The sequence below is a fragment of the Nicotiana tabacum genome, chromosome 15, assembly GCF_000715075.1.
Source record: "Nicotiana tabacum cultivar K326 chromosome 15, ASM71507v2, whole genome shotgun sequence".
Classification (NCBI taxonomy): Eukaryota; Viridiplantae; Streptophyta; class Magnoliopsida; order Solanales; family Solanaceae; genus Nicotiana; species Nicotiana tabacum.
The window spans coordinates 108,933,193-109,005,281 of NC_134094.1; the positions used below are offsets into that span (position 1 = coordinate 108,933,193).

Here is a 72,089-nt window from a genome sequence, read left to right on the forward strand (position 1 = left end):
CCTGTCACCTACCATGAGCGTCACCTCCAAAATAATCACATGACACAAAATTCCGGGGTTTCATACCCTCAGGACCAGATTTAAAACTGTTACTTACCTCAAAACGTGAAATTCTTATTCTGCAATGTTCTTTCCTCGTGAATTGGCCTCCAAACGCCTCGAATCTTGCCATAAATAATTCGTTTCAGTCAATAAAATTTATTGAAATTAATTCCATAAGAAAATACTAATTTTCCATAAAAATCCGAAATTTAGCTCAAAAATCACCTGTGGTGTCCACGTCTCGTGACTCGACAAAAATTACAAAATCTGGAAGCCCATTCAACCACGAGTCTAACCATACCAATTTTACCAAAATCCGACCCCAACTCGACCCTCAAATCCTCAATTTAAACCAAGAGGATTTTCAAATTTTACCAACTTAATTCACCAATTAAATGATAAAACAATCATGGATTCGAGTAATTTAACCAATATTGAGTTAAGAACACTTACCCCATTGTTTTTCTTGAAAAACTCTCGAAAATCGCCTCTTCCCGAGCTCCAATCCGTCAAAAATTAAAAATGGGAACTTAAACTCTCTACCCAGACATTTGCTTTATGCGATCGCGAATACTCCCACACGATCGCAAAGAACAATTTTCCATCGCCCAGATTTAACTCTACGCGATCACGGACTTTCCCACGCGATAGCGATGTACAACATCACAGACCTACGCGATCGCGGACCTAACCACGCGATCACAAAGCACAAACGGGTGATTTCCAATTCTGTCCTATTTAATCTACGCGAACGCGACCTTCTTCATGCGTTCGCGAATAACAAACTTACATAGCTACGTGATCGCGTCCCGCTTCATGCGATCGCGAAGATTAACCCTACGCGATCGCGTCGAACAAAACCCCCACTGACCAACTAAGCCTACGCGATCGCAGTCGTATTCACGCGATCGTGTAGAAGGAAAACAACATCAGATATCAGAAAATTCCAGCAGCTGTTCAAGTCCAAATTTTTGATCCATTAACCATCCAAAACTCACCCGAGCCTCTCGAGACCTTAACCAAATATATCAACAAGTCCTAAAACATCATACGAACTTAGTCGAACCCTCAAATCACCTCAAACAACGCTAAAACTATGAATTACACCCCAATTCAAGCCCAACAAACTTTGAAATTTCTAATTTCTACAAATGACTCCGGAACCTATCAAATCATGTCCGATTGACCTCAAATTTTTCACACAAGTCATAAATGACATAACAGAGGTATTTCAATTTCAGAATCGGATTCCGACCCCGATATCAAAAAGTCAACCCCCCGGTCAAACTTCCCAAAAATTAAACTTTTGGCATTTCAAGCCTAATTCCACCACGGACCTCCAAATAATTTCCCGGACGTGCTCCTAAGTCCAAAATCACCATACGCAGCTGTTGGAATCATCAAAATTCAAATTCGAGGTCGTTTACACATAGGTCCATATCCAGTCAACTTTTCTACCTTAAATTTTCAATTATGAGACTAAGTGTCTCATTTTACTCCGAATTCCTTCCGGACCCGAACCAACTAACCCGGTAAGTCATAAAACAACTATAGAGCATAAATTGAGCAGTAAATGAGGGAACGGGGTTATAATACTCAAAACGACCGAACGTGTCGTTACATTTTCCCCCTCTTAAAAAACATTCGTCCTCGAACGGGTTTAGAACAATACCTGGAGTCTCAAATAAGTGTGGATATTTTCTCCGCATCTCCTGATCAATCTCCTAAGTAGCTTCTCCGGCTGGCTGGCCTCTCCACTGTACCTTCACTGATGATATGTTCTTTGACCTCAACTTTCGAACCTGCCGGTCTAAAATAGCCACCGGCTCCACATCATAAGTCAAATTGCCATTCAGCTATACTGTACTGAAATCCAGAATATGAGGCGGATCCCTGACATACTTTTGGAGCATGGATACATGGAACACCGGATGAACACCTGATAGACTAGGTGGCAAAGCAAGTTCATAAGCTACCTCTCCAATTTTCTTAAGTATCTCAAAAGGCCCAATATACCGAGGGCTCAACTTGACTTTCTTCCTGAACCTCAACACACCCTTCATGGGTGAAATCTTGAGCAAAACCTTCACCCCAACCATGTGAACAACATCACGAACCCTCATATCGGCATAACTCTTCTGTCTAGATTGTGTCGTGCGAAGCCGTTCCTGGATCACTTTGACCTTCTCTAAAGCTTCCTGAACCAAGTCAGTACCCAATATTCTAACCTTACCTGGCTCAAACCAACCCACTGGAGACCGACACCGTATCCCATATAAAGCTTCATACGGAGCCATCCGAATGCTTGACTAGTAACTATTATTGTAATCAAACTCCGCGAGTGGCAGAAATTAATCCCAAGAACCCCCAAAATCAATGACACAAGCGCGTAGCATATACTCGAATATCTTAATAGTGTGCTCGGACTGTCCGTCCGTCTGAGGGTGAAATGGTGTACTCAACTGAACCTGTGTGCCCAATTCTCGCTGCACTGCTCTCCAAACCTATGAGGTAAACTGCGTACCCCGATATGAAATGATGGACACCGGCACACCGTGTAGGTGAACAATCTCGCGAATATAAATCCCAGCCAACCGCTCCGAAGAATAATTAGTACCAACTGGAATAAAATGCGCATATTTGGTCAACCAATCTACTATCACCCAAACAGCATCAAACTTTCTCAAAGTCCGTGGGAGCCCAACTATGAAGTCCATGGTAATACACTCCCATTTTCACTCCGGAATTTCAAGTCTCTGAAGCAATCCTCCTGGTCTCTGATGTTCATACTTTACCTGTTGACAATTTAGACACTGAGCTACAAACCCAACTATATCTTTCTTCATTCGCCTCCACCAATAGTGCTGCCTCAAATCCTGATACATCTTCGCGGCACCTGGATAAATGGAGTACCGGGAACTCTGAGCTTCCTGGAGAATCAGCTCATGAAAACCATCTACATTAGGCACACATAGCCTGCCCTGCATCCGTAATACCCCGTCATCTCCAATAGTGACTTCCTTGGCATCACCGTGCTGAACTGTGTCCTTAAGGACAAGCAGATATTGATCATCATACTGGCGTTCTCTGATGCGATCATATAAATAAGACCGAAAAACCACACAGGCCAAAACTCGATTCGGCTCGAAAATATCCAATCTAACAAACTGATTAGCCAAGGCCTGAACATCCAAGGCTAAAGGCCTCTCTGCTACCGGTAAGTATGCTAAACTGCCCAAACTCTCCGCCTTACGACTCAAGGCATCGGCCACTACATTGACCTTTCCGGGATGATAGAGAATGGTGATATCATAATCCTTAAGCAACTCTAACCACCTCCGCTGCCGCAAATTAAGATCTTTCTGTTTGAACAGATGTTGTAGACTCCGATGATCGGTATATACCTCACACTGGACACCGTACAAGCAATGCCGCCAAATTTTTAAGGCATGAACAATAGCTGCTAACTCAAGATCGTGGACTGGATAATTCTTCTCCTATACCTTTAACTGTCTGGACGCATATGCAATTACCCTACCATCTTGCATAAGCACTGCGCCAAGACCAATACGCGACGCGTCACAATACACAGTATTAGACTCTGAACCTGTAGGCAACACCAATACTGGCGCTGTAGTCAAAGCTATTTTGAGCTTCTGAAAGCTCTCTTCACATTCATCCGACCACCTGAACAGAGCACCTTTCTAGGTCAATTTAGTCATAGGCGATGCAATAGACGAGAATCCCTCCATGAAACGACGATAATAACTGGCCAAGCCGAGAAAACTCAGAATCTCAGTGACTGAAGATGGTCTGGGCCAACTCTGAACTGCCTCTATTTTCTTCGGATCCACCTTAGTTCCTTCACTGGACACTATATGTCCCAAGAATGCCACCGAACTAAGACAGAACTCACACTTAGAGAATTTGGCATAAATTCTCTCCTCTCTCAGCCTCTGTAATACAATACCCAAGTGTTGTGCATGCTCCCCATGGCTACGTGAGTACACTATCATCAATAAATACTACAACAAATAAATCTAGATATGGCTGGAATACACTATTCATCAAATGCATAAATGTTGCCGGGGCATTGGTTAGCCCAAAAGACATCACAAGAAATTCATAGTGGCCATAACGAGTTTTGAATATCGTCTTTAGAATATCCGAATCCCGAATTTTCAACTGGTGATACCCAGATCTCAAATCAATTTTGCAGAACACCCTCGCTCCCCGAAGCTGGTCAAATAAGCCATCAATATGCGGCAAGGGATATTTATTCTTGATTGTAACTTTGTTCAACTGCCTATAATCAATGCACATCCGCATAGTATCTTCTTTCTTTTTCACAAACAGAACCGGTGCACCCCAAGGTGACACACTAGGCCTAATAAACCCCTTTTCAAGGAGCTCCTGAAGTTACTCTTTCAATTCTTTTAACTCAGCTGGTGCCATACGATACAGAGGAATAGAAATGGGCTGAGTGCCCTTCACCAAGTCAATACCGAAATCAATATCCCTATCAGGTGGCATACCCGGTAGGTCTGCAGGAAATACATCCGGAAAGTCTCGCACGACCGGTACTGAATCTATAATAGGAGTATCAGCATCAACATCTCTCACAAAGTCCATATATGACAGACATCCCTTTCCAACCATACGTTGGGCCTTCAAATAAGAAATTACCCTGCTAGGAACAAAATCTAGAGAACCTCTCCATTCAACCATTGGCAACCCCGGCATCGTCAACATCACGATTTTTGCGTGACAGTCCAGAATAGCATGACATGGAGACAACCAATCCATACCCAGGATTACATCGAAATCAACCCTACCGAGTAATAAGAGATTAACTCTAGTCTCCAGTTCCCCAATACTTACCACACACGACCGATACCTACGATCCACAGTAATAATATCGCCCACCGGTGTAGATACAGAAATAGGTGAAACTAAGGACTCAAAAGGCATATCCAAATAATGAGCAAAATACGATAATACATATGAATTAGCGGAACGAGGGTCAAATAATATAGAAGCCTCCCTGTGGCAAACTGAATCAATACCTGTGATCACTGCATCTGAGGCAACAACATCTGGCCTGGCAGGAAAAGCATAGAATCAAGCCTGTCCACCACCTGATCGGCCTCCCCCTCTTGGGTGACCCCTAGCTGCCAGACCCCCACCCCGAGCTGGCTGGGCGGGTGGTGGAACTTCTGGTGCTAGTGCCGTCAGTCGAGGACTTTGCTATGGAGTCGCATCAACAGCCTAGGACACTCTCCGCACTCGAAACAACCCCTCCTCTGACGAAACTACTGCACATGATATCCCGAAGAATTACCTGTAGAAGCCTGAGCAGATAAAGCATGATGAAAACTCTGCGCTGGTAGTGCACTGAATGAAGATTGGCCTGAGTGAGCACTATAAGAACCATGGCTAGCTAATGCACCATGATGAGCTGGATGACCCGTATGAACATGCCAGTAAGAACGACCCGTACCGTGGTAAAACTAACCCCCTGAAGGAACACCGCTGTAATCACCTGGACCACGAGGCATCTTAGCCCCTCTCTCTCCACGTTCCTGGCTACGAACCATCTCTATCTGCCGAGAAATGTCCACTACCTCATCAAAAGTAGCACTAGATACTCTCTCCCTAGTCATAAGTAACCACACCTAATATGTGAGGCCATCAATGAACCTCCTAATCCTCTCTCTATCAGTGGGAACCAACCAGACTGCGTGACGAGCCAACTTAGAAAATCTCATCTCGTACTGCATCATGGACATATCACCCTGGCGAAGCTGCTCAAACTGCCTGCGCAGCTCCTCTCTACGGGACTGAGGCACAAACTTCTCCAAAAAGACCACGGAGAACTGCTGCCAATGAAGGGGTGCTGCGCCAACAGGCCTACACCTCTCGTAAGTCTCCCACCATCTGAGTGCAGCCCCAAAAAACTAAAAAGTAGTGAATAAGACCCTACTGGTCTCCAGAATACCTATTATACGAAGTATCTGTTAACACCTATCCAGAAAACCCTGAGCACCCTCTGACTTAGTACCGCTAAATGGTAGAGGTCGAAGCCTCTCAAATCTCTCAAGTCTCCTCCGCTTGTCATCTGCCATAACAGAAACTACTGGGGCCTGAGCAGCTGCAACCGGCTGGGCTGGTAGTGCCTCCGGTATTTAAAGTCCCTGTACTACATGGTCTGGAGTACGGGCAACATGAGTATGAGTACCTTCCCCGGCCTGAGGAGTGGCAGGTGCAGTTATTCAGCTTTACAGTTTCCACGGGACGGACCAAGTCACAATCTCCTTGGTGCACGCCCACACGCCTGTCACCTAGCATGAGCGTCACCTCCAAAATAATCATATGACATAAAATTCCATGGTTTCATACCCTCAGGACCAGATTTAAAACTGTTACTTACCTCAAAACGTGAAATTCTTATTCTGCAATGTTCTTTCCTCGTGAATTGGCCTCCAAACGCCTCGAATCTTGCCATAAATAATTCATTCAGTCAATAAAATTCATTGGAATTAATTCCATAAGAAAATGCTAATTTTCCATAAAAATCTGAAATTCAGCTCAAAAATCACATCTCGGAACTCGACAAAAGTTACAAAATCCGGAAACCCATTCAACCATGAGTCTAACCATACCAATTTTACCAAAATCCGACCCTAAATCGACCCTCAAATCTTCAATTTAAACCAAGAGGGTTTTCAAACTTTTCCAAATTAATTTATCAATTAAATGATAAAAACAACCATGGATTCGAGTAATTTAACCAATATTGAGTTAAGAACTCTTACCCCGACATTTTTCTTGAAAAACTCTCGAAAATTGCCTCTTCCCGAGCTCCAATCCGTCAAAAACTGAAAATGGGACGAGGTCACATTTTCAGAACTTAAACTCTCTGCCCAGACATTTGCTCTACGCGATCGCGAACATTCCCACACAATCGTGAAGAACAAGTTTTCATCACCCAGATTTAACTCTATGCGATCGCGATGCACAACATCATAGACCTACGCGATCGCGAAGCACAAACGCGTGATTTCCATTTCTGCCCCATTTTCTCTACGCGAACGCGACCTTCTTCATGCGTTCGCGAATAACAAACTCACATAGCTATGCGATCGCGTCCCGCTTCATGCGATCACGAAGCACAAAATATCACTACCTCAAATTAACCCTACGCAATCGCAGATATCCCCACGTGATCGTGTAGAACAAAACCCCACTCTGACCAACTAAGCCTACGCGATCGTAGCCGCATTCTTGCGATCGCGTAGAAGGAAAACAACATCAGATATCAGAAAATTTCAGCAGTCGTTCAAGTCCAAATTTTTGATCTGTTAACCATCCAAAACTCACCCGAGTCCCTCGGGACCTCAACCAAATATACCAACAAGTCCTAAAATATCATACGAACTTAGTCGAACCCTCAAATCACCTCAAACAACGCTAAAACTATGAATTACACCCCAATTCAAGCCCAATGAACTTTGAAATTTCTAATTTCTACAAATGACTCCGGAACCTATCAAATCACATCCGATTGACCTCAAATTTTGCACACAAGTCATAAATGACATAACAGAGGTATTTCAATTTTCAGAATCGAATTCTGACCCAGATATCAAAAAGTCAACCCCCCGGTCAAACTTCCCAAAAAATAAACTTTCGGTATTTCAAGCCTAATTCCACCACGGAGCTCCAAATAATTTTTCGGACACGCTCCTAAGTCCAAAACAACATACGGAGCTATTGAAATTATCAAAATTCACACCCAAGGTCGTTTACACATAGGTCCATATCCGATCAATTTTTCTAACTTAAATTTTTAATTATGAGACTAAGTGTCTTATTTCACTCTGAATTCCTTCCGGACTAGAAACAACTAACCCGATAAATCATAAAACAACTATAGAGCATAAATTGAGCAGTATATGGGAGACGAAGTTATAATACTCAAAACGACCGGACGGGTCGTTACAAGACTAATCATGGAAAAGATGACCAAATCACATGAAGATCTGGTGAGTTCATGCAAAGTTCAACGATCGAAGTTAAACTACTACTCAAACCCTAGTTCATCTCTAGAAACACCTTCAGAAACACAACTACATCTCAAGTTTCCCCTCTCATAGAAATCGATGGACATTGAAAGTGGTAGCCCTAGCCCTAATTTTGCCTTCAGCATTTTTAAGACAACTCTTTTTTATTTTCCTCAATTTAATCCTAGCCCGAAAATAAGCTTCACATCTGTCCATGGAAAATAAGCTAATAGGCTGCTAACTTTGGAGACTAGGAAGATAGAACTATTTGAAATGTTTATAGCATTAGGAAAAAAAAGGCGACAAAATTTTAACTTGGGTGTATAACAGTTCGAGCATGTTTCTTGCAGTTGGGGATTTTTCTTCTTTCCAACTAGGAACTCTAATATGCGATTTTGCATTGAAAATCTTTGGGATGTGCATGGTTTATTTTTCTAATCAACATATTTCGTTATCTGATATCAGCAAGGCCAAAATGTATTATCTTATATAAGATGAATGATGCTCTTTGTAAAACTTACAACTCTTTAGTGCATGACACTGGGATTTTGAAAGATGTTGAATTAGCAAAAGCAAGTGTTGAGATTGGAACTGGGATCGAGATTGAGGGTGAGATTAGAGTTGGGGCTGTTGAGGTCGAGGGTGTGTTGATGAACCACAGTGTATTTTTTGGTAGAACTAATACTATCGTGGACTTGGATCATTTTACCGGATTTAATAGAATACAACATACATTCGAGAAAATCTCGTATGTGTTGATGGGGTCGCTTCACTTTAGTATTATCTTACTTCTTACCGGATATTGTATTGTGGTATGATTTTATATTTTTTATTTATCTGTAATTTTATGTTTTAATTCTTTATATTAATCATTGTCATAAGGTAGTGAAGTGTTTATTTGATATCTTATTTTTTTCAATTTCAAATGCTACTTAACCGATTTGATACTCTCTGGGAGTTGATAAATTTAATAGTTCTTTGCTTGCTAATCTCTAGTCAAAAGGACGTACAAACCCTTTATTTGCTAGTCTCTAGTCAAAAGGGCGTACAAACTGTCACACCTCTTTTTTTCCGCAACCCTTATTACGAGGTTGAGTTAGAAGAGTTTTTTCAATTAAAGTGACGATTTAAAAAGGGATTATTTATTATTTAGAGTCGCCACTTGGAATTGAGTTTTGGTGTTCCAAGTCACCTTTTATTTGAATCCCTCATCAAATGGAAGGTTTGACTCCTAATTTATGGTCTACGAAAAAAGAAGACTAAGTAAGGAATTCTGCTGACCAAGAGGAAGGTGTGAGGCACTCCTCGAGTCCCGTGCTTCTAGCAGGGTCGCTTTTGTTGACTTATGTCCGGCTTAAATCAATTCTTGGCTATTCTTGTATTTTTATTGATTATGGTTTGCCTATTACCACTTAACTAATTATTTTATTAATTGTTTTGACCTAGATGCGGTATGCACACAAGGTATTTATTTGAAATTGAATATTAAACCAAGGTACGGAATGTGCACATGGTTAAACATAATTATTATAAATTTAAAGGTATCAAGACGCGGGAATGCGTACATGATCCTTTTATTATTTAAGCATATCAATCCAAGGTTCGGGTATGAATATATGGGCTAATATTGTATTTAGAATACCTAAATTATTTTGTCTCTTTTAGATTCGAGATATTTAATTATACATTTTTATTATATTTTTTTCTTTTACTTATTGGAACGAGTCTTGAATTAGTTCGTGGATCATTTCGCTCCCTCAAAATAATTTTGTTCTTACCACTCTAATTATTTTATTTCTTATAACGGGCTTTGAATTAATTCGCAACCCTTATCTCACTATAAAATTCATATGTACTCCGAGCTATTTATTGATGGAATAAGCTCGAAGTTGTATTTAGGCTCAATTTTTTCTATACTCAAAATTATTTCCCTTACTGTTCCTTGTATTAGTTCCAAGATACAACAAATTAATATGAAATAAAATTCTATCCATTAAACTATATGACATCACATTCGACAAATTTATAAATAAACTGAAGATCCCAATATTATTACTTCCTATCTAGTTGGGTATGAACCCTTTGGCAATTCATATATATCATTCTAACATAATATAAATCAAATGATAGTAATACGTTCTCACCAAAATTCCAGACACACACTAATAATTATATTGTTTATAAAGAGAAAGAAATATTGATTAAATATAATACTGTGATTTTAAATTTTAAAATATAGACACGATTAAAAGAAAACTGACTATGTGATATAACCGAACTCATGAAATTATTTTACTGACACAGAGACTCAAAACTACCTAAACTAACAATCTTAACATCAATTAAAACTTAAGTGTTATTAGACAATTTCAACTTAAACCTTCAAATATGTTTAGACAAAACATCAGTTACGTTATTTATTTAACTACCCCACAAAAAAAAATAAATGAATCGGAATGATGTTTACGTTGAAACTCAATTAAAAACAAAATCTAACTTTAAATTAACTTTATTCTTCTTAACTAATGGGACTCTAACCAAATTCATGTAATCTGCACTACGATAATATTATATGAACAAATTTTGAAAAATAAAAACAATTTAAAGTAAGTAAACTAATTTACATCAAATTTATCACTAAACCCATTTATACTGAATACTAGTTAGCAGAATACTAGTTCGAGGAAAGAGAAAAAAAAAATAACTAAAAGAGAGTAAGTTTTAATCCCAAATAAAGAATAAGGACCTAACAAATTTGTAAGGATTTGCACCAGAACGTTGATAACCAAAACCAAAAGTAATTAATAAACTCACACATTAAATAGAATTTAACCAAAAAAGTATTTTGTTGATAAAAAGCTTTAAACAATTGTATGAACTATCTATGGTTTAAAATTTCACGTGAATTGTGGCAAAAGAATAGATTAGAATTAAAGATTAAAAGTTAGGAACAAATTTCAGATTAGTACAAGTTAGAAACACATTTCAGATTAATTTTAAACATACATGTACATATATAAATAACAAGAAGAAACCGACGCTATTTAAAATACACAAGAAAGCAAAAGAATAATTAAATTTAAATAAACTAACATCATACATTATATTAAACTAACAAATGAGATTGAGTGTTACCTTTTGCAAGATTTCAAAAACAAAGAAAATATCTATAATCTGCTGAGTTGAACCCGCGAATTTAAAATCACGAAGGATACTTCGATTTTCGACTCTGAACCTAATAAGTCTACCGGATAATTTATCTCCAAGTGATTTTCACTTTAAAAGAACAATGCTATTTTTAGTTACTAATTTTCTATCCGATTGCCTCTAATGCTCCTCTCTTTTCCTCCTGTTCAAAGTTTTCTGTCTTTTTAAAAAATTTTCCTTTGTTCCGTATGTGTCCTCTTTTATAAAGAAACTTTTGGTGGTTACCTCATAATGTGCAAAGGAGTTGATTTACATGGGATTGAGGTGAGGAAATATATGAGGGTGTGTGTTATACGTGAGAGAGTGGGAGTTATGGGGTGAGTGTTTAGGTAGTTAGCAGGAGAAACTTTTGTATTTTTTATTTTGTTACTTTTTTTGTTCTTCTCGTTAGTTGCCTTTTTTAAAAATAACTTTTACTCTTTTTTAAAAAAAATGAATAAAAGAAAAAGTAAAATGCATAGCTAAAAATATTAATCAGCTACTTTTATACTTAAATATTATATACATAAGAAAACTAAATATTTACACTATAGTTTAAATTATACTAATGTGATGACCCAAAATATCATCTTTAAATTTAATAATTAATTTTGTGATCTAAGACCTCGAAAAGTACTATTTGTTGTAGTATTTATGGTGATTTTGGACTTAGGAGCATGATCGGTATTTTATTTGAAAGTCCGTAGTAAAATTAGGCTTGAAATGGCTAAAATAGGAATTTAAAGTTTGGAAATTTGACCGGGAGTTGCCTTTTTGATATCGGGGTCAAAATTCGATTCTGAAAATTTTCATAGCTCCGTTATGTCATTTATGACTTGCGTACAAAATTTGAGGTCAATCGGACTTGATTTGATAGGTTCCGGTGTTGTTTGTAGAAATTGAAAGTTTTAAAGTTCATCAGGCTTGAATCTATGTGTGATTCATGATTTTAGCATTGTTTGATGTGATTTGAGGTTTCAAATAAGTTTGTATGATGTTTTAGGACTTGTTGGTGTATTGGGTTGAGGTCCCGAGTGCCTCAGGTGAGTTTCGGATGGTTAACGGATCAAAAGTGGGACTTAGCTGCTGCAAAAACTGCTGCAATTTTTCTGTTGGAAATGCTGTCAAAATCGGATTGCATGCCAAAATCAGGTTGCCTGTCAAATCAAACTCCCTGACAAAATCGAGGTCCCTGACAAAATCGAGGTCCCTGACAAATCTGTAAGTTATAAAAACAGGGGACTTCGTCCCATTTGCCTTTTTGACGAATTGGAGCTTGTGGAGAGGCAATTTTGATATATTTTCAAGGAAAAATATTTGGGGTAAGTGATTCTAACTCGGATTTGGTCAATATACACGAATACATCTTTGTTTTCACCATTTAATTAGTGTTTTGAGATAGAAATTTGAGAAAATTTTAGAAATCTCATAGAAAAGAATTTTTGAGATTTCGTTGTCGATCCGGAGTCCGATTTAAGTGAAACTGGTATGGTTGGACTCGTAATTGAATGGGTTATCGGATTTTATAAGTTTCGCCGGATTCCGAGACATGGGCCCCACGGATAAGTTTTGAGCTAATTTCGAATTTTATTGAAAAGTGTAATATTTTCTTATGAAATTGATTCCTATCAATTTTGTTGACTATATCGAATTAATTATGACTAGATACGAGTCGATCGGAGTCGGAAAAAGCATAATACTTGGTTAAATTGGAGCAAGTCGAGGTAAGTGACTTATCTAACCTTGTGTGGGGGAAATTTCCCCTAGGATTGGTATTGATGTGATTATTGAAATGTGTTGAAAGTCATGTGCACGAGGTGACGAGTGTGTACACGGGCTAAATGTGAAGGATTATATTTTTAAATTGTGTAGATCATTGTTGCGCATTTACTAAAATATTCTATCTTGTTATATTCTTCATCAATGATTAAATGTTTATATTTTAAATTTGTTTGACCTTCTCCTGCTAATTGTTTTACCTGTTAGTTGAAACTTGATTTCTTTTATTTTGTGCATTATTTAAAGGTTGATTTTCTTTAAATTAAATATTATTAATATGAAGTATTTGACATTTTTAAACTTGATATTGAAGCAATGTATTAAAGATTTTAAAATATTATTTTTCCTCAATTATTTACTCCTGAATATTTTTGTAAGATTTTCGTACTCATTGTGATGGAGCAGTGAGCTCTTTATTGTGAAAAAATATTATTGTTGAATTATTTTGACATGAGTCGTGAGCTCTTTATTGTGGAAAAATATTATTGTTGAATTATTTTGACATGAGGCATGAGCTCTTTATTGTGAAAAAATATTGTTGTTGAATTATTTTGGCAAGTTAAATTATTTGAGCACCTGAGTTGCAAATTGTGATATATTGTGATATTGATACGCATGCGGTGGTATAAGGTCTGGGTATTGAAACGCATGCGGTGAGATAAGGGTGGCTTGATACGCGTGGCTAGTAGGGGGAACTACTAGAAGTCATGCGGTGTGATAAGGATGGCTAAAACGCGGGATGCTATTTCGGAAAAAATATTTTCTTTAAAATAAATTGTGAAGGCTCCCGCGGTGAGATAAGGAAATGAGATATTGTGAATTTGTTTATGATTTGGGACTACGAGAGGATACCTTGGGAGTGCCTTTGTTGATATTGATTTATGGCCGCAGTTCCCTTTGATTATTATTGTGATTTTATTCAAGTTGAAAAGAATTATGTTTTATTTCCACGAGGTATTTATTTGCCATTATTTGATGTAATTAAATGTGACATACTACTTGATTCATTTTCATTATCATTTTATCTTATAATATTGTTTAAACATTTTACCATGCCATTATTTATTCTCCAGTAGGGCCTGACCTGACCTCGTCACTACTCTACCGAGGTTAGGCTTGGCACTTACTGGGTACCGCTGTGGTGTACTCATACTACGCTTCTGCACATCTTTTTGTGCAGATCCAGGTACATCTTATCAAACCACGCATCAGTAAACTAGCTGTACGAGGAGACTTCGAGGTATATCTGCCAGCGTCCGCAGACTCCGGAGTCCCCTTCTATCTTACCATATTGTCTTCCTTATTTGCTTTAGACTCTAATGTATAGAGACATAGAGAATAAATTTTTAAAAGCTTGTGACTTATTTCTACCGGGTTTTGGGAGTTAAAATTGTTTGAATTGTAGTATATTTATTTCAGATATTTATTATTATTCCGCATTGATAGGCTTACCTAGTATTAGAGACTAGGTACCATCACGATATCCTACGGAGGGAATTTGGGGTCGTGACAAGTTGGTATCAGAGCTCTAGGTTCATAGGTGTCATGAGTCACAAGCAGGTTTAGTAGAGTCTTGTGGATCGGTATAGAGACGTCTGTACTTATCTTCGAGAAGCTATGGAACTGTTAGGAAATATTCACTTTTTTGATTCCTTATCGTGCGGCATTGATTTAGCTTGAAACATATATCTTATATTCTTTTGTATCCACTCATGTATGACATTGCGCACATGGTATCAGTTGTGCGTCGACGGTTCGTGATGCCGCAGATGGACTACGAGGGAGCCAGAGATGCTCAAACATTGCCTCAACGTGTTTTTCCGACTGAAGATGTGGGCGTATTGAGAGATCACCTAGTGAATCATGTGGGGGTGCAACGGACGTTGGCGTATGGTTGATTTATACGAGCTGTGAAGGTTATTATTGTGGATCATCGGACGTTGTGACCTATGACTTCGCACCGAGTGGGGGGAGTCCACTACCAATGGGTGGATTGCGGGGTCATGTGTTATATCAGTTTTGGGCTGAAATTTATATATGTGGTACTGAAAGATTTCCTAAAATTTACACATGTTTAAGGCCTGAGATTTTATAGAGGATAAGGTTTTGGACTTACGGTATGTCCGCCTCCTTAATAATCCTATACTTCAGTACCAAAGGCGTTATAGAAATAACTCTAAATTTACAGAAGGTCTACTTAGCGTGGACGTCACGATTGCAGATTTTGGGGTGCTTTGGAGGAAGTACAGTTGTTGACGAGATTCTGGACTATGTGGTTCGTGCCAAGATTTGTCTGTATGGAGCTCTACTTTTGTGATCGTTGTGTATAAATAGGGGTAAGGGTTACCCCAAATAAGAATCGAAGAGTATGTTAAGAAATGGGTCAGCTCAACAGTGTTGAGTCAGCATAACAAAAGAAGAAATTTGCCTTAGGAGAGATAATTCTCCACCGGTGTTCGTGGCAAGCCTATGAAGAGGGCAGACCAGCCAATGCAACACCGCCCACTTGGCTCAGTTGTCAGAAACGCTTTTGAAAGAGTTTATTTCCCGGACTCTCCGTAATGCGTGGCACATAGGGTTTGAACGGTTGCGTCCGGTCACCATTGACGGTGTCATAATATGCCATCAAGTTCAATAAGTTAGCCCGTCATACTCCTACTTTGCTTTCTACAGCCAGAGGGCGAGTTCACAGACTCATTAAAGGACTCAATTATGATCGTAAGATTTTGTACGACTCGGGAGCTACAAGCTGATACTTCATTTCTGCTAGTTGTACAAATTGCCAAGATATTAGAACGTGTTCGGGGTGAGGAAAAAGGAAACTAAGGAGACCAAGACATCTGGAGGTTCTGAGGGATTCAGTGGATCCTACTTTGCAAGTATAAATCATTATGGCAGGGGCTCAGGCAGTCGGCCAGCCCAGTCCGCACATCGGATTACTCGGGGTGCTCTAGTAAGTTCTTTTAATGCAACACCGACATGAGTTCCTACAATGGTTATTCCATTTATCTGACACAGACTCAATATGAGAAGCCTAACCCGCAAAGGGTTGTTATGAATACGGTGATACTAGGCACATCATGAGAAAATTATCCCGAACTTGGGAGAGACTTATTTCATCAAAGCAATCAGGCTACGTGCCCCATTGCAGTTACTACACCACCCACACGACCAGTTAGGGGTGGAGGACAGGCGGGTAGAAGGCATCCTAGAGGTGGAGACCCAGCCGTTGATATATTTTTATGGTATGGCGGAGGTCGCTACATCAGTTAGTGTCGTTACATATACGACCTTGATATAATATAAAGGAATAATTTCCTTAACTTGATTCGGTTCTCAGTATCGGAACGACTCCTTCTATGGTGCTCCACTTATGAGTGAGCTTCGTAATTCTAAAATCTACTTATGTGTTTACTCTTGTTGGGAGATTCTATGGAGATAACTACGCCTATCATTCCATGTTGGTCACTAATAAGAGTTGTGAGGATAAAGGTGGCTTTATGTTACTCATTTCAGTAAGTTTTGATGTAAATTCTGAATAATTAATTGCAAATTGTGAATTATATGCCCTACCGGTGTGGGGTTCATTATGTGTTGTGATTTTGTTTAACGAAAATTATTTAGAAGGAGCAAATGGAAAGTTTAGATTGGCACGATGTGCATATTACTTGTGATTCAGAACTGAGGACAAGATCCTCGCATTTTAAAAATAAACTGATATGTTTAAATCGGGCTACGATCTGCGGTGGAAGTTATATAAGGACGAGATCCTTGTGAGGAAAAATCTTGTGTTTAAGTTCTCCCTTGTGAGATCCAATTTGTACTATAGTACTAATAGGGAGTCATGCCTGTTAGGTTTATTTGAAAATACTTATATGAAATCCCCAGTGCATACTTGCTAAATTTGTGTTGTAATTTTTGAGTTTTAACCTATGAGATAGGTTCCCACCCAGGTGACGTTAAATGTGACTCATTAATTCGGTTAAATAATTTTGAGGTCTTCATGCCTCGTGTCTCGTTATCAGTATTGTGAAAATTTGAAATGAGATTTTTGTTAACATGAAGTTAATTGACGATTTTGGAATTGATTATGAACAACTATTAAGACCAGATTGACCCAGAAGGGTGCTCCGTTCAGATGGACCCCCAATGTTGGTATTACCTATAGGTTCAGGGTCTTATACTGTGTATTGTGATGTGTCGCGTATTGGTCTCGGCACAATGTTGATGTAAGACAGTAGGGTGATTGCCTACGCGTCCCGACAGTTAAAGGTACATGAGAAGAATTATCCGGTCCATGACCTTGAGTTAGCAGCTATTGTTCATGCCTTGAAGATTTGGCGGCATTATTAGTACGGTGTCCATTGTGAGGTCTACACCGATCACCGAAGTCTATAGCATCTATTTAAACAGAATGATCTTAATTTGCGGCAGCAGAGGTGGTTGGAGTTGCTTAAGGATTATGATATCACCATTCTCTATCATCTTGGGAAGGCCAATGTAGTGGCCGATGCCTTGAGTCGTAAGGCAGAAAGTTTGGGCAGCTTAGCATATTTACCGGTAGCAGAGAGGCATTTAGCCTTGGATGTTCAAGCCTTGGCCAACCAGTTTGTCAGATTGGATGTTTACGAGCCGAGTCGAGTTTTGGCTTGTGTAGTTTCTCAGTCTTCTCTTTATGACCGTGTCAGGGAACGTCAGTATGATGATCCCCATCTGCTTGTCCTTAAGGACACAGTTCATCACGGCGATTCCAAGGAAGTCACTATTGGAGATGAAGATGTATTACGGATGCAGGGCAAGCTATGTGTGCCAAATGTAGATGGTTTACGCGACTTGATTTTCCAGGAGGCTCACAGTTCGCAATACTCCATTCATCCGGGTGCTGCAAAAGTGTATCAAGATTTGAGACAGCACTATTGGTGGAGGCGGATGAAGAAAGACATAGTGGAGTATGTAGCTCGGTGTCTAAATTGTCAACAAGTGAAATATGAGCATCAGCGACCGGGTGGATTGTTTTAGAAATTAGAGATTCCATAATGGAAATGGGAGCAGATCACTATGGATTTCGTTGTTGGGCTCCCACGGACTCGGAGGAAGTTCGATGCAGTTTGGGTGTTTGTGGATAGATTGACCAAGTCAGCTCATTTCATTCCTGTGATTACTACTTACTCTTCAGAGCAGCTGGCTCGGGTATATATTCGCGAGATTGTCAGACTTCACGGCGTACCGGTATCTATCATCTATAATTGGGGTACGCAGTTTACATCACTGTTCTGGAGGGCAGTACAGCGTGAGTTGGGTACTGGGGTAGAGTTGAGTACAACATTTCACCCTAAGACGGACGGGTAGTCCGAACGCACTATTCAGATACTAGAGGATATGCTTCGTGCGTGTGTGATAGATTATGGGGGTGTTTGGGATCATTTCTTACCACTTGCGGAGTTTGCTTACAATAACAGTTGTTAGTCAAGCATTCAGATGGCTCTGTATGAGGCCTTGTATGGTAGGCGGTGCCGGTCCCTAGTGGGTTGGTTCGAACCGGGCGAGGCTAGACTATTGGGTACAGACTTGGTTCAGGATGCCTTGGAAAAGGTTAAGTTGATTCAGGATCGGCTTCGTACATCCCAATCTAGACAGAAGAGTTATGCGGATTGGAAGGTTCGTGATGTTGCATTCATGGTTGGTGAGCGGGTATTTCTCCGGGTTTCGCCTATGAAGGGTGTGATGAGGTTCGGGAAGAAGAGCAAGTTGAGCTCTAGGTATATTGGGCCTTTTGAGATTCTTGAAAGAGTTGGAGATGTGGCTTACAGACTTACACTACCACCTAGTTTCTCTGCAGTTCATCCGGTATTCCAAGACTCCATGCTTCGAAAATATCACGGTGATCCGACTCAAGTGTTAGACATCAGTTCGGTTCAGGTGGACAAGGATCTATCTTATGTTGAGGAACCAGTGGCTATTTTAGATAGGCAAGTTCGAAAGCTGAGGTCAAGGAGCATTGCTTCCATGAAGGTTCAGTGGAGGGGTCATCCAATCGAGGAGGCGACTTGGGAGACCGAGCTTGATATACGCAGCCGTTATCTACACTTATTCACCAGCTCAGGTACTTTTTCTAACTCTGTTCGAGGACGAACGTTTGTTTTAGAGGTGGATAATGTGATGATCCAAAATGTCATCTTTAAATTTAATAATTAATTTTGTGTTCTAAGACCTCGAAAAGCACTATTTATTATTTCTCGACTTGCGTGCGCAGTCCATAAAATTTTTCGAAAAGTTTTCAGGTGAAAAATGAATTAAAATGTGAATTAGGGGTTTAAAACTCAATTGAGTTGACTTTGGTTAATATTTTGAGCAAACGGAATTGGATCAGTGTTTTGACAGTTCCGGTAGGTCCGTATCGTGAATTGGGACTTGGGCGTATGCCCGGAATCAAATTCTGAGGTCCCTAGCCCGATATATGAAATTTTGATGAAACAAATTAAAAGTTTAAGTTCAAATAGTGATCGGATGTCGAATTTTATGCAAACGACCCCGGAATAGAATTTTGATGATTCCAACAGCTCCGTATGGTAATTTTGGACTTAGAAGCGTGATCAGAATTTTATTTGAAAGTCCGTAGTGAAATTAGGCTTGAAATGGCTAAAATAGGAATTGAAAGTTTAGAAGTTTGACCGGGGAGTTGACTTTTTGATATCGGGGTCGAAATCCGATTCTGAAAATTTTTATAGCTCCGTTATATCATTTATGACTTGCGTACAAAATTTGAGGTCAATCGGATTTGATTTGATAGTTTCCGGTGTTTGTAGAAATTGAAAGTTTCAAAGTTCATCAGGCTTGAATCTATGTGTGATTCGTGATTTTAGCATTATTTGATGTGATTTGAGGTTTCAAATAAGTTCGTATGATGTTTTGGGACTTGTTGGTGTATTGGGTTGAGGTCCCGAGGGCCTCATGTGAGTTTCGGATGGTTAACAGATCAAAAGTGGGACTTAGCTGCTGCAAAAGCTGCTGCAATTTTTCTGCTGGAAATGCTATCAAAATCGGGCTGCCTGCCAAAATCGGGCTGCCTGTCAAATCGAACTCCCTGACAAAATCGAGTTCCCTGACAAAATCGAGCTCCCTGACAAAATCGAGGCCCCTGACAAATCTGTAAGTTATAAAAACAGGGGACTTAGTCCCATTTGCCTTTTTGACGAATTGGAGCTTGAGGAGAGACGATATTGATATATTTCCAAGGAAAAATATTTGGGTAAGTGATTCTAACTCGAATTTGGTCAATATACACGAATACATCATTATTTTCACCATTTAATTAGTGTTTTGACATAGAAATTTGGAAAAAATTTAGAAATCTCAAAAAAAACGAATTTTTGAGATTTCGGTGTCGATCTGGAGTCCGATTTGAGTGAAACTGGTATGGTTGGACTCGTAATTGAATGGGTTGTCGGATTTTATAAGTTTTGCCGGATTTCGAGACATGGGCCCCACGGACAATTTTTGAGCTAATTTCGGATTTTATTGAAAAGTGTAATATTTCCTTATGAAATTGATTCCTATAAATTTTGTTGACTATATCGAATTAATTATGACTAGATACGAGTCGATCAGAGTCGGAAAAATCGAGAAAAAACCATAATACTTGATTAAAATGGAGTAAGTCGAGGTAAGTGACTTGTCTAACCTTGTGTGGGGGAAATTTCCCCTAGGATTGGTATTGATGTAATTACTGAAATGTGTTAAAAGTTGTGTGCACGAGGTGACGAGTGTGTACACGGGCTAAATATGAAGGATTATATTTTTAAATTGTGTAGATCATTGTTGCGCATTTATTAAAATATTCTATCTTGTTATATTCTTCATCATTGATTAAATGTTTATATTTTAAATTTGTTTGACCTTCTCGTGCTAATTGTTTTACCTGTTAGTTGAAACTTGATTTCTTTTATTTTGTGCATTATTTGAAGGTTGATTTTCTTTAAATTAAATATTATTAATATGAAGTATTTGACATTTTTAAACTTGATATTGAAGCAATGTATTAAAGATTTTGAAATATTATTTTTCCTCAATTATTTACTCATGAATATTTTTGTAAGATTTTCGTACTCATTGTGATGGAGCAGTGAGCTCTTTATTGTGGAAAAATATTATTGTTGAATTATTTTGACATGAGCCGTGAGCTCTTTATTGTGAAAAATATTATTGTTGAATTATTTTAACATGAGCAGTGAGCTCTTTATTGTGAAAAAATATTGTTGTTGAATTATTTTGGCACGTTAAATTATTTGAGAACCTGAGATGCAAATTGTGATATATTGTGATATTGATACGCATGCGGTGGTATAAGGTCTGGGTATTGAAACGCATGCGGTGAGATAAGGGTGGCTTGATACGCGTGGCTAGTAGGGGGAACTACTAGAAGTCATGCGGTGTTATAAGGATGGCTAAAACGCGGGATGCTATTTCGGGAAAAATATTTTCTTTAAAATAAATTGTGAAGGCTCCCGCGGTGAGATAAGGAAATGAGATATTGTGAATTTGTTTATGATTTGGGACTACGAGGCGGTACCTCGAGAGTGCCCTTATTGATATTGATTGATGGCCGCAGTTCCCTTTGATTATTGTTGTGATTTTTTTCAAGTTGAAAAGAATTCTGTTTTGTTTCCACGAGGTATTTATTTGCCATTATTTGATGTAATTAAATGTGGCATACTACTTGATTCATTTCCATTGTCATTTTATCTTATAATATTGTTTAAACATTTTACCATGCCATTATTTATTCTCCAGTAGGGCCTGACCTGACCTCGTCACTACTCTACTGAGGTTAGGCTTGGCACTTACTTGGGTACCGCTGTGGTGTACTCATACTATGCTTCTGCACATCTTTTTGTGCAGATCCAGATAAATCTTATCAAACCACGCATCAGTAAACTAGTTGTACGAGGAGACTTCGAGGTATATCTGCCAGCGTCCGCGGACTCCGGAGTCCCCTTCTATCTTACTATGTTGTCTTCCTTATTTGCTTTAGACTCTGATGTATAGAGACATAGAGAATAAATTTTTAAAAGCTTGTAGTTTATTTATTTCAGATATTTATTATTATTCCGCATTGATAGGCTTACCTAGTATTAAAGACTAGGTGCCATCACGACATTCTACGGAGGGAATTTGGGGTCGTGACAACTAAGAAAAATACTTTAACTTACATTTAAAATTAGAAGAATTTTCTTCTATTTAAAAATAAGAACAAAACTTATACTCTAAGAATGTGAATATTTTTTGTAGTTTTTAATTTTCTTAAATAAAACCTATTAAAAGTAAGATAAAAGTTTAAAATATCAAAATTAGACCTAAACAAATATTTACACTAAAATAGTATAGAATTTGGGTGTGGTCAAAAATTAGTTGTTCACAGAAACCAATCAATATATGCTCAAGAATTCATAATTTAACTATTAAAATCAATTCTCAATCCCACTCGAAAAGTCAACACAAGTCAACCTTGAACTCATGCGCTCTGATTTCAAAAAATTTCAAAGATAAATATTATTCATGGCATTACGAACTCAAATATTTTATTTATACCCAATTCCATAACCAATTTCGTGGCCAAATCTCATTTTTTATCAATTCTAGATTTTCTAACCAAAATCCTAAAATTCTACTAATTTATATGTTAAATTCCTCACACAATACATGTATTTAGCCTGCTCAAACTCCTGCTCAAACCCTAGTTCATCTCTAAAAATACCTTCAGAAATACAACTACATCTCAAGTTTCCCCTCTCATAGAAATTAATGGACATTGAAAGTGGTAGCCCTAGCCCTAATTTTGCCTTCGGTATTTTTAAGACAACTCTTTTTTATTTTCCTCAATTTAATCCTAGCTTGAAAATAAGCTTCACCATCTGTCCATGGAAGACAAGTTAATAGGCTGCAAACTTTGGAGACTAGGAAGATAGAACTATTTGAAATGTTTATAGCATTAGGGGGAAAAAAGGCGAAGAAATTTTATCTTGGGTGTATAACAGTTCGAGCGCGTTTCTTGCAATTGGGGATTTTTCTTCTTTCCAACTGAGAACTCTAATATGCGATTTTGTATTGAAAATCTTGAGGTCGAGGGTGTGTTGATGCACCGCAGTCTATTTTTTGGTAGAACTAATACTATTGTGGACTTGGACCATTTCTCCGGATTTAATAAAACACGACATACATTAGATAAAATCGCGTATATGTTAATGGGGTCGCTTCACTTTAGTATTTTGTAACTTCTTACCGGGTATTGTATTGTGGTATGATTTTATATTTTTTATTTATCTGTAATTTTATTCTTTATATTAATCATTGTCATAAGGTAGTGAAGTGTTTCTGTGATATCTTGTTTTTTTAATTTCAAATGCTACTTAACCGATTTGATACTCTCTCGGAGTTGATAAATTTGATAGTTCTTTGCTTGCTAATCTCTAGTCAAAAGGACGTACAAACCCTTTGTTTGCTAGTCTCTAGTCAGAAAGGGCATGCAAACCAATCAATATATGAACAAGAACTAATAATTTAATTATTAGAATCAATTCTCAACCCTACTAAAAAAGTCAACACAAGTCAACCTTGGGCTCATGCGCTATGATTCTTGAAATTTTCGAAGATAACTATTATTCATGGCATTACGAACTCAAATATTTAATTTATACCCAATTCCATAACCTATTTCGTGATCAAATCTCATTTTTTATCAATTCCAGATTTTCTATCCAAAATCCTAAAATTATACCAATTTATATGTTAAAATCCTCACACAATACATGTATTTAACTTTTTTGCCTGCTCCTTTGTTGTCTTCCTATTTTCAGAATGTTTCCAAGAATTTTACATCCTTTAACCAGAGAAATACTACACTATTTGTCTGCAAAAAAGTCCTCATTTCTTCTATAATCTCTATTTTTATAACCTGAATTCCATAAATCTTCAAGGCAGAAGGAAATATGCCATTTCGGGCATGATCTTAAGCAAATCATGCCAAGAGGGAGACTAGTCATGGAAAAGCTGACCAAATCACATGAAGATCTGGTGAGTTCATGCAAAGTTCAATGATCGAATTCAAACTCCTGCTCAAACCCTAGTTCATCTCTGGAAATACCTTCCAAAACACAACTACATCTCAAGTTTCCCCTCTCATAGAAATCGATGGACAATGAAAGTGGTAGCCCTAGCCCTAATTTTGCCTTCTGCATTTTTAAGACAACTCTTTTTTATTTCCCTCAACTTAATCCTAACCCGAAAATAAGCTTCACCATCTGTCCATGGAAGACAAGCTAATAGGCTGCTAACTTTGGAGACTAGGAAGATACAACTATTTGATATGTTTATAGTATTAGAAAAAAAAAGGCAAAGAAATTTTAGCTTGGGTGTATAACAGTTCGAGCGCATTTCTTGCAGTTGGGGATTTTTCTTTTTTCCAACTGAGATCTCTAATATGTGATTTTGCATTGAAAGTCTTTGAGATGTGCATGATTTATTTTCTTATCAACACGTTTCGTTATCTGATATCAGCAAAGCCAAAATTTATTGTCCTATATAAGATGAATGATGCTCTATGTAAAGCTTACAACTCTTTGGTGCATGAGGCTGTGATTTTGAAAGATGTTGAATTAGCAAAAGCAAGTGTTGATAGTGGAACTGAGATCGAGATTGAGGGTGAGACTGGAGTTGGGGCTGTTGAGGTCGAGGGTGTGTTGATGCACCGCAGTCTATTTTTTGGTAGAACTAATACTATTGTGGACTTGGACCATTTCTCCGGATTTAATAAAACACGACATACATTAGATAAAATCGCGTATATGTTAATGGGGTCGCTTCACTTTAGTATTTTGTAACTTCTTACCGGGTATTGTATTGTGGTATGATTTTATATTTTTTATTTATCTGTAATTTTATTCTTTATATTAATCATTGTCATAAGGTAGTGAAGTGTTTCTGTGATATCTTGTTTTTTTAATTTCAAATGCTACTTAACCGATTTGATACTCTCTCGGAGTTGATAAATTTGATAGTTCTTTGCTTGCTAATCTCTAGTCAAAAGGACGTACAAACCCTTTGTTTGCTAGTCTCTAGTCAGAAAGGGCATGCAAACCAATCAATATATGAACAAGAACTAATAATTTAATTATTAGAATCAATTCTCAACCCTACTCTAAAAGTCAATACAAGTCAACCTTGGGCTAATGCACTATGATTCCTGAAATTTTCAAAGATAACTATTATTCATGGCATTACGAACTCAAATATTTAATTTATACCCAATTCCATAACCTATTTCGTGATCAAATCTCATTTTTTATCAATTCCAGATTTTCTATCCAAAATTCTAAAATTATACCAATTTATATGTTAAAATCCTTACACAATACATGTATTTAACTTTTTTGCCCGCTCCTTCTTTGTTGCCTTCCTATTTTCAGAATGTTTCCAAGAATTTTACATCCTTCAACCAGAGAAATACTACACTATTTGTCTGCAAAAAAGTCATCATTTCTTCTATAATCTCTCTTTTTGTAACCTGAATTCCATAATCTTCAAGGCAGAATGAAATCTCACCATTTCGGGCATGATCTTAAGCAAATCATGCCAAGATGGAGACTAGTCATGGAAAAGCTGACCAAATCACATGAAGATCTGGTAAGTTCATGCAAAGTTCAACGATCGAATTCAAACTCCTGCTCAAACCCTAGTTCATCTCTGGAAATACCTTCAAAAAATCTCAACTTTTCCCTCTCATAGAAATCGATGGACATTGAAAGTGGTAGCCCTAGCCCTAATTTTGCCTTCTGCATTTTTAAGACAACTCTTTTTTATTTCCCTCAATTTAATCCTAACCCGAAAATAAGCTTCACCATCTATCCATGGAAGACAAGCTAATAGGCTGCTAATTTTGGAGACTAGGAAGATACAACTATTTGAAATGTTTATAGCATTAGAAAAAAAAAGGCGAAGAAATTTTAGCTTGGGTGTATAACAGTTCGAGCGTGTTTCTTGCAGTTGGAGATTTTTCTTTTTCCAACTGAGATCTCTAATATGCGATTTTGCATTGAAAGTCTTTGAGATGTGCATGGTTTATTTTCTTAGCAACACGTTTCGTTATCTGATATCAGCAAGGCCAAAATTTATTGTCCTATATAAGATGAATGATGCTCTTTGTAAAGCTTACAACTCTTTGGTGCATGAGATTGGGATTTTGAAAGATGTTGAATTAGAAAAAGCAAGTGTTGGTAGTGGAACTGGGATCGAGATTGAGGGTGAGGCTGGAGTTGGGGCTGTTGAGGTCGAGGGTGTGTTGATGCACCGCAGTCTATTTTTTGGTAGAACTAATACTATTGTGGACTTGGACCATTTCTCCGAATTTAATAAAATACGACATACATTCGATAAAATCGCGTATGTGTTGATGGGGTCGCTTCACTTTAGTATTTTGTTACTTCTTACCGGGTACTGTATTGTGGTATGATTTTATATTTTTTATTTATCTGTAATTTTATGTTTTAATTCTTTATATTAATCATTGTCATAAGGTAGTGAAGTGTTTCTCTGATATCTTGTTTTTTCAATTTTAAATGCTACTTAACCGATTTGAAACTCTCTGAGAGTAGAAAATTTTGATAGTTCTTTGCTTGCTAATCTCTAGTCAAAAGGACGTACAAACCCTTTGTTTGCTAGTCTCTAGTCAAAAGGGCGTACAAACCAATCAATATATGTTCAAAACTCATAATTTAACTATTAGAATCAATTCTCAATCCCACTCTAAAAGTCAACACAAGTCAAACCTAGGCTCATGCGCTCTGCTTCCTGAAATTTTCAAAGAAAAATATTATTCATGGCATTACGAACGCAAATATTTAATTTATACCCAATTCCATAACCAATTTCGTGATCAAATCTCATTTTTTTTATCAATTCTAGATTTTCTATCCAAAATCCTAAAATTCTACTAATTTATATGTTAAAATTCTCACACAATACATGTATTTAACTTTTTTGCCCGCTCCTTCTTTGTTGCTTTCCTATTTTCAGAATGTTTCCAAGAATTTTACATCCTTCAACCAGAGAAATACTACACTATTTGTCTGCAAAAAAAGTCTTCATTTCTTCTATAATCTCTATTTTTGCAACCTGCATTCCCTAAATCTTCAAGGCAGAATGAAATCTCGCCATTTCGAGCATGATCTTAAGCAAATCATGCCAAGAGGGAGACTAGTCATGGAAAAGCTGACCAAATCACATGAAGATCTGGTGAGTTCATGCAAAGTTCAACGATCGAATTCAAACTCCTGCTCAAACCCTAGTTCATCTCTGGAAATACCTTCAAAAACACAACTACATCTCAAGTTTTCCCTCTCATAGAAATCGATGAACATTGAAAGTGGTAGCCCTAGCACTAATTTTGCCTTCTGCATTTTTAAGACAACTCTTTTTTATTTCCCTTAATTTAATCCTAACCCGAAATTAAGCTTCACCATCTGTCCATGGAAGACAAGCTAATAGGCTGCTAACTTTGGAGACTAGGAAGATACAACTATTTGAAATGTTTATGGAAAAAAAAGGCGAAGAAATTTTAGCTTGGGTGTATAACAGTTCGAGCGCGTTTCTTGCAGTTGGAGATTTTTCTTTTTTCCAACTGAGAATTCTAATATGCGATTTTGCATTGAAAGTCTTTGAGATGTGCATGGTTTATTTTCTTATCAACACATTTCGTTATCTGATATCAGCAAGGCCAAAATTTATTGTCCTATATAAGATGAATGATGCTCTTTGTAAAGCTAACAACTCTTTGGTGTATGAGGCTGGGATTTTGAAAAATGTTGAATTAACAAAAGCAAGTGTTGATAGCGGAACTGGGATCGAGATTGAGGGTGAGACTGAAGTTGGGGCTGTTGAGGTCGAGGGTGTGTTGATGCACCGCAGTATATTTTTTGGTAGAACTAATACTATTGTGGACTCGGACCATTTCTCCGAATTTAATAAAACACGACATACATTTGATAAAATCGAATGTATGTCAACACAAGTCAACCCTAGACTCATGCGCTCTGATTCCTGAAATTTTCAAAGATGAATATTATTCATGGCATTACGAATGCAAATATTTAATTTATACCCAATTCCATAACCAATTTCGTGATCAAATCTCATTTTTTATCAATTCTATATTTTCTATCCAAAATCCTAAAATTCTACTAATTTATATGTTAAAATTCTCACACAATACATGTATTTAACTTTTTTGCCCGCTCCTTCTTTGTTGCCTTCCTATTTTCAGAATGTTTCCAAGAATTTTACATCCTTCAACCAGAGAAATATTACACTATTTGTCTGCAAAAAAGTCCTCATTTCTTCTATAATCTCTATTTTTGCAACCTGCATTCCCTAAATCTTCAAGGCAGAATGAAATCTCGCCATTTCGAGCATGATCTTAAGCAAATCATGCCAAGAGGGAGACTAGTCATGGAAAAGCTGACCAAATCACATGAAGATCTGGTGAGTTCATGCAAAGTTCAACGATCGAATTCAAACTCCTGCTCAAACCCTAGTTCATCTCTGGAAATACCTTCAAAAACACAACTACATCTCAAGTTTCCCCTCTCATAGAAATCGATGGACATTGAAAGTGATAGCCCTAGCCCTAATTTTGCCTTCTGCATTTTTAAGACAGCTCTTTTTTATTTCCCTCAATTTAATCCTAACCCGAAAATAAGCTTCACCATCTGTCCATGGAAGACAAGCTAATAGGCTGCTAACTTTGGAGACTAGGAAGATACAACTATTTGAAATGTTTATAGCATTAGAAAAAAAAAAGGCGAAGAAATTTTAGCTTGGGTGTATAACAGTTCGAGCGCGTTTCTTGCAGTTGGGAATTTTTCTTTTTTCCAACTGAGATCTCTAATTTGCGATTTCTCATTGAAAGTCTTTGAGATGTGCATGGTTTATTTTCTTATCAACACGTTTCGTTATCTGATATCAGCAAGGCCAAAATTTATTGTCCTATATAAGATGAATGATGCCCTTTGTAAAGCTTACAACTCATTAGTGCATGAGGCTGGGATTTTGAAAGATGTTGAATTAGCAAAAGCAAGTGCTGATAGTGGAACTAGGATCGAGATTGAGGGTGAGACTGGAGTTGGGGCTGTTGAGGTCGAGGGTGTGTTGATGCACCGCCGTCTATTTTTTGGTAGAACTAATACTATTGTAGACTTGGACCATTTCTCCGGATTTAATAAAATACGACATACATTCGATAAAATCGAGTCAAAAGGACGTACAAACCCTTTGTTTGCTAGTCTCTAGTCAAAAGGGCGTACAAACCAATCAATATATGCTCAAAAACACGACATACATTTGATAAAATCGAATGTATGTCAACACAAGTCAACCCTAGACTCATGCGCTCTGATTCCTGAAATTTTCAAAGATGAATATTATTCATGGCATTACGAATGCAAATATTTAATTTATACCCAATTCCATAACCAATTTCGTGATCAAATCTCATTTTTTATCAATTCTATATTTTCTATCCAAAATCCTAAAATTCTACTAATTTATATGTTAAAATTCTCACACAATACATGTATTTAACTTTTTTGCCCGCTCCTTCTTTGTTGCCTTCCTATTTTCAGAATGTTTCCAAGAATTTTACATCCTTCAACCAGAGAAATATTACACTATTTGTCTGCAAAAAAGTCCTCATTTCTTCTATAATCTCTATTTTTGCAACCTGCATTCCCTAAATCTTCAAGGCAGAATGAAATCTCGCCATTTCGAGCATGATCTTAAGCAAATCATGCCAAGAGGGAGACTAGTCATGGAAAAGCTGACCAAATCACATGAAGATCTGGTGAGTTCATGCAAAGTTCAACGATCGAATTCAAACTCCTGCTCAAACCCTAGTTCATCTCTAGAAATACCTTCAAAAACACAACTACATCTCAAGTTTCCCCTCTCATAGAAATCGATGGACATTGAAAGTGATAGCCCTAGCCCTAATTTTGCCTTCTGCATATTTAAGACAACTCTTTTTTATTTCCCTCAATTTAATCCTAACCCGAAAATAAGCTTCACCATCTGTCCATGGAAGACAATCTAATAGGCTGCTAACTTTGGAGACTAGGAAGATACAACTATTTGAAATGTTTATAGCATTAGAAAAAAAAAAGGCGAAGAAATTTTAGCTTGGGTGTATAACAGTTCGAGCACGTTTCTTGCAGTTGGGGATTTTTCTTTTTTCCAACTGAGACCTCTAATATGAGATTTTGCATTGAAAGTCTTTGAGATGTGCATGGTTTATTTTCTTATCAACACGTTTCGTTATCTGATATCAGCAAGGCCAAAATTTATTGTCCTATATAAGATGAATGATGCCCTTTGTAAAGCTTACAACTCATTGGTGCATGAGGCTGGGATTTTTAAAGATGTTTAATTAGCAAAAGCAAGTGCTGATAGTGGAACTAGGATCGAGATTGAGGGTGAGACTGGAGTTGGGGCTATTGAGGTCGAGGGTGTGTTGATGCACCGCCGTCTATTTTTTGGTAGAACTAATACTATTGTGGACTTGGACCATTTCTCCGGATTTAATAAAACACGACATACATTCGATAAAATCGCGTATGTGTTGATGGGATCACTTCACTTTAGTATTTTGTTACTTCTTACCGGGTATTGTATTGTGCTATGATTTTATATTTTTTATTTATCTTTAATTTTATGTTTTAATTCTTTATATTAATCATTGTCGTAAGGTAGTGAAGTGTTTCTCTGATATCTTATTTTTTCAATTTCAAATGCTCATTAACCGATTTGATACTCTCTGGGAGTTGAAAAATTTGATAGTTCTTTGCTTGCTAATCTCTACTTAAGACAACTCTTTTTTATTTCCCTCAATTTAATCTTAACCCGAAAATAAGTTTCACCATCTGTCCATGGAAGACAAGCTAATAGGCTGCTAACTTTGGAGACTAGGAAGATACAACTATTTGAAATATTTATAGCATTAGAAAAAAAAAGGCGAAGAAATTTTAGCTTGGGTGTATAAAAGTTCGATCGCGATTCTTGCAGTTGGGGATTTTTCTTTTTTCCAACTGAGATCTCTAATATGCGATTTTGCATTGAAAGTGTTTGAGATGTGCATGGTTTATTTTCTTATCAACACGTTTCGTTATCTGATATCAGCAAGGCCAAAATTTATTGTCCTATATAAGATGAATGATGCCCTTTGTAAAGGTTACAACTCTTTGGTGCATGAGGCTGGGATTTTGAAAGATGATTAATTAGCAAAAGCAAGTGTTGATAGTGGAACTGGGATCGAGATTGAGGGTGAGACTGGAGTTGGGGCTGTTGAGGTCGAGGGTGTGTTGATGCACCGCAGTATATTTTTTGGTAGAACTAATACTATTGTAGACTTGGACCATTTCTCCGGATTTAATAAAACACGACATACATTCGATAAAATCGTGTATGTGTTGATGGGGTCGCTTCACTTTAGTATTTTGTTACTTCTTACCGGGTATTGTATTGTGCTATGATTTTATATTTTTTATTTATCTGTAATTTTATATTTCAATTCTTTATATTAATCATTGTCATAAGGTAGTGAAGTGTTTCTCTGATATCTTATTTTTTCAATTTCAAATGCTCATTAACCGATTTGATACTCTCTGGGAGTTGAAAAATTTGATAGTTCTTTGCTAGCTAATCTCTAATTAAGACAACTCTTTTTTATTTCCCTCAATTTAATCCTAACCCAAAAATAAGCTTCACCATCTGTCCATGGAAGACAAGCTAATAGGCTGCTAACTTTGGAGACTAGGTAGATACAACTATTTGAAATGTTTATAGCATTAGGAAAAAAAAAGGCGAAGAAATTTTAGCTTGGGTGTATAACAGTTCGAGCGCGTTTCTTGCAGTTGGGGATTTTTGTTTTTCCAACTGAGATCTCTAATATGCGATTTTGCATTGAAAGCCTTTGAGATGTGCATGGTTTATTTTATTATCAACACGTTTCGTTATCTGATATCAGAGGCCAAAATTCATTGTCCTATATAAGATGAATGATGCTCTTTGTAAAGCTTACAACTCTTTGGTGCATGAGGTTGAGATTTTGAAAGATGTTGAATTAGCAAAAGCAAGTGTTGATAGTTGAACTGGGATCGAGATTGAGGGTGAGACTGGAGTTGGGGCTGTTGAGGTCGAGGGTGTGTTGATGCACCGCCGTCTATTTTTTGGTAGAACTAATACTATTGTGGACTTGGACCATTTCTCCGGATTTAATAAAACACGACATACATTCGATAAAATCGTGTATGTGTTGATGGGGTCGCTTCACTTTAGTATTTTGTTACTTCTTACCGGGTATTGTATTGTGCTATGATTTTATATTTTTTATTTATCTGTAATTTTATATTTCAATTCTTTATATTAATCATTGTCATAAGGTAGTGAAGTGTTTCTCTGATATCTTATTTTTTCAATTTCAAATGCTCATTAACCGATTTGATACTCTCTGGGAGTTGAAAAATTTGATAGTTCTTTGCTAGCTAATCTCTAATTAAGACAACTCTTTTTTATTTCCCTCAATTTAATCCTAACCCAAAAATAAGCTTCACCATCTGTCCATGGAAGACAAGCTAATAGGCTGCTAACTTTGGAGACTAGGTAGATACAACTATTTGAAATGTTTATAGCATTAGGAAAAAAAAAGGCGAAGAAATTTTAGCTTGGGTGTATAACAGTTCGAGCGCGTTTCTTGCAGTTGGGGATTTTTGTTTTTCCAACTGAGATCTCTAATATGCGATTTTGCATTGAAAGTCTTTGAGATGTGCATGGTTTATTTTATTATCAACACGTTTCGTTATCTGATATCAGAGGCCAAAATTCATTGTCCTATATAAGATGAATGATGCTCTTTGTAAAGCTTACAACTCTTTGGTGCATGAGGTTGAGATTTTGAAAGATGTTGAATTAGCAAAAGCAAGTGTTGATAGTTGAACTGGGATCGAGATTGAGGGTGAGACTGGAGTTGGGGCTTTTCAGGTCGAGGTTGTGTTGATACACCGCCGTCTATTTTTTGGTAGAACTAATACTATTGTGGACTTGGACCATTTCTCCGGATTTAATAAAACACGACATACATTCGATAAAATCGCGTATGTGTTGATGGGGTCGCTTCACTTTAGTATTTTGTTACTTCTTACCGGGTATTGTATTGTGGTATGATTTTATATTTTTTATTTATCTGTAATTTTATGTTTTAATTCTTTATATTAATCATTGTCATAAGGTAGTGAAATGTTTCTCTGATATCTTGTTTTTTCAATTTCAAATGCTACTTAACCGATTTGATACTCTCTCGGAGTTGAAAAATTTGATAGTTCTTTGCTTGCTAATCTCTAATTAAGACAACTCTTTTTTATTTCCCTCAATTTAATCTTAACCCGAAAATAAGTTTCACCATCTGTCCATGGAAGACAAGCTAATAGGCTGCTAACTTTGGAGACTAGGAAGATACAACTATTTGAAATATTTATAGCATTAGAAAAAAAAAAGGCGAAGAAATTTTAGCTTGGGTGTATAAAAGTTCGATCGCGATTCTTGCAGTTGGGGATTTTTCTTTTTTCCAACTGAGATCTCTAATATGCGATTTTGCATTGAAAGTGTTTGAGATGTGCATGGTTTATTTTCTTATCAACACGTTTCGTTATCTGATATCAGCAAGGCCAAAATTTATTGTCCTATATAAGATGAATGATGCCCTTTGTAAAGGTTACAACTCTTTGGTGCATGAGGCTGGGATTTTGAAAGATGATTAATTAGCAAAAGCAAGTGTTGATAGTGGAACTGGGATCGAGATTGAGGGTGAGACTGGAGTTGGGGCTGTTGAGGTCGAGGGTGTGTTGATGCACCGCAGTATATTTTTTGGTAGAACTAATACTATTGTGGACTTGGACCATTTCTCCGGATTTAATAAAACACGACATACATTCGATAAAATCGCGTATGTGTTGATGGGATCACTTCACTTTAGTATTTTGTTACTTCTTACCGGGTATTGTATTGTGCTATGATTTTATATTTTTTATTTATCTTTAATTTTATGTTTTAATTCTTTATATTAATCATTGTCGTAAGGTAGTGAAGTGTTTCTCTGATATCTTATTTTTTCAATTTCAAATGCTCATTAACCGATTTGATACTCTCTGGGAGTTGAAAAATTTGATAGTTCTTTGCTTGCTAATCTCTACTTAAGACAACTCTTTTTTATTTCCCTCAATTTAATCCTAACCCAAAAATAAGCTTCACCATCTGTCCATGGAAGACAAGCTAATAGGCTGCTAACTTTGGAGACTAGGTAGATACAACTATTTGAAATGTTTATAGCACTAGGAAAAAAAAAGGCGAAGAAATTTTAGCTTGGGTGTATAACAGTTCGAGCGCGTTTCTTGCAGTTGGGGATTTTTGTTTTCCCAACTGAGATCTCTAATATGCGATTTTGCATTGAAAGTCTTTGAGATGTGCATGGTTTATTTTATTATCAACACGTTTCGTTATCTGATATCAGAGGCCAAAATTCATTGTCCTATATAAGATGAATGATGCTCTTTGTAAAGCTTACAACTCTTTGGTGCATGAGGTTGAGATTTTGAAAGATGTTGAATTAGCAAAAGCAAGTGTTGATAGTTGAACTGGGATCGAGATTGAGGGTGAGACTGGAGTTGGGGCTGTTGAGGTCGAGGGTGTGTTGATGCACCGCCGTCTATTTTTTGGTAGAACTAATACTATTGTGGACTTGGACCATTTCTCCGGATTTAATAAAACACGACATACATTCGATAAAATCGCATATGTGTTGATGGGATCGCTTCACTTTAGTATTTTGTTACTTCTTACCGGGTATTGTATTGTGCTATGATTTTATATTTTTTATTTATCTTTAATTTTATGTTTTAATTCTTTATATTAATCATTGTCGTAAGGTAGTGAAGTGTTTCTCTGATATCTTATTTTTTCAATTTCAAATGCTCATTAACCGATTTGATACTCTCTGGGAGTTGAAAATTTTGATAGTTCTTTGCTAGCTAATCTCTAATTAAGACAACTCTTTTTTATTTCCCTCAATTTAATCCTAACCCAAAAATAAGCTTCACCATCTGTCCATGGAAGACAAGCTGATAGGCTGCTAACTTTGGAGACTAGGAAGATACAACTATTTGAAATGTTTATAGCATTAAAAAAAAAAAGGCGAAGAAATTTTAGCTTGGGTGTATAACAGTTCGAGCGCGTTTCTTGCAGTTGGGGATTTTTTTTTTCCAACTGAGATCTCTAATATGCGATTTTGCATTGAAAGTCTTTGAGATGTGCATGGTTTATTTTATTATCAACACGTTTCGTTATCTGATATCAGAGGCCAAAATTTATTGTCCTATATAAGATGAATGATGCTCTTTGTAAAGCTTACAACTCTTTGGTGCATGAGGTTGAGATTTTGAAAGATGTTAAATTAGCAAAAGCAAGTGTTGATAGTGGAACTGGGATCGAGATTGAGGGTGAGACTGGAGTTGGGGCTTTTCAGGTCGAGGTTGTGTTGATACACCGCAGTATATTTTTTGGTAGAACTAATACTATTGTGGACTTGGACCATTTCTCCGGATTTAATAAAACACGACATACATTCGATAAAATCGCGTATGTGTTGATGGGGTCGCTTCACTTTAGTATTTTGTTACTTCTTACCGGGTATTGTATTGTGGTATGATTTTATATTTTTTATTTATCTGTAATTTTATGTTTTAATTCTTTATATTAATCATTGTCATAAGGTAGTGAAATGTTTCTCTGATATCTTGTTTTTTCAATTTCAAATGCTACTTAACCGATATGATACTCTCTCGGAGTTGAAAAATTTTATAGTTCTTTGCTTGCTAATCTCTAGTCAAAAGGACGTACAAACCCTTTGTTTGCTAGTCTCTAGTCAAAAGGGCGTACAAACCAATCAATATATGCTCAAAACACATAATTTAACTATTAGAATTAATTTTCAATCCTACTCTAAAAGTCAACACAAGTCAACCCTAGACTCATGCGCTCTGATTCCTGAAATTTTCAAAGATAAATATTATTCATGGCATTACGAACGCAAATATTTAATTTATACCCAATTCCATAACCAATTTCGTGATCAAATCTCATTTTTTATCAATTCTAGATTTTCTATCTAAAATCTTAAAATTCTACTAATTTATATGTTAAAATTCTCACACAATACATGTATTTAACTTTTTTGCCCGCTCCTTCTTTGTTGCCTTCCTATTTTCAGAATGTTTTCAAGAATTTTACATCCTTCAACCAGAGAAATATTATACTATCTGTCTGCAAGAAAATCCTCATTTCTTCTATAATCTCTATTTTTGCAACCTGCATTCCCTAAATCTTCAAGGCAGAATGAAATCTCGCCATTTCGAGCATGATCTTAAGCAAATCATGCCAAGAGGGAGACTAGTCATGGAAAAGCTGACAAAATCACATGAAGATCTGGTGAGTTCATGCAAAGTTCAACAATCGAATTCAAACTTCTGCTCAAACCCTAGTTCATCTCTAGAAATACCTTCAAAAACACAACTACATCTCAAGTTTCCCCTCTCATAGAAATCGATGGACATTGAAAGTGATAGCCCTAGCCCTAATTTTGCCTTCTGCATTTTTAAGACAACTCTTTTTTATTTTCCTCAATTTAATCCTTACCCGAAAATATGTTTCACCATCTGTCCATGGAAGACAAGCTAATAGGCTGCTAACTTTGGAGACTAGGAAGATACAACTATTTGAAATATTTATAGCATTAGAAGAAAAAAAAAAGCGAAGAAATTTTAGCTTGGGTGTATAACAGTTCGAGCGCGTTTCTTGCAGTTGGGGATTTTTCTTTTTTTCAACTGAGATCTCTAATATGCGATTTTGCATTGAAAGTTTTTGAGATGTGCATGGTTTATTTTCTTATCAACACGTTTCGTTATCTGATATCAGCAAGGCCAAAATTTATTGTCCTATATAAGATGAATGATACCCTTTGTAAAGCTTACAACTCATTGGTGCATGAGGCTGGGATTTTGAAAGATGTTGAATTAGCAAAAGCAAGTGCTGATAGTGGAACTAGGATCGAGATTGAGGGTGAGACTGGAGTTGGGGCTGTTGAGGTCGAGGGTGTGTTGATGCACTGCCGTCTATTTTTTGGTAGAACTAATACTATTGTGGACTTGGACCATTTCTCCGGATTTAATAAAATACGACATACATTCGATAAAATCGCGTATGTGTTGATGGGATCGCTTCACTTTAGTATTTTGTTACTTCTTACCGGGTATTGTATTGTGCTATGATTTTATATTTTTTATTTATCTTTAATTTTATGTTTTAATTCTTTATATTAATCATTGTCGTAAGGTAGTGAAGTGTTTCTCTGATATCTTATTTTTTCAATTTCAAATGCTCATTAACCGATTTGATACTCTCTGGGAGTTGAAAAATTTGATAGTTCTTTGCTTGCTAATCTCTACTTAAGACAACTCTTTTTTATTTCCCTCAATTTAATCTTAACCCGAAAATAAGTTTCACCATCTGTCCATGGAAGACAAGCTAATAGGCTGCTAACTTTGGAGACTAGGAAGATACAACTATTTGAAATATTTATAGCATTAGAAAAAAAAAGGCAAAGAAATTTTAGCTTGGGTGTATAAAAGTTCGAGCGCGATTCTTGCAGTTGGGGATTTTTCTTTTTTCCAACTGAGATCTCTAATATGCGATTTTGCATTGAAAGTGTTTGAGATGTGCATGGTTTATTTTCTTATCAACACGTTTCGTTATCTGATATCAGCAAGGCCAAAATTTATTGTCCTATATAAGATGAATGATGCCCTTTGTAAAGGTTACAACTCTTTGGTGCATGAGGCTGGGATTTTGAAAGATGATTAATTAGCAAAAGCAAGTGTTGATAGTGGAACTGGGATCGAGATTGAGGGTGAGACTGGAGTTGGGGCTGTTGAGGTCGAGGGTGTATTGATGCACCGCCGTCTATTTTTTGGTAGAACTAATACTATTGTGGACTTGGACCATTTCTCCGGATTTAATAAAACACGACATACATTCGATAAAATCGTGTATGTGTTGATGGGGTCGCTTCACTTTAGTATTTTGTTACTTCTTACCGGGTATTGTATTGTGCTATGATTTTATATTTTTTATTTATCTGTAATTTTATATTTCAATTCTTTATATTAATCATTGTCATAAGGTAGTGAAGTGTTTCTCTGATATCTTGTTTTTTCAATTTCAAATGCTCATTAACCGATTTGATACTCTCTGGGAGTTGAAAATTTTGATAGTTCTTTGCTAGCTAATCTCTAATTAAGACAACTCTTTTTTATTTCCCTCAATTTAATCCTAACCCAAAAATAAGCTTCACCATCTGTCCATGGAAGACAAGCTAATAGGCTGCTAACTTTGGAGACTAGGTAGATACAACTATTTGAAATGTTTATAGCATTAGAAAAAAAAAAGGCGAAGAAATTTTAGCTTGGGTGTATAACAGTTCGAGCGCGTTTCTTGCAGTTGGGGATTTTTTTTTTCCAACTGAGATCTCTAATATGCGATTTTGCATTGAAAGTCTTTGAGATGTGCATGGTTTATTTTATTATCAACACGTTTCGTTATCTGATATCAGAGGCCAAAATTCATTGTCCTATATAAGATGAATGATGCTCTTTGTAAAGCTTACAACTCTTTGGTGCATGAGGTTGAGATTTTGAAAGATGTTGAATTAGCAAAAGCAAGTGTTGATAGTTGAACTGGGATCGAGATTGAGGGTGAGACTGGAGTTGGGGCTGTTGAGGTCGAGGGTGTGTTGATGCACCGCAGTATATTTTTTGGTAGAACTAATACTATTGTGGACTTGGACCATTTCTCCGGATTTAATAAAACACGACATACATTCGATAAAATCGCATATGTGTTGATGGGATCGCTTCACTTTAGTATTTTGTTACTTCTTACCGGGTATTGTATTGTGCTATGATTTTATATTTTTTATTTATCTTTAATTTTATGTTTTAATTCTTTATATTAATCATTGTCGTAAGGTAGTGAAGTGTTTCTCTGATATCTTATTTTTTCAATTTCAAATGCTCATTAACCGATTTGATACTCTCTGGGAGTTGAAAATTTTGATAGTTCTTTGCTAGCTAATCTCTAATTAAGACAACTCTTTTTTATTTCCCTCAATTTAATCCTAACCCAAAAATAAGCTTCACCATCTGTCCATGGAAGACAAGCTAATAGGCTGCTAACTTTGGAGACTAGGAAGATATAACTATTTGAAATGTTTATAGCATTAAAAAAAAAGGCGAAGAAATTTTAGCTTGGGTGTATAACAGTTCGAGCGCGTTTCTTGCAGTTGGGGATTTTTGTTTTTCCAACTGAGATCTCTAATATGCGATTTTGCATTGAAAGTCTTTGAGATGTGCATGGTTTATTTTATTATCAACACGTTTCGTTATCTGATATCAGAGGCCAAAATTTATTGTCCTATATAAGATGAATGATGCTCTTTGTAAAGCTTACAACTCTTTGGTGCATGAGGTTGAGATTTTGAAAGATGTTAAATTAGCAAAAGCAAGTGTTGATAGTGGAACTGGGATCGAGATTGAGGGTGAGACTGGAGTTGGGGCTTTTCAGGTCGAGGTTGTGTTGATACACCGCAGTATATTTTTTGGTAGAACTAATACTATTGTGGACTTGGACCATTTCTCCGGATTTAATAAAACACGACATACATTCGATAAAATCGCGTATGTGTTGATGGGGTCGCTTCACTTTAGTATTTTGTTACTTCTTACCGGGTATTGTATTGTGGTATGATTTTATATTTTTTATTTATCTGTAATTTTATGTTTTAATTCTTTATATTAATCATTGTCATAAGGTAGTGAAATGTTTCTCTGATATCTTGTTTTTTCAATTTCAAATGCTACTTAACCGATTTGATACTCTCTCGGAGTTGAAAAATTTGATAGTTCTTTGCTTGCTAATCTCTAGTCAAAAGGACGTACAAACACTTTGTTTGCTAGTCTCTAGTCAAAAGGGCGTACAAACCAATCAATATATGCTCAAAACACATAATTTAACTATTAGAATCAATTTTCAATCCTACTCTAAAAGTCAACACAAGTCAACCCTAGACTCATGCGCTCTGATTCCTGAAATTTTCAAAGATAAATATTATTCATGTCATTACGAACGCAAATATTTAATTTATACCCAATTCCATAACCAATTTCGTGATCAAATCTCATTTTTTATCAATTCTAGATTTTCTATCTAAAATCTTAAAATTCTACTAATTTATATGTTAAAATTCTCACACAATACATGTATTTAACTTTTTTGCCCGCTCCTTCTTTGTTGCCTTCCTATTTTCAGAATGTTTTCAAGAATTTTACATCCTTCAACCAGAGAAATATTACACTATCTGTCTGCAAGAAAATCCTCATTTCTTCTATAATCTCTATTTTTGCAACCTGCATTCCCTAAATCTTCAAGGCAGAATGAAATCTCGCCATTTCGAGCATGATCTTAAGCAAATCATGCCAAGAGGGAGACTAGTCATGGAAAAGCTGACAAAATCACATGAAGATCTGGTGAGTTCATGCAAAGTTCAACAATCGAATTCAAACTTCTGCTCAAACCCTAGTTCATCTCTAGAAATACCTTCAAAAACACAACTACATCTCAAGTTTCCCCTCTCATAGAAATCGATGGACATTGAAAGTGATAGCCCTAGCCCTAATTTTGCCTTCTGCATTTTTAAGACAACTCTTTTTTATTTTCCTCAATTTAATCCTAACCCGAAAATATGTTTCACCATCTGTCCATGGAAGACAAGCTAATAGGCTGCTAACTTTGGAGACTAGGAAGATACAACTATTTGAAATATTTATAGCATTAGAAAAAAAAAAGGCGAAGAAATTTTAGCTTGGGTGTATAACAGTTCGAGCGCGTTTCTTGCAGTTGGGGATTTTTTTTTTTTTCAACTGAGATCTCTAATATGCGATTTTGCATTGAAAGTTTTTGAGATGTGCATGGTTTATTTTCTTATCAACACGTTTCGTTATCTGATATCAGCAAGGCCAAAATTTATTGTCCTATATAAGATGAATGATACCCTTTGTAAAGCTTACAACTCATTGGTGCATGAGGCTGGGATTTTGAAAGATGTTGAATTAGCAAAAGCAAGTGCTGATAGTGGAACTAGGATCGAGATTGAGGGTGAGACTGGAGTTGGGGCTGTTGAGGTCGAGGGTGTGTTGATGCACTGCCGTCTATTTTTTGGTAGAACTAATACTATTGTGGACTTGGACCATTTCTCCGGATTTAATAAAATACGACATACATTCGATAAAATCGCGTATGTGTTGATGGGATCGCTTCACTTTAGTATTTTGTTAATTCTTACCGGGTATTGTATTCTGCTATGATTTTATATTTTTTATTTATCTTTAATTTTATGTTTTAATTCTTTATATTAATCATTGTCGTAAGGTAGTGAAGTGTTTCTCTGATATCTTATTTTTTCAATTTCAAATGCTCATTAACCGATTTGATACTCTCTGGGAGTTGAAAAATTTGATAGTTCTTTGCTTGCTAATCTCTAGTCAAAAGGACGTACAAACCCTTTGTTTGCTAGTCTCTAGTCAAAAGGGCGTACAAACCAATCAATATATGCTCAAAACACATAATTTAACTATTAAAATCAATTCTCAACCCCACTCTAAAAGTCAACACAAGTCAACCCTAGGCTCATGCGCTCTGATTCCTGAAATTTTCAAAGATAAATATTATTCATGGCATTTGAAAGTGGTAGCCCTAGCCCTAATTTTGCCTTCGCATTTTTAAGAGAACTCTTTTTTATTTTTCTCAATTTAATCCTAGCCCGTAAATATGCTTCACCATCTGTCCATGGAAGACAAGTTAATAGGCTGCTAACTTTGGAGACTATGAAGTTAGAACTATTTGAAATGTTTATAGCATTGGGGGAAAAAAGGCGAAGAAATTTTTGCTTGGGTGTATAACAGTTCGAGCGCGTTTCTTACCGTTGGTTATTTTTCTTTTTTCCATCTGAGACCTCTAATATGCGATTTTGCATTGAAAATCTTTGGAATGTGCATGATTTATTTTCTAATCAACATGTTTCGTTATCTGATGCAAGGCCAAAATTTATTGTCTTATATAAGATTAATGATGCTCTTTGTAAAACTTACAACTCTTTGGTGCATGAGGCTGAGATTTTAAAAGATGTTGAATTAGCAAAAGCAAGTGTTGATAGTTGAACTGAGATCGAGATTGAGGGTGAGACTGGAGTTGGGGCTGTTGAGGTCGAGGGTGTGTTGATACACCGCAGTATATTTTTTGGTAGAACTAATACTATTGTGGACTTGGACCATTTCTCCGGATTTAATAAAACACGACATACATTCGATAAAATCGCGTATGTGTTGATAGGGTCGCTTCACTTTAGTACTATGTTACTTCTTACCGGGTATTGTATTGTGGTATGATTTTATATTTTTTATTTATCTGTAATTTTATGTTTTAATTCTTTGTATTAATCATTATCATAAGGTAGTAAAGTGTTTCTCTGATATCTTTGTCACCAACATCCAACTTTGTTGAAGCACATGTCTTCAACTCTCGTTGAGGCATTTTGTCATCAATACTCAATTTTGTTGAAGCACCTGCCTTCAACTCTTGTTGAACTTTGTCAGCAACATCAAATTTGTTGAATCATCTGTCTTCAACTCCCGTTGATGCACTTTGTTACCAACACCTAATTTTGTTGATTCCCAATTTTTTTAAACCTCTCCAACTTTTAGAGAAGAGTTTCTTTATCTTGTGTCATATTTGCTTGCACCTCTTTATACTTGCTTTTTTTTTTTTTTTGAATTTGTCCTGACACTTTTCACCGATTAATCTAAATTTATTGACAACTATCTATGATTTTGCCAACATAATTCATGGCCACACATTTGTCAACATACTCAGTGTCCGTGATGGCGGCTTAAATTTGCTAGTGCCGCCTTCCGGTAATGGAAGCTCTCTGATTCTTTATCAAGATCGTAGAAGCTCTGATACCAATATGAAATAAAAATATTTTATTAAATCTTTGAATGCTCTCTAGTCAGCCAATGTGTGACGTTCGCTGATAGCGGAAGCTACTTGATCTCTCCCAAGATCGTAGAAGCTCTGATATCAATATGAAGGAGAATATTTTTATTAAAAATCTCTACACTTTTTCATATAGTTCTACACTTCTTCACATAAAACAAGCTAGCAATACCCCTATTTATAATAGTACAAACCTATTTTAACTAAAAATAAAAGTCTATTCTTATATTAATTATGACTATAAATTCTATTTAAACATGAATTAAATAAATAATAAAGAGTTTTTTACATTGTCAGTTACTTATTAAATAATATTTAAATAAAGATCATTACTTTTGTTTTATTCCAAAAAGAACACATTCATTTACAATTATAGCATTTTTCAAAATCATGTACGTTTAGTACTCTTTAAATTTTTAAACATAGTCCACAATTTAAGGAATTAATTTTGAACTATATTTTTATACATATTTCTCTCCCATCATTAATCTATACTTACTATTTTTGTGAAAGTTTCCACTCTTAGAATCCCCTTTTTCATTATTATATGTCTAAGTAAATTCACATTTTTATTCCATGTTCGAAGGTGTATATATACATATGTGATATTTTTTTATAATGTAATTTTAAATATTTTACATATGTAATAAATATATTATGTATATTGCCTATACCGAACTCGTTTTATGTCAATGCAACGTATAATTTTGTATACATAACGTATAAACAAATATACATATTCAATATATGTATTATGTATATTTAATGTATAATTATATATACTTGATGAGATCAATATATAGTTTAAGTATATTTGATATTTGAAATATATACTCCGTATATGTGATATATTTTAAATTTATATTTGATGTACATTATGTACAAACAATAACATATAAGTATATAAATATACTATTAGGATATTGAAACAAACACATTTACTATGGAAATAACTTAATAACTTTAAGTTTACACCATAAAATACTTATAATATTTCATTAATCTAATTATATTTTTATTACTATATACGAAAATAACAACTAAAAAATTAAAATAAGTGCTACTTTCCTTTGGAGGAATCGTACATATATGGTTTTTGGTTGTGACATTAATGTTAGAAGAGAGATGTGTGTTGAAGGTAATTAAATGGGTTGTATAATCTGATCAAATATTTTGGTAGAGATGAGAATTAATAGGACTAATTTTAGGTAATTAATAGGACTGATTTTCGGTCCTTTGTTTGATTAGAATCTGTTCACACATGTGAAAACTTGATTTTTGGTCCAGCATTATATGTTTTAGCCAGGACGGTAATTAATTAGGTGCTAGTTTGTTAATTACTAATTCCTGCTAGGATTCTGAATATTTTTCTTGAATATTGCCTAATTATGTTTTTTACCCTTAAATAAGCTAGCAAATATCAAATTCTAAACAATTTAGGTTTTCTACTACAACTTTGAATTAATTTTCCTACAAACAATAAAACCAATTAAATTGGAATCCTCAGAGAATGTGCATCTTTTATCTAATTCCACTCGTAAACAGATTGATCTTCCAACTCGGAAAAGGTTACAAGAGGTGGGAGAAGACAGTTGCCTAAGGAAAATAAAGAAGTTTCACCAATCGCGGCATCCTGGTACTTGTTTAAGAAAATCTATTTGGCTTTCCAAAATTAATTTTAAAAGTGTTTTATTAGGAAGTAAGTATAAGGATGATATAAATTGAGCCTAAACGAGGAAGTCATGATTTATATAGCCGACTCAACTTATTTGGGATTGAGACATAGTTATTATTGTCATCTTTGTGTTTTATTTTTGGAAAAAGAAAGGGAAGTATTAGAAAAAGGTTTTTTATTTTCGAAGTTGTTTTGAGAAGACATATTGAGGCTGTTTTCTTCTCTTTAGGTTTTCTCACTACGAAACACTCGGAAATACCACAAAAACCTACCGTCTAGTGGTATCATCGGAAGTTTTTACAAAATACGCAATTTGCGGGATTCATTACCGTTTTGTTAATTGGTTTGAAAATTGGAATGTTTTAGCTTTGACCTGATAAGAAGGCAAATTTTGTTGAAACAAGTTGGACGGTCATATATCTTGGTATCTAAATTTCAGCCAAGCTTCAAACTTTCGCTAAAAGTTCTTTTTAACACCAAAAACTTAATATACAAGTAAAAGTATTTCTAAACTTTACCGAACAGTTCAGTAAGACACATTTTCATGTTAGAACTTATTTATTTATTATTCTCAAACGCACAATAATCAAAGACAGCATTAGACGCTGACTCCATGCATGCTAGAGAAATATCTCGAATTTTTGTGACAGCATTAAACCAAATGCCGACTAAAAAGAAGAGACAGTCTAGCTAGGACAGAGCCAAACTAAAGAGACTTTGTTCTATCGGGGTTTCCACAAAGCAGTATCAGGGCATGAGAATGTCTCTTCTATATATAATCAAGTACTTCATTTAGATCAATCAATCCTCTTGTCTCCTCATGGATCCAAATTAGGCCCTTGACAAAATTAATTTGTATGATAATCCACATGTTAAAGAAAAGTGAGGAGACATTTTCAGACCATCTACAACTAGGAATTGACTCAAATATGATATGATACACTCAGTTATCAATTTAATGAGCACTGAACCACAACCCTGAGACATGGAAGCAAACCAAGGTTTACAGAAACACCCAGCAGAAAAGGCAAGAAATAACAAATTTCAGCTGTCCGGCAATGTCACCAGTTCAGCAGGTGGCCTCAGAGTACAAACCATTTCCTTTGTCTTCCCAAAATATACCTGCAGGTTTAAGCAGGGTTTAGACTCAATTTCACGGTCTATTTTGTAATATAGAAAAGACAATGGAAAGAAGGTCTATTCTTTGAGACTCTTCCAGTTTGGGTAAATTCCAATTTACTCCTACAACTTTTCCCCCTAAACTATATTTACTACCAAATAACACCCTTCGTTCCTCCTTTCTGCTTCCGACTATGCATTTTCAAAGTATGAAATACAACAAGGTAGTTTAAAGTGAGCAATATTCCTCCCATCAAGGGAACAGTGTTATCAAAGGCGAAAAGCGCAAAAAAGCTCTAAGGTCCGTTGGGGCTTTAAGCGCAAAGCGCAACTAAAACGTGGGCTTTAATGAAAAAAGGCACAACTAAAGAAAAAGTAAAAATATGTATATGTAGTCCAAGACTAATAATTATAAGTATGAATAAAAAATATATGGACAAAGAAATTGAAAAAAATTACGATAAAGCGAAATATCAATTGTTTAATGTCGCATTTTCAGGATTACACTCATTGGCAAGGAAAAGTATGCCTTAGAGCTTTGATGCAACACTAAAGCGCTCAACATTTGTTCATATAATTACCAAGATTTAGGATGAACTAATTAGTACCACCTCTAAGCAAAATAAACCATAAATAAGTCAAAGAAAAAGGCAAAAGGAAAAGAACTTCCAAAAGGAAAGACATTTACCTGATCCAAGGAGTTTCTCAGCTTACCCTCCATCTCTTCAATCATCTTTCCCATGTTACACAGATGACCATCTGAGACAGAGAGCTTCATACTCATCTATTCATGCAAAGGAGGAACAATTAGGAAAGACACTAGCAATCGAGAAAAGAGTCTTGAATCAACAAGGACTTGCAGTGATCAGTTTAATGGATGAATCTGTTCAGGGGCAGAACTAGGTTGTGGCACGGTAGTTTGGTTGAATCACCTTCGCCAGAAAATTATATTGTGTAAATAGGACAAAAACAAATTTTTATTGTTATATATAAATTGTTGAATCCCCTTGACATAAAGGAATATTCTAGTGTTATATACAAATTGTTGAATCCCCTTGGGCAATCTTCACTTTATAATGTTAAATAAATTATTGAATCCCCTTGGGCAATCCTCACCTTATAAGGTTAATTTTGGGATGAATTAAGCCCAAGGTCCGTTCTGTTTACAGAACACATTGTAGATTCATAAAATTTAAGTAATAGAATATTACATGGTAGAGAATTCTACATTTAATTATATGACAATTGCTTACCTTATTTCTAGCAGTTTAAACTCCTATATAAGGATTCCTCTTGTATATTGTCCATAACCAATTCAAGGAATTCTCATTTTCTTTTTTTTTCTATTGTCGCATCGCTCAAATGAGATAATCAAGCATATCCATCCTTCTTCCTCTACAAGGAATGAAGGGAAATATGCTGCAACATTTTTGGACCAAATTGGATATGGTATTCAGATAACTTCTGAAGTTAAACGTGTTTGGGCGAGAGTGATATTAGAATGGCCCCCCTTTGGTAGTCCTAGTGTTGCATCTGTCTTTTTTACTCAAGAGATGGATGAAGGATTTTCAGAACCCTTATCCTCTGGATTTTTGTACAGCGTTATCCTCTTGATTTCTGTACATCGTTAACAAGCAAAGCATTATATAACTGCAATAGCAGACCTCAGAAATATGACAGATTTTTCAGTCAAAAAGATGTATGTGCGTATGAGAGGAAAATTCTAGGGGTGTCAATGGTTCGGTTCGACCGGTTATTTTATAAAATTTGTACCATACCAATTTTTCGGTTATTCTATTATATATAACCAAAATTAGACTTTTAGAAACCGTACCAATCATGTCGGTTTCTCTTCGGTATCGATACGGTTCGGTTAATTTTCGGTATATTTTTAAATGTCACTTAAAAGTCACTACTAGAAGCAGAATGCAACAACGTACGTACTTTTATAGGACTTAGCAAAACTCTCTAGACATTTTTACTATTTAAAGGGTGATGAATTAAGAAAGCATGAAAGATGGCTAGAGTATAGATCCATCAACTATTCTACAACAGCGTAAAAGAAACTAATCAAAGACAAAGAAAATATAAATCACACGAGTGGAAAGATATTAAGTAAGTTGGGACTCAAGAATAAAGTCTAAAGAAGATTAAATATTCAAAAATATAAATTTAAGTCATACGAAAGAAAAAATATTTAATACATTGTAGTTTGCTACTCATAATCGCTAGAATACCTTGTGTCTTGCTAGTGAATATGCTGGAAATAATTTAGTTTCAATAGTAGTATAATAGGTTTGGGAATAAGGATTTTGAGTTTAATTACTTGTTGGCTTGTAATCGTTTTTATAATTTCAAGGCCCAAGAAAAATGTTAATGCTTTATTATTTTTAAACTTAATATATAAATATATTTTTTCATGTAAATTTATTCGGTGGTTCGGTATTTTTTCGGTTTATCTTCATAAAATAAAAAACCTACCCAAATTATCGATACGGTTATAGATTTATATAAAAACTTACGGTTTTATTAAAAGAAACCTAAAAATCGGTTTGGTGCGGTACGGTTCAGTCGGTTTAGTCGGTTTTTAAATATCCATTGGCACCCCTAGAAAATTCCATAAAGTCCATTGGACAAAGTTAGTCCGCAATAACCTTGGATCTGCCATGTGAATTTTTATTCTTAGACTAGCAGCTCATGGAAGACTAGCTACAAAGGATAGCTTGATGCACTGAAGTGTTATTACTGACCAAGAGTGCCCACTGTGTACAACACAAATGGAAAGCATAGCTTATTCATTCTTTCAGTGTGATTTTTCTGCACAAGTGTGGAACAAACTATTGCATTGGCAGGGAATTAGCAGAGCGGCTATGTCATGGCCTGAGGAGATAAGATGGGCTTAAAATCATGCTAGAGGAAGAAGCTTAACTGCAGCAATATACAGAATGACACTGGCTGCTTGTTCATATCATCTTTGAATTGAGAGGAACCTAAGAGTATTTCAAGATAAGCAAACAGACCCAACGACAATTTTCAGGAGAATCATTCAGGAAGTTTTTTTACAGACGATCCATGAGGAGCAGGCTAACCAAGAGACTTGATAAGTTAAATTTTTACGCTGGATAATGTAGTTCTGGTAGCTCAGTTGTTTTGGTAGTGCTTGGTGTTATATGAGGTAGTTGCTCGCTGCAGTTTTGGAGATGTCAATCTGCAGTTTCTTTTACTTGTACAGAATGCAATTGGTAATAAAAATCTTTTATTTACCCAAAGAAAAACTGCAATACCATCCATTAAATACCTGTCTTCTAATTGATCCAGACAAATTGAACGAGCCTGATGACTCATTGTCTGTAGTCAAGGTCAGCATCACCGTACTAGTCAGGCAGTATTGGGCAATTCCTTCCTCTTCTGGTCCCACCTGAACGATTTGACAACAATCTTAAGCCATGCTCATTAGATGAACAAACGAGAGAAGGAAGAGATGACCAAAGAAGTTTTCTTTCTTAAGGTGCTAATACCTCAATAACATGTATGGCATCCCAGGCTCCTTCCTGGAGATACCCCCTTCTACCATGTCCAGACTTGGAGCCATCTAAATCCCCCAGAAAAATTGCAAATTAGAAGCAGAAAAGATAACACTTGTTATTGGAAATGCAAACAGAATTTACCTTTCTTTATTAAGAAACAAGCAACAAAACCTTCATTTTCATCTTCCCACATATAAACTGATGAGATGCCACCTTCATAGTACCTAACAGCGTTTTGGTCAGTGAAACTGTAGAAAATGCTCTGAATAACCAAGCGATGAAACTAGTACAGATGATCTCTTATTCGTTATTCCAATCATAGGTTAACATGAAACCAGGAATTTGAAAAATCTGAAAGACATGTCCCAGGCTTTATCTGAAGTTAAAGGAGAGCTGAACGAAATATGTGAACAAGAATTAAGTTGATACAATTGCATAGGAAGAAGAAAAGACGAGGTAAATAAGGGACCTCACTGGTCACGATAGATAGCAAAGACTTCATTTGCTTCAACCTCAAGTTTCCTCAGCTCTGGAGAAGGTTGAGGCGCATCTTCCAACGGTGGATGATACTTATTTGACCAAGGAGACCTACAAAGTTAAAAAATACCAAAGTTACAGATAGAACATCTATCAAATGTGGCATAGGAATTATGTCGTTTTATATGTCTTGAAGCTTGGTAATCTTGAAATGCAGTAGAAAACAACTAAACTAGCCAAAATGTACTCCAACTGTGTTAAGCTTATTCAAACCACCTGATAAAAAAAGGGTAGGTTGGCTAAATATGCCACACTCGCCCGAGAGGTGAGTGCTGTATGGATATCAAGACATATGGGCGACATAATTTGTGGAATTTTCATAGGGTTGGCTCGCTAGCCGACACTCCAAAAAAAAAAAAAACCACCGGATATACATAAACTGGTTGTATTCATGTCATTATATGGTTAGCTAACTCTAAAACAATCAAGAGCTCTCGTATTAGGAGGGTATTATTACGATCCAACATATGGAGAGTCCAGCACCCCAGAAAATCAGACAAAGAGAATGAGTGATATAAGCAGATAAACTAAGACCAATTAGGCCAAGATTCTTGGTCCACATGCATGTCATCAGGCTCATTCTTTAGATGATTCTCATCTTAACAAATCAAACAATATTATTTCTAAAAGGCAGCAAAAAACTACACCACAAAATCCTAACCGGAGACAATTATAACAAGTCCCAATTTACCAGATGTTCTAAGAAGAGTTTAAGTGCTTCATAATTGAACAGTTAAGAAGGTGATATAGACTAGGAGAAGCATTTTGTTGCATTGAGTCCCACAGGCTTTGACTACTTGGTGATAGAGGATCATCTGAGGTACCATGGTAAGATGCTCCATGGTGTAAACGTCTGGCAAAAGTAACCAGATATAAGGCTTCTGATGAGTCGAAGATACCATTTCAGTGGAGTTACGGGTACAGACAAGTTTCAAATATTAAGATGAGATTGTTATGGTCAAATATGAAAATAGCACCTTATGCGGAACAAATAACAAGAGATAAATATGAAGGAAACCAACATTTAAATGGTTTGATGCCGCTTTAACAAAAATTAGGACGTGTACACAGAAAGTGGAATTCGTACCAAGCAATTCAAATTCATGAAAATATTACAATCATCTCTAGCACATGATGAGCTGAGGAAATTTATATTTGTGCAGGCAAAGAAATCTTAAATAAGTTATTTCAAAATGACAGTATGGGCAGAATCCTCTATGAGTTTTGATGCCATTCAATATCACCAAAACCATTTAGATAAATGCAATTAATCAATTACCTATATGAGTCAGCATCTCTGTTATACTCGCAGAGTATGAACTCTTTACCAGACTCCATATCGCACAATACCTGATAAGACAATTTCAAATCATCAGCTTTATCAGGATGAATGAATTTTGAGACTTGACGAGCTCAAAAACCTTTGTTTATACTTTATATATAGTACCAATTGATCAACATTAGTACTGCAAAAAGAAATGCTTAATCCCCTATTGTTCAGTTATGTATCCCAAGCAACTAAAGGTCTTGGTATAACCGTATAAGAAGTCTCATCAAATAATTTTCAAGAAAAAGAAAGGAATTATCTGAAAATGAAAATAAAACAGTAGGTTACAGCTCTACATCTAAAGGTAAGATATGAAGCAACCACTTATCAGCATAGTGAATATCTCATACATTCCATTTTCCTAATTATAGAGCAGCATGTAAAGAATGCATTAGAACCATACTCCATACTTCTGTAACTGTGTAACACACAAACGGGGAATGCTTCTGGGCTTTCATAGTTCATACAATTTCATATGACAAGTTTTTCTGTCCTTGAAGTAATTCTATATTTTAGAATGAAAAGTAGCTTTCACGTTTGACCGCCTTCAATCATCATGGTATCACACATATGGACCGTGCATTTGGAGGTCTACGTACAGCAAGAAGAAACCATCTTAAGCAACATTTTATCATTTTATCCTAGTAGATGTGGTCATTTCTAATCTTATTCAGTCTAACATCCATCTTAACAGGCGCAAGAATACAACACTCATTTTTTTAAGATGAAAAGAATACGACACTCATTTTGCGAATACATAAATAACACTACTTTTATTATTAGGTGTATATAGCATTATTACTCACAAAACTTTCAACAACGCATGCTTTCACTTTGTAAGCATCTTAATATTGCGTAGCACCTCTATAGCACTCCTTCATTTAAGCTATCTACTTAATCTTATAATATCAAATATTAGGTGGAATTTTCCCACAGTATCTGATGTCTACATCAGGCACTATAGACTATTCCAGAATCTAAGTTGCTCGGACACGGGTACGGGTGTCCGACACGGGTGCGAATCTAGAGGTCGGATCCTTCGAGATGTAAATTCTAAGATTCAGAGATACGGATTCTAGTACGGGTACGGGTGCGGGGATCCGGCTAAAAATAATTCAAAAAAATAAATATATAAAAAATGTCTCTAAATTATGAGAGATTTTGTTAAATACTTAAGTATAGCTTGTAAAGTGTGGATTTCTTTTTTATTCTCAAGTTGTAGATAAGTGAAGGATTGATTTCTTAGATAATGCCTGCTATTTTCTTCAAATTTACCCTTGGTTCTGATTTCGGGAACCAAATTGTATCTCGTCTCGAATTTACCGTCCGTCATGGTCAAAGTATCCAAAATTGTTTGACCAGATCCGGTACGGATTCCATACCTACATCCATACTAATGTCGTGTCGACACGGGTGCGGCACCTAAACTGCCATGTCGGAGCAACTTAGTCTAGAATAGGACTTCTTTATTAAATTAATAATTTATTGATGTGGGAAAAATTTATTACAAGTGGTAGAAAAAGTAGTGCACCGAGATAAGAACAAAAATCTTTCTGCATTTCCTGATTATAGAAGCAAATTTGGATAGTCCGTATGCTAATATCTGAGTATAAGAAAATGGACAATCTGGCATTCTAATGGGAACTCTGACACCTAAAACTGGGCAATGCATATCTACATTGCAAAAACTGAAGTCTCTCTCCTTTTCCTAGTCGCAGAAACCTTTTAATCTTTTGCCCCAATTTTATAAGCAGGCCATATAATATTTGGAAATTCATCTCGATACATGTGCTATCAAAATTTAATTGAATGATAGAAAGGAGAAAACGAGTATCATATTTCTTTGTTACGCATATACAAGCTGCTAATTCTTTTTTTCCCCGCATTTCATCTCTCTCTCTCTATCTATCTCTTCATCTGTCTCTCTATCTCTCATTTCATCTTTCTCTCTATCTCTTCATCTGTCTCTCTATCTCTCTCTTTTCATCTGTCTCTCTATCTCTCCCTCTCTCACACTCAAAAGAAACATAGCTATGGCAAAACTCACAGTAAAAAAAAAGACCTTTTAACTTTTACCTTTGCAATTGGCAACAATATTTTCAGTAGTCTGAGGAAGAATAAAATGACTCCACATTTTTTTCAATAAAAAGTGAGTAGTGACACTGAAAAACCAAACCCTAAATATCTGATGCACAGTACTTCCCAAGAAACTCAGTTGCAATTACATCGAACTGTTTCACTTGGAGACAACCCTAGCAAACTGAGAACTTAAATCGTTTCTTCTTCTGACGACATTGTCACCATAAATCATTACACAACACTAATTCATTCAATACGAATGTAGAATACTAGAATTAACTAACTCCGTGTCCATCATTAGACATCATTACCTAGAAACTAAAATAAATCAATCTGCACATATATACAACAACAAAAACAACAACAACAGCTACGCCTCGCAAATTAGTTAAGATCAGATATATGAAAAATAATTTGCTTTTAAGACAAATTAGGGTTTCTCTATATTGAACACGAGGAACTTCAATAATTACAAAAATGAACATATTCGATAATGCATTTTATATAAGTTAATTTGAAAAGAGGATTTTTTAAATACCTTAAGAGGCTGATCAACTTGAGAAAGGAGATCTGAAGAGTGATGAGGTAAGAGACTAAGCAGAGCAGAGAGAGCAGTTTCTGTATGCTTTGGTGGAATTCTTCTCATCAATCCCATTGCTGCTTCCATTTCTATGGCTTTCTCCCTCTTAGAGAGAGAAATTGATTTTGGGGAAGTTGTAGAGAGAGGAAGAGGAAGCGCCTTGTTTTGATCCGGGTTTCCCTCGCGGGAAAATTCTATTAAAATGTTGACTAACCTTTTTTTGACGCCTTAAGTGAAGTAAATCCGAAAATAATTGTAAGATTTTAGTACTTATTTTATTAAAATTAAACTATTTATCATTAATAGCTAAATTATATTTCTTCATTGAAACAGGTGGTTTGGTTGGTGACACCTAAGGGTACGGTGTATGGGTTAATAAAGTTGATTTAAAAATAATAAGGTCTTATAATTAAATTTCAGTGGAGGAATTTTTTTTTAGGTGATTTGATATATATGCTGATAAAAAATAAACACTTGATTTGACGAATAAAAATAATGCTATGTTAATCGATTCTTTTGCACTTCTCCTATTGCTCTATGTTTTTCTCTTTGTCGTTGCATTCCTTTTGGTGTTACGTTATTAGGGGTCGTTTGGCCATACAAAAAAAATCACTTTTTAAACAAAAATATTATTTTTTTTCGAAATCACCATTTGATCATGAAATCTTCAATTTTCATTTGAAAATGAATTTGAAATTTTCAAAAATTTAAAAAACTCCCAAAAACTATTTTTAAAAATTTCACTCACAACACTCACAAAAATTCAAAAACAACCTGAAATTATATTCATGTCAAACACAACTCTAATTTTCAAATACCATTTTCATTTGAAAATAAATTTTATTTTTTTCCCGAAATTTTACGATTCTTATGTCCAAACGCCCACTAAGTGCAAGCGAACTTTGAAGAAAAATAGGAAAGAAGAGATTTTTCCTCTTTTGCAAACTGAAAAGGATTAAGCAAGAGGGAGAAGAAACATCGTAATACAACAAACTCGATTTGTTTTTTTTTTTCGGATTTATCTATCACGATATACGTAAGAAATTACGTAATTTTCAAGAGAAAATTTAAGATATGCATTTATTTTTTATCTTGTCTCATCGTTAAATGAGTTAGAAACTCCATAGTCATGACAAACAAAGTCTCTAATTAGAACTTTTCGATTGGTTCTCTAACTTAAAAACGAAACAATTAATGATTATTCACATAGCTGTTGTCTGTCTAATGAGTTGTTATTGTTTTATTGATATTAATCGAAGAACTTATTTCTAGCTTATTTTTACTTCTCAAAGTATATTTGTTAATTGCACTAAAGATTCTATAATTGAAACAAGTGGTTTGGTTGGTGACACCTAAGTGTACGGTGTATGGGTTAATAAAGTGGATTTAAAAACAATAAGGTCTTATATTCAAATTTTAGTGGAGGAATTTTTTTTTTTTTTAGGTAATCTGATATATATGCCGATAGGAAATAATATGCATCTCGTAGAATTAATTGAGGTATGTGCAAATTGCCCGCATATCACAATAATAATAACAATGAGTGGTTTGCTTGGTAATGAGTAGAAAAGAAAGGAACTCTTTCTTTTTTCCAGCCTTCTTTTTATTTTAAAGGTATATATAGTGGGTTCTCGCTTTCAAAGGAATACAAGTCAAAATCTAGTACAAGAAGGAAGCGAAAGGCTAGCTACAAGAGTATGACTATAATAAATCATAAATGCGAAAAAATATACTGTGTAGGTAGATAAAAAAAAATTATATGTATATATATATTATGTATTGACTCCCACTTAATTTTCTGGTATGTTTACTTTTATATATTTTGACACCCCCTAACGAAAATTATGGCTCCGCCACTCGGAGCGGGACCATGCGTAAGTATTGTGCATGTTATGGTAGCGAATAGCGATCATGTAAGAAGTCCAAAGAATGGGGACATCTTTGGCTATGCTTTTTCCTGGTTACATGCCTACATCATTGCCCCCCAAGTGTTTGACTTGATTTGAAGACATGCCAACTTAGCTTTATCCTATGCTTTTGCTCATTGTGTCCACAGTTCAGTGTTCATGTTCTTTAATTTCCCTCCTTGTTTGGATTTTGCTTATATAATTCCATATCAAATAAACTTTCAGAAAACTGTAAACAATAATAGTAGCTCAACATCTTAATCCACATTAACTTCATTGCTAATATTGGCCATCGCCCACCTTAGTTAAGTTTAAAATCCAAATGTTACTTCAAAGGGATCTTACTAATTGAGTAGTCACACTTTCTAACCAAAAGCATAGTTACTTTTGACATATTTACCTTTCAAAAGACAAATGTAACTTTTTTTTTTGGTGTAGAGACAAATGTAACTTTAGTACAACCGGAGGAGTCCTTCTTTTTCTAAAAGAATTAGAAAAAGAAAAGTCTTTTCTTTATGATACAAGCTGATGAAGTATTTACATGGTACGAAATTACATACTCTATTTTGCTTCCCACATCATATCATCCATTTGCCGGCCATATAAAAGAGCTACCCTCGTCAATATGAATAAAAAAAATTTAATCTTGACTAGAGGTCTCAAGTTCGAGTCTTAAATATAAAAAAATTATATTAGAGAGTACTTTCTTTTTAAATAAATCTTATACGATGCGAATCTTAATATAATCGGGCTCCAATACGAATATCAAACACCGAGTGAGCAACCCAACTAAAAAAAAGAGCTACTCACGGATATCTCCAACCATTAACAATAGCACGATCTTAAAAATGTCCGCGAGTTCGAAAAAGTAATACCTTTCATTATATGATTTAGTGTATGATAAGTTTATTCGAAAGAGAATATACCACAAAAGTATGAAAAAATAAATTGCCACGTTATCACACCCCCAAAGCTTTAAAAAAAAAAACAAAAAAACTCAACTTTCATGTTTTGAACGACCTCCCCTTGGCTTTTCCTTTTTCTTTGCCTTCGCCAGCAAAGCCACATCATATACGCCATAAAAATGGTGGAGATCGTAGAAACTTCCGCCGACGAGGCATCTCCGCTATTATCAAATTCAAACCCGAACCCGACAAACAGGACTAGGTTCGTACGGACCAAAGTCCCAGAGGTGGAGGTCCACCTATACCGACGTGGCAAGGGCCCTATCGATGTATTCAAGTCATGCCTAGGTGGGTGGGACCAGGACCAGCTCGATGTTAGAGAGATTCTCGACAAATATGGGTTCAAATCGGTTTATGCATTCAAGCCTGAGTCGGGTCGGGGCGTGCCGATCCGATTTAACCCCCGTAATGGGATCACTTATCTAGATGGATCCAAAATTTACGTTGATGGAGAGCCTAAGGTAATTTCAATCTTTTACCACTTCACAGTTTTATTACCAGGATTAATATTTAATCATGGCTACATCGTGTCTTAGTTCTTTCAGAATAAAATTTTGTAATATTTAGAACTTATACAAAAAGTATTAGTACAACTTACAATTTTTATACTTCAAAAATTTTTGGACACCTTTTGGAAAAGTTTTGGATTTTTTTTTCCATGAACAATTCGAGCAAATGCAATTGGATAGCTATAGTTTTTTTTTTTATGGTTAAATCCGTGAGTATTTTAGTAAAGCATGGACCTTTTTGTCGTAAAAATATTGGACGATTCGGAGTACCAAGATTATTATTTAATTATCCGTGTGAAATGGGATAATAATTTTTGAAGACTTTTGAAAGAAAATGTATAAACTTAAAAGTTATTGCAAATCATAATTTGACATGTATTTTGTATGAGTAAATATTTGTCAGAAAAATGGTTTGAATCTCAGCTTATATTAGTTTAATATGAGCATAAAGAAGGTTGAATATTTTGTAAAGCATGAACTTTTGTGACAATTAAAAAATGCTGTAGGTAATGCGCTTACTTTTAATATAAAGTGACCAAATTAGTAGCATGAGCTTAGCTAAAAAACTTAGGGAGCAGTAGTAGCACGGTTAGGCATGAGATGATTGTTGTGTCGCACTTGATTTTCTTATTCTTTAGCTTGAAGATTGATGAATGTAAAGCTAAAAGCGAAGCAGCTATTGCTTGAATTCCAGTCTTCTATATGTTGCTCTAAGTTGTTCATTCTGTTTTTCGTTGTTCAAATAATCTATAGTTAGTCTTGACACGAGCTTTAGTCTAGTGGTAACAGCGCAACTTGTAATGTGTGAATAGGCGCTTCTCATGAGTTTGAACCCCGTCGCAGATACAAGCCTGATATTTAGGTGGAGAATAGTAGAGGTGCAAGTCCATTATCCATTGAATTTCAAACCGTGCGTCAGTGGCACTCACGGAATTCTCGGTTTTCAGAAAAAGAAAAAAAAAATGAATCTATAGTTAGTCTTATAAAATTGATGGCTAAGCATAAAGAGTTTCTTTCAATGTATGGTCTCGAAGGCAGATGTAGAGTGGTGGTACTGGGTTCATCTGAACCTCTTTTGACGAGGTGCACAATGTAAAAGTTCACTAAATTGCAAGAATTAGTAGTGATGAACCCATAATTTTAAACATATAATAGGAGGTTCTATGCTAAGAATCTTAAAGATTGGACCTGTATAGCATAAATCCTGGATTCGCCTCTGCCTTTGGTAGCTTGGAATTTTGGTGTACAATTAGTCTGAAAGCACTGGTCTTTTTTCTGCTGGAGAGTCTGAGAGAATTTATGCCTAAGTCAATTTCATTTGCTCTTTATTTACTGGTTCCAAATTCTTTTGGTGTTGGACCAATATCTCTGTGACAAACTGTCAATTTGAATGGTCTAGCACTCTTGTTCGCTCCATGTGAGATTAATGTAGTGAGTGCATCTACAGATATAATGAATTCAGACAGTTTCTCTGGAAAATGGATATCATTATGCTGACTAGCAAAATATAGTCTTGTGGGAAAAATGATACTTTAGATTGACACATGAATGCGGCCTGGACCTGATTTTGAAGGAATTTATTGACATTAGGTGCTTCTGCACTTGATGGAGTTGAATAATTTTTACTGAAATATTAAACTGAGAACTCACAAGTGAAACTGAGAAGATCTCCAGGCAATGAGGGAAAAGGTTAACTTACTGGAGTTATGCAGTTCACCATTTAATTCTCAAATTTGAACTTCCAAAACTTTTTGAAACTACTTAATCCCTTCTGTAAGCATGAAGTAGCAACATGAACTGGTGTCACGTATATATCTTGAATCTTTTGCAAAAAGTCTTCTTAGCTGCAGAGTTGAATTCACGTTGTCATGGTGTTACTTGATAATGCTCTCAGTTTCTGGTGTAGCTGCAAAGATATTAAATTGTGATAGTCTGATAGAAAAGTCTATCGGAAACAGTCTCTCTGCCCTTCCAGGATAGAGGTAAGGCTGCGTCCATCCTACCATCCCCAAACCCCACTTGTGGGAATACACTGGGTAGTTGTTGTTGTTGTCTGAAAGAAAAATATTTTTATGACAAAAAGACATCAAATTGTGGTGGTATTCTGATTTTCCTACGGTTCCCTTCACATAAATTGGATAAAAGTTAGATTCTTCTGATGACATTTATCTCAGTTATTTCACTTTCAAATTTTCAATAGTCTCTTTCCCAAGGAAAACAGGCCATGCCTTAATGGTGAGAGGACTTTGAAAGTTGAAGGTGATCTGTTTTCTACTAGCTGCTAGAGATTTAAGAATGAGAAAAGGTCGCTCAGTTCTTTTTATCACGAATGATGTATTTGCCATACCAAGAGCTTAGTCACATATTGTTTTTTTAATAAATGCTTTAATAAGATGTTCTCACACATGTTGATGATCCTTAATTGTGCAAGTATTTGCTTATTTCACATGGTGCTCTTTAAAATAGACACTTAGATGCATATGAGTGAGTTGTAATGGTTCCTTTGTGTGATTTTTAGGACGCGTTGATCAAACCTATTACCAGGATATTGGTCGGGGTTGCAGTGGTAACCATACTTATAGTACTGCTGGTGATAAGAGATCCTCCAGAGTGGGCAAAAAAGTTGAATCTCTCTGATGGTCGAATCCCTCCATGGCTTCTGGCTTGTGCTTTTGTTGCCTTCACACGCATGAGGAAGAGAACTAGGGATTTCTTGGAAAATCGACGAAAATAAGCTGGTGGTTTACACTGCTGGATGAATATTCTCAAAGTTTTGCAGGCTTTGTTTGTCTCTTGCTTTCTCTTGTTTATTGGATTCTCATACAACTAATCATTCTTAATATTATAACCCTGCGAAGGTATATGCCAATTTTTTCCCTATTTTCTTTATGGCTATGAATTTTCTGGTTGCAACTTGCAACTAGAATTTCACACAAAGGCATTCACTTGCTCTTCTATGTTACTAACTCATTTATCTTTCGAAATATAGAGATTCTAAGGGTCCAAAGATTAGTCGGGAGCAGGGGCGGATCTACCTTATGAGGTAGGGGTACCACGACACCCGCTCGCTTCGCTAAAATTTTTACTATGTACATAATATCTCTGTAAAGAAACGTATAAATGGATATAGTGGCACCCAAAAGTCACAAAGTGAAAGTGGGTGCCATTGGTTCAGCCTTCCCTTCGAAGGCTTTCCTTGGCCTCATGAATGCAAGTTCGATTCCCTGTTGGAGCAGCTCCTTTGATTTTTCCTTTTTTCTACTTATTAAGATTTCCTTTATTTTCGGTTGAGCCCTAGGGTCTCACCTCTTTTCCTTCTTTTTCGGTTCTTTCCCTCCTTTTATTACTTGTTAAGTCTCTCTTCTTCATTTTTTGAACTTCCAGTTCTCATTTTGTTTCTATCATTATACCTTATTTTATGAACAATTATTTTCTATATTTATATAGTGGAATATAAACTAGCAATATCTTCTATTGGGTTTTGAAAAAAAATTAAATGGCTTGATTGATAGTCATTTTGAGTCGAATATCATAGGTTGAATGTTGAAGGTTTTTCTTTGAAAATAATTGTCATATAAGTCAACAATTAAGATGGAAAAATAAACAAAGAACACTACAAGTAAATTAATAATGTAGTTAAGGTACTCTTTAAGCAAATATTTATATTGGATGCGCTCTTTCATGAGTGAGTTGCTCTAATGGTAAGCACCATCCACTTCCAACAAAGAGGTTGTGAGTTTGAGTCGCCCAAAAGCAAGGTGGGAGGTTGTGAGTTTATTGAAAAAACATGAAACATGATTTATACCCGCAAGTTCTAAAAACTATCACAAATACTTAACAGTACCTTCATCAATAACATTCATTATCATTATCACAAACCATAGTCCTGAACATAAATAAATTGAGTATAAAATTATCATTTTTATAATGAACTACATAATACACTAATAGATGACCGAGAAGACGAAGCAGCATCATACAACAACAACCCAGTATAATCCCACTAGTGGGATCCAGGGAGGGTAGTGTGTACGCGGACCTTACCCCTACCCTGGGGTAGAAAGGCTGTTTCCGATAGACCCTCGGCTTCCTTCCTCCAAGAACTCTCCACCTTGTTCTTGGGGTGACTCGAATTCACAACCTCTTGGTTGGAAGTGGAGGGTGCTCACCACTAGAGCAACTCATTCTTGTCAAAATAATAAATGGTGGGCTCTTTTATAAAATATAAAAGTATGGGGCAATTTTAAAAATTTTAAAAAAATGTAATAGTAAATTTTTGGGCCAAAATCAACTCTTGAGCTGGTTTTGGGATTTGAGAATTTGCCAAAATATAGATAAAATTTATGAACAATTTGCCAAAAATAATTTGGAAAAAATTTGGCAAAATCTATGGCCAAACCGGTCGTAAGGTAGTGAGAAAATCCGTCCTACCCACGGCCAAGTTGTCCTAATTAATGTAGTAGAACTAATTCAACTAGCTAACTTACCATGCCATGGCATTTAGACTTGCAGTTTAACGATTACACTTTCATCCTGCGTTACTGAGTGGAGTTGTAACTTGAATTAATTTTTCTATTATTTCTTTTGTTCAAGAATGGCAAAGAAAGAAACTAAATAGAGGTTTTCTTTTCTTCCAATTCTCTTGGCTTTCTTTTCAAGTTTATTTGTTTCAGTTTTGCTTGTTTCAGTCGTGTTTCCTCTAATGAAACTTAGCACCTAGGGATGCTCAATGAAAATAAACTTGAAAAGGGGCAAAGAAAAATAGCAAGAACGAATCCTTTACTTTGCGTTTGGGGAGTCTTCTGTACAGTCCTGAGTCTCAAATATATCCATTTTTTTAAATAACAGTAGTATCAGTTGGTGCGTCCGTGCGGGTACATACTATCTCCTGTCATCACAGATATCGAGTAATTTTTTCAACCAAAATTAGACAGATAAACAAAAATCAACTAACATTATATATCTCTGCAAAAATTTGGACCCTCATTTCCCGTAATCCGTTAACTTCATTCACCGCTAGACCGTACCTTTGGATGCTGAGGCAGAGAGCAGAGTCTTGGAGATGTCCGAAGATATCCAATTCAGTAGAGCAAGGATGATATGCTATTTCAGTTTGGCAATAAAAGCAGGAACAAATTTTGACAGTAAGTGGTGAAAAATAAGAAATAAAAAATAGTTATGATAAATTAAGAAACATAGAAGCCATATGTTGATAACATCTACTCGTAATATGTTTGTACCAAAATATATTATGTTAAGATAAATCCATTCGACTCTCCTTGTCAATAAATAAAAGGCAAAATGATTTCCAGGCCACTTAAATTTGTACCCATTTGTCAACTCGATAGATGAAGTAAGAACGTTTCCATTTAAACACTCCAACTCTATAAAATGCATATAAATACACACCTCTAACCATTGACCATGCTTATGTGGCAACAAGGTAACTGATTGGTAGTAGTGCGTGATGCTCACGTTAAAAAGGAGCGTGAGAATACTTTTTAATTAAAAAATACTAAAATAAATAAATCATAAATCGAATGAAAAGGCAATTTCACTTCTTGCCATTGCTCCATCAATTTTGTCATCTGCATTTCACCACAAGTGACTTTAACCATGCAGTACTCAATGAAACCAAAGATCATTCCTTTACCATAATAGAAAAATCACCATGGGAGGCGAAGGAGTAGTTGCAATGGGTGGACCATCGATGGAGATGGAGATGATAATAAAATTATTGAGAAAAATAGGATGTTGATGGACAAGTAAATAAGATTTATATTAGTCATTTTCCACCTCTTTACCTCAATCTCATCTCTTACCTGTGCAAATCATGGAGAATTGTAGAGACAAGTTTTTTTATAAAGAAAAAGATTATTTGGCCAGTAATCTTGCAACCATATCTTCAAGTCAAAGTTCAAATAAATCAAATCGTTGGTAGATAAGATGAAACTATTATCAGCAAAGGGCCAAATATACTCCTCTACTTTAGAAAATGGTCTAAGAATACCCCTCGTTATACTATTGGGTTATCTATACCCCTACAGTCATACTTTGGGTTCAAATATACCCCTCATTTAAACGGAGGGACACGTGTCATCGTCATGTTGGTCAATTCTAAATATCTCCTAATTAATTAAAAAGACTCATTACCCATACCTGAAAAATAATATTTTTTTTTGTAAAAACTGAAAAAAACTGAAATTATTTTTACTAAAAACTGAAAAAAATGAAAATATTTTTATTTTTAGTTTTTACAAAAAAAACTGCTTTAGAAAAAACTGAAAAATATTTTCTAAAACAATGTTTTTGTAAAAACTGAAAAAAACAAAGCAGCAAATCAATTTTCTAAAACTATTTTTTTGTAAAAATTGGAAAAAATTAATTTTTTGTTTTTTTACTAAAAACTGAAAAAAACGAATATATATATATATTTTTCCAGTGTTTACAAAAAAACTGCTTTAAAAAAAGCTGAAAAATATTTTCTAAAATAATATTTTTGTAAAAACTGAAAAAAACTAAAAAGCAATGTTGTTGTAAAAACTGAATAAATAAATTTTTTTTTTCAGTTTTTGTTAAAAATATTTTAGTTTTTTCCAGTTTTTAATTGCTTTAGAAAATTGCTTTTCAGTTTTTTTTTCCAGTTTTTACAAAAATATTGTTTTAGAAAATATTTTTCAGTTATTTTAAAATAGTTTTTTTGTAAAAACTGGAGTTTAGAAACTGTTAGTTTTTTTCAGTTTTTACAAAAAAATATATATTTTTCGGGTATGAGTAATGAGTCTTTTTAATTAATTAGGAGATATTTAGAATTGACCAACATGACGATGACACGTGTCCTTCCGTTTAAATGAGGAGTATATTTGAACCCAAAGTATGACGGTAGGGGTATAAATAACCCAATAGTATAACGAGGGGTATTCTTAGACTATTTTTGAAAGTAGAGAAGTATATTTGGCCCTTTGCCGAACTATTATTGATTTGCCCATTCGAAGCAACGCTTGGTGAAGGTCAGATCTGAAGATTTTCCTTTTTAATAGTTCTTGTTTTGTTAGTGAGAAGAGATCGAAAAATAGAAGAGGAATGTAGTGGAGCGAGAAAAAATGACAACCGTCGGAGAAATTTTCAGTGATATTTGAAGGTTTCCGCCGAGTTATAAAAGGAAGAAGAAGGGTACACACAATACACAAAATAATTATTAAAAAAAGAAAGAAATGGGACCCATAATTTACAAGTGTCAAGAAAATATAATGTGAAAGATATGGAAGTAGAAAATGTTAAATTTTATTCATGTCAACAACGATTGAACAACACTCATGGTCGTGGGTGTTTATTTATAGTCATTTAGTTAAGTTGAAATGTTTAAATGAGAAAGTTCTAAGTTTATCTACCGGAACGATAAATGGGTACAAGTTTAAGTGGTCGGAGGTCATTTTAACTAAATAAATGTTAAACTCAAAATAAAAAAGTAAAACCAGAGTTAGGAGGAGTCTTTTCTTTATAGCAGAAAGTTTCTTCGATGAGGAAATTCTCATATGTCCACATTCAGTGAGTGTTAACAAAGTCAAGTTGCATGAATTGTTCCATATTTGGGCACAGCTAAGAGATTATCTGCATTTTGTTCCTACTCCAAGAACGACAGCTAAGAGAAGTCACAATCTTGGGGTGAGGTGTAAGATATATGCAGTAAACTGAAAGACCATATAGGAGACTTTGCATAAATAATCTCGATTTTTTGCACTTTAATAATAAGGTTGAGAGAATAATAATAATAATTAGGTTGAGACTTGTATACAATTAAATTTCATACATAGTTATAACAATTACACGATTCTTAATTTGTGTGTATCATACAACGCTGTCTAAGGGAGGACACTGGTTCTTAAGGGTTAAGGGTACGGGGACGGTAAGGGTAAGGGGGAGGGGTCTGTAAGGATACTTTTCTTAAGGGGATTTAAGGGTACGGGATAAGGGTACTTTTACTGGTACCCTACCGGTACACCTATCGACCCTAAGGGTGCGGTACCAGTACTTAGGGGTAATTTTAAATTAAAAATTAAAAAAATTATATTTAAATACAAACAAACTTTAATGGATGAAAAAAATTTAATACTTTTATTTCAATACTTATTAAAATAAAATTATAATTCACGAAATTTTTCAATAACTTCTACTAGTTCTTTGCTTGAAATTGATAACACTTGTTCTTCTGCGTCCCTGCCGTCTCCGGTAGATATTATTTCACTATAGGCATCATCGTCTTATTGAATTACATAACACCCCGTAAATTCGGACTAGGTGTGAATGTGTTAAATGGATATTAATTTGATATTTTAGACATGTGAACTCCTATCGGTAGGGTCGTTCAAAAGCGAACCAAAACCGTTAACCGAACCGAATCGATGGCTTATTGGCTTATTGATATCGGATTATCGGAGTAATGGATGGTGAACGGATTGATATTTTATAATTAACGGCTTAACGGTTTGGGGGCGGATTACTCAATTTGCTTATCGGGTAAACCGTTAATCCATTAAAAATTTTCATATTTACACTTTTACCCCTATGTATATAAAGTACTATTGAAACCCTAAATGGCTAAATTACTAATTTCTATTTTCTAATTCGCAATTGTCAACAGCCACCAGAGGTAGAGAAGTTGTCAGTCTCGTCTCTCTCTTAAACTGAGAACTGAGAAGTCGAAAAATCAAAATCTCAATGATTAATACGTGTATGTCTTTATGAGTAGTCTTGATGGTATTAAAAATTTGGTTAATACGTGTATGACAGTACGAGTAGTCTTGAAGACTCTTCAATTAAAAAATACCGTTTGGTTAGATCTTATATGGTATTAAAATTTAGTATTGATTTGAAACTGTTTGATATTGATTGAATGATTATTCAAAAAAATTCTATTTGGTTTAGCCAATAAGTCGCCCGATAATTGTTAATCTGATACCAATCCACATGTTGTCTTATTGGATGGCTAGAGGATTACTACATTTATAATTGAATGACCGTTAAGCCGAACCGTTAAGCGTAATTATCTGGCCGATCTGCCCGATAATCATCCCTAACTATCGGGATGATTATGGGTGAAAATAGTTGTTTTGGAATCAAGACGAAGAGTGAGGTGCATAAGATTTGATAAAATCGACTAAGTTTATGGAAGGTCTGTCTTATAGAAGAATTTCATGCATATCTGTCGGGCATTTAAGAAAACGTAAAACATAAACGTTGTTGCCCTTTGCAATACCTTTTCAATAATATATTGTGGAGCCCGAACGCATTTTTGTACAAAATGTTATGATCATTTTACTGGACTATGTGCAGTCTATGTGCTCATTTGCGCGCTCAACTGTTCCCGTGCGTGGCCGCGCACTTGTGGCAGTGCCACTGCCTTTGATGCGCGTTCAGGTGCATGGTTGGGCCTTCAGCTGCGTGGGGACGCACCCGGAAAGTCATTTTATAAGCCCTACTTTGTCCCCCATACTCCAAAACATGAAAACTTGCTCTAGAAAGGGAAGCTCTCAAGAACCTAACTTCCTCCAAGGTCCCTCCTCATCCAAGGTAAGTTCTAATTGTGATTTTAAGTTAATTCCTATTCTCCAATACCTTATTAACATGGGTAAATCCTTCAAATCATTAGATATTCGACCGAGACATCATTGTTGAGAGAAGAAACCCTAGAACTCGAGTTCAAGAGGATTGAACGTCAAGAAGGTAATATCTTCATCCTCTAATTGATTATAGCATAGGATTAATGATTATAGACTCTAATTTCATGAGAAACGAGTTAATGAGTTTGATAGGAAAGAATGAACAATTATAGGTTTGGGTTGTTAATTGCTAATTATTTATTTATGGTGTTGTTTATCTTATGGGTGATGAAGAATGGTATTGATTATAGCAAATTGAGATTTTAGAATTTGTCTAAGAGCAAGAGAATGGGTTGTTGGATGTAGAAACATCATTAATAAGAGCTATGAAGCTTTATGCTCATCGAGTGTTTGAGAAAATGCCTAAGTATCCAAAACATGAGTATTATTGCTAATATGGAATCTATTTGACTTGTATTGCTATATAGATTAAAGTTGAAAGGGTTGGCAAATATTGTAGTACGCTCAAGAGCAGGAAGTTAAGGTATGTGAGGCTAAATCTCTATGTTTGGGAATGCTAATGATTCTCCTTACACTACGTTTCTTTTACGACTTTACTAATTACCTCAGAAATATAGTTAAGCGTAGTTCCTTGAATAGTTGCAGAACTTCTATTCTTTAGCTTCATAACTCGTTCATGACTTTCATTCTGGACGTCGTGAGCCCAGTGCATAACCAATATAGACTTGGGTCTCAGTCTAGATTACTCAGCATGTCATAAATAGTTCAAGTTTCAGTTTTCATAATCAGTTCATGAATACATGTCTCAGTCTAGTCCTATTCAGTATTCCAGTATCATGTAACTTAATATGATTCAGTATTTCAGCATCACATATTGTAGTATGATTCTCAGTTCCTGAATTTAAATCCCTGAATGTTGAACACCTGTATTTGGGTAGTTTATGCTTTATGCCTGTTTGGGCCTGAGGCTGTAGTTTATGCTTTATGCAAGTTTGGGTCTGAGGCCGTAGTTTATGTTTTATGCATTTTTGGCCCTGAGACTGTGGTTATGTATACATATACTTGGGCCTAAGGCCATAGCTTGTGCACACATATATATTGGACCTGAGGCCGTAGTTTATTCAAATAAACATGTGGTTTATCATTCAGAAGAGGGAGTATACATATCCTTACTTCCTTTGTTCAGCTATCAGTTATCATTTCAGTTTCAATTTCAGTTTCAATTATCATTTCAGTTATCAGTTATCAGTTCTCAGTTATCAGCTCAGTTTCAGTTTCAGCATTTACAGTTCTTTCTTTCAGTTGCTTTACATACCAGTGCAATTCAAATGTACTGACGTCCCTTTTGCCCGGGGCCTGCATCTCACGATGCAGGTAATGATTTACAGGTTGACGATTGAGAGCATTCAGTATGCCAGTATTCAGTTATTTAGTTGCCATATCTCCAATTTTCAGTGTATCCAATTTTTGACTTATGAGTATACAGTGATGCCTGTGGGTGCTAAACAAAATGCAAGTAACAATGATTATAGCAAAATCTCCGCATGTTTTAGGTCTGGATTAAGACCTAAGACTCGCCAGATGGTGCATGAAGTGAATAATCAGATAATGGTATACTTTGATGGACAAATTTATGTATGATAGTGTATTCGTATGTGTTTTACCTCACAGAAAGTTTTTATTTAATTCTTGAAAATGGAGCCACATGTTGGATGATGATAGTTTAGATTTCAGACCCCACGGTATAACATGTTAAGAATTTAACCGCAACGGGCATAGAATTGATGACCATAGTTTTGGACAGAAAAGAGCCTAAGGGCAAAATACCTAGGAGGCAGAAATGTTTGATATTACCAAAGATGTGTTTTTCGCATGACTCATGCATATGACTAAGAAGATATAAGGTACGAAATGTGAACCAAGAGTAGCCGATGTTGAATTTTAGGGAATGATTATAAGTTGTTCAGATTTATTCAAATCAGAACTAGAAAGTACCACGTTAGTAAGTTACTATATGAAGCAGCTATTATTGTGAGACAAACAATATGACAGTTCTCCCTTAAGTTATGTGACTAAGTATTTACCCCGAATGTTTATAGTTTTATATGATTTTGAAGGGTATAGACTGTTTGGGGTTAGATATTTTAATTTCGTTTAAGACAAATGAAACTTCCCTAAGTGTGATTCATGTACATATTTAAAAAATAAATAATAGTATGCGACCGTAGAATAGGGTTGGATGGTGAGGGAAGTTAGAATTAACCCTATGCTTCACTTTAGTTATTCAAAGCAGAACAAGAAAATATGATGCTAACAGGTGGTTAGTAAAGGAATAGTAAGTAAGTTTTGAGTAGATACAATGAATTAGCAATTTCAGTCGAGCTAGTAGAGGTACGATTTGATTTACTTAGCCAGGTTAACTCTAATGAGTGGATGATAATTTGAAATACCGAACGCATGCTAGAACCCAAAGAGTTTAAGTTAAACCCAAAGTACAGTGACAGTGGAAGAAGAAAAAAATCAGCTAGACAATAAGAGAATAAGCTACAGAAGAATAGTTTTTAAGAGTTATCGAAAAAAAGGTTTACCCAAGATTGACAGTGTGAGCAGTGTTAAATCATTAAGGTGGTGTATGATGATTGTGAATGCATTAGCTTTCCGTTTATGTAAGTAATTTAGTTTTTCTAGTAAGAAAGACTACTCAGAAGTAAGTCGGAAGATGAGTCGTCATTGACGTAAATCCCAACAAAAGAGAAGGATCCGCAGGTACAAGACTTTAACCTTTGGTATAAAGGGAGATGTGAAAATCGCCAGTAAGTCCAGTTGGAGATTTGAAACCCGCATAGTTAGCATGGGATATAAAAACTATAAATTCATGCCTAGTTGTGTATTATGAGGGTAGTGCCATTGCACGAGACTCTAATCTTCGGAGTACCTGTCAAAGACTTAACTCACAACAATACTATAAGTATTTTCAAGAAGTACCTTAAAAGGCAAAATACATAGTTTACCCCTGACCTATGGACCGAATCCCCGTGACATACTTTTTACGGACAAAAATTACTTTACACACTCAACTTTTTCAAAGTGTGTCTAAGACACGCCACTTTTTCCAAATGACCAGCGCGTAAAACCTCTATTTATTTTGTCCAAATCCTTATGTCAGCCCACATGTTAAGATTTTATTTGATTTTATTTATTTTTCTTATTTTAATAGATAAAAAGAAAAGAGAAAAAATGCATCAGCCTTTCATCCCCAATTGAACCCCTGCCATCCCCCGTTGTCCCCCACCTGAATACCGCCGTCCCCCGTTGGCCTCTCCCACCCCCATGTCTTCCTCTTTCTTATACCCTTTTTCCTTCTTCTGTACCTTCATTAGTCTTCTACCCAAATTTTCTTCCTTTTCGTTTCTTCCCAATAGCTACTTCATAGCTTCATTATACACCAGTGACTCCATTGTCACCACATACTCTTCACTAAATTCTTCTTAAATCAGAAGCTAAACAACGACTTTATTAGTTAAAATGGAATCGTAATCAGGGTGGGCATAAATTGAACATTGATTTTATTGATTTTGTTTGTGGTTTTGGTAATTAGCTTAAATCTTGAATTGTGATTTTAGTATCATTGTGGTAAAGGTTCTCTTTTACAAAAATTGGGGTTGTGTGTTTGTTTATTGCTCTATCATACGGTCTCGTTGTTTCACTATGAATTGTATGGATTTATGGGTTATTTTCTCCATGTTTTTATGAGTTTTTGTTCTTAACATTTTCTGGTGGTTCAATAGGTCTTGATTGCACTTTTGACAAGTGGGGAGAGACGAACTTTGTATTTGGGATACATGTGGATTGCTGAAAAAATTAGTGCTTTTGAAGGTCTTGATGGTGGTGATGCCGTCACCCATGGTTCAATGGTAGCTTGGGAAGATGAAGAAGATCGAGTAATTGGAAATTTTTTGGTAGTTAGGGGTAGAATTGTAATTTTAAGTATTTTTTTTTGAAAAATAAAAATAATGACACGTGTTACAATCTTTTTGGTGCGTGTTATGCACCTCCCTAAAAAGTGGTCAAAATAAAAGTGGTGTGTCTTAGACACACTTTAAAAATATTGAGTCTGTAAAGTAATTTTTGTCCGCAAAAAGTGTGCCACGGGGATTTGGTCCATAGTTTAGGGGGTGAACTATGTATTTTGCCACCTTAAGAAGATAATCAAGTATGGAAAGTATAGATCATGATTGAGGCAGACAAGAGAATCAAGTATGGAAAGTATGGATCATGATTGAGGCAGACAAGAGAACTATGGTGAAAGAAGTTCACCGTTTAGCCAAGTTAGGAGTTCAACTTTCGAACTCCGAAGATGGTGGAGTTGTTGTCCAGAACAAGATTTGTTCCTCCTTAGTAGCCGAAGTGAATGAGAAACAATTTGATGATCCCTACTTGTTGCAGCTGAAAGAGGGGATTCACAAGTATGAGACGATGACTTTTGAACAAGGAGAAGATGATGATACTTTGAAGTACCAAGATGAATTGTGTTTTCCAGACATAGATGGACTTAGAAAGAGAGGATCATGTTAGAATCCCATAATTGCAGGTATTCTATCCACCCAGATTTTCCAAAGATGTATCATACTCAAGGAGATTTATTGGTGGAACGACATGAAAAAGTATGTCGCAGACTTTTTGACCAAGTGTACGCATTATCAGCAAGTGAAATTTGAGCAAGAGAAAACCTAGTGTCTTACCATAGAATACACATAGACTTGAGTGGAGATGGTAAATATAGACTTTATAACATGATTATCTTGCTTGTTTTGAAAGCATAATTTGATTGGATGATTGTAGATCGACTTACCAAGTCAGCGCACTTTTTGCCAGTAAAGACCACAAATTTAACAGAAGATTATGCCAAGTTGTACATTCAG

At 35.6% G+C, this 72,089-nt stretch overlaps 1 protein-coding gene, 1 long non-coding RNA gene and 1 other non-coding gene across 3 annotated transcripts; 2 read left to right on the plus strand and 1 right to left on the minus strand.

The window, feature by feature from the left end:
- Positions 1-45,747: 45,747 nt before the first annotated feature.
- On the minus strand, positions 45,748-54,411 carry LOC107796924 (F-actin-capping protein subunit beta-like). The gene is made up of 8 exons (XM_016619746.2): positions 54,125-54,411; positions 51,460-51,530; positions 50,118-50,231; positions 49,785-49,867; positions 49,635-49,708; positions 49,415-49,534; positions 46,805-46,900; positions 45,748-46,119 (listed from the first exon to the last, which is right to left on the minus strand). Exons 1-8 carry the CDS (start codon positions 54,251-54,253, stop codon positions 46,042-46,044), a joined length of 765 nt encoding a protein of 254 aa, XP_016475232.1. The 5' UTR covers positions 54,254-54,411; the 3' UTR covers positions 45,748-46,041.
- Positions 50,404-50,528, plus strand: LOC142170058 (U11 spliceosomal RNA). The gene has a single exon (XR_012699672.1). It is a non-coding gene; the product is annotated as a U11 spliceosomal RNA (small nuclear RNA).
- A 2,668-nt stretch (positions 54,412-57,079) lies between the features above and the next one.
- Positions 57,080-60,416, plus strand: LOC107796925 (uncharacterized). The gene is made up of 2 exons (XR_012699390.1): positions 57,080-57,499; positions 60,066-60,416. It is a non-coding gene; the product is annotated as an uncharacterized LOC107796925 (long non-coding RNA).
- The last annotated feature ends 11,673 nt before the right edge of the window (positions 60,417-72,089 follow it).

What these genes read in the sequence shown, in the direction of transcription:
- LOC107796924 (XM_016619746.2), bottom strand. Translation starts at nt 54,253, where the DNA reads ATGGAAGCAGCAATGGGATTGATGAGAAGAATTCCACCAAAGCATACA. An exon ending in AAGTTGATCAGCCTCTTAAG is followed by an intron (nt 51,531 to 54,124) that starts GTATTTAAAAAA and finishes TTGTCTTATCAG; the next exon opens with GTATTGTGCGATATGGAGTC. An exon ending in AGAGATGCTGACTCATATAG is followed by an intron (nt 50,232 to 51,459) that starts GTAATTGATTAA and finishes TTAACTTTGTAG; the next exon opens with GTCTCCTTGGTCAAATAAGT.